Source organism: Mytilus californianus, unplaced genomic scaffold (genome assembly GCF_021869535.1).
Source record: "Mytilus californianus isolate M0D057914Y unplaced genomic scaffold, xbMytCali1.0.p SCAF_12, whole genome shotgun sequence".
In the NCBI taxonomy this organism is placed as follows: domain Eukaryota; kingdom Metazoa; phylum Mollusca; class Bivalvia; order Mytilida; family Mytilidae; genus Mytilus; species Mytilus californianus.
The window spans coordinates 30467746-30539834 of NW_026262604.1; the positions used below are offsets into that span (position 1 = coordinate 30467746).

General features: G+C 32.8%; 1 protein-coding gene and 1 long non-coding RNA gene across 3 annotated transcripts; both read left to right on the forward strand.

Annotated features, from left to right (window-relative positions):
* The first annotated feature begins 24415 nt into the window (after positions 1 to 24415).
* Positions 24416 to 33578, forward strand: LOC127721681 (uncharacterized). The gene is made up of 6 exons (XR_007991394.1): positions 24416 to 24833; positions 26077 to 26143; positions 26503 to 26587; positions 29400 to 29787; positions 31689 to 31888; positions 33389 to 33578. It is a non-coding gene; the product is annotated as an uncharacterized LOC127721681 (long non-coding RNA).
* A 1931-nt stretch (positions 33579 to 35509) lies between these two features.
* Positions 35510 to 43864, forward strand: LOC127722434 (uncharacterized). 2 transcript variants are annotated; one of them, XM_052229297.1, is made up of 7 exons: positions 35510 to 35844; positions 36523 to 36912; positions 37711 to 38097; positions 39194 to 39550; positions 40724 to 40747; positions 41339 to 41423; positions 43781 to 43864. In XM_052229297.1, exons 1-7 carry the CDS (start codon positions 35691 to 35693, stop codon positions 43818 to 43820), a joined length of 1437 nt encoding a protein of 478 aa, XP_052085257.1. In that variant the 5' UTR covers positions 35510 to 35690; the 3' UTR covers positions 43821 to 43864. The 2 variants fall into 2 exon arrangements, with proteins under 2 accessions (XP_052085257.1, XP_052085259.1); XM_052229299.1 differs by lacking the exons at positions 35510 to 35844; positions 36523 to 36912 and having other exon boundaries at positions 37666 to 38097.
* Positions 43865 to 72089: the final 28225 nt, after the last annotated feature.

The window sequence follows — 72089 nt, forward strand, 5'->3', positions numbered from 1 at the left end:
AAGTTGTGCCAAATATGGCTAAGGTAATCTATTCCTGGGATAAGAAAATCCTTAGTTCTTCGAAAAATTCCAAGTTATGTAACAGGAAATTTATAAAAATTACCATATAATTGAAAGGCATCTTCAGTGTGATAAAGGAACTAATGTTGTAGGAATTTTGATTTCGTATAATTCAAGATGAACGTCCCTACTTGCCACATGGGTGGCGTTCGAGCGAGAAAGATACTTTCTATTCGACACATTCTTTTAACTTGACTATGTCAGCTTCTAAATAGACGACCACTTTTCAAATTCTGCTGTTTTGAACATCAAATAGCTGAATAGCTTCTTTTGAGAATAAATATATGATGGAAAGATCTTTGGATGTATGGCTACAATAGTTCAGCATAAGGTTTCTCACTCTAGATTGAAGGTTTTATAATTTCTTTACATAAGCGGCTTTTGATCATTTAGTAATTTATTGCACAGCTTTCTTTTTGTTTGTAACTGTTCTGTTTAAACAGGCGAACCTATATTCAATGAAATAAGTGTATATCTGTTAACACGTAAACAATTTTAGACCTTTTTCAGTTCTACCCGACCCCAAGGGTGACTGGGGTATAGAAGTATGGTCACCATTGGTCTTCCTCCGACCGGCAGTAAAACCCGTGCTAAAGTGGGGCGTCCGTTTGGCTGTGCGGGATGTACAAATTTGCAGCCACGTCCGGTCAGAATGGGGACGTTAAATCCGATGCCTCGTGTAAAGAGAGTGCCACGCTCTTTGCACGTTAAGAACCCTTGCAACAACTCTTTGAGGGGTCCGTAGGTGACCTGTTGCAAGGCTAAATTTCTGTCCCTATCCAATATACCCTCATTTCCCGTGGCAGTCTAAATTTCTCCGACCTTAATCCCTTAATCTATTACAGATCCTACCTATTGTATTTATTGTGAACTTGTTCTCGTCCTGAATATGCATGAAATATTTGCCACTGGACGTTAAGCAACCAACAATCAATCAGTTCTACCCACTCCATAGCCCAAATAGTTCTAATCAAATTCACCCCAAGAGTGACTGGGGAATAGAAGTATGGTCACCATTGGTCTTCCTCCGACTGGCGGTAAAACCCTCGTCAAAGTAGGGCGTCCGTTTGGCTGTGCGGGATGTACAAATTTGCAGCCACGTCCGGTCAGAATGGGGACGTTAAATCCGATGCCTCGTGTTAAGAGAGTGCCACGCTCTTTGCACGTTAAGAACCCTTTCAACAACTCTTTGAGGGGTCCGTAGGTGACCTGTTGCAAGGCTAAATTTCTGTTCCTATCCAATAAACCCTCATTTCCCGTGGCAGTCTAAATTTCTCCGACCTCAATCCCAGACGCCTCTATTACAGAACCTACCTATTGTATTTATTGTTAATTTGTTCTCGTCCTGAATATGCATGAAATATTTGCCACTGGACGTTAAGCAACAAACAATCAATCTAATCAAATTCTGCTGTTTTGGACATCAAATAGCTGAATAGCTTCTGTTGAGATTAAATATATGATGAAAAGATCTTTGGATGTATGGCTACTATAGTTCAGCATAAGGTTTCTCACTCTATCATTGAAGGTTTTATCATTTCTTTACTTAAACGGCTTTTGATCATCTAGTAATTTATTGCACATCATTCTTTTTGTATGTAACTGTTCAGCTTAAACAGGCGAACTTATATTCAATGAAATAAATGTATATCGTTAACACGTAAACAATTTTAGACCTTTTTCAGTTCTACCCTCTCCATAGCCCAATCAGTTCTAATCAAATTCTGGCCTGTTTTGAACATCAAACAGTTGAATATCTTCTTTTGGGAATGATTATATGATGGAAAGATCTTTGGATGTATGACTACAATAGTGCAGCATAAGGTTTCTCACTCTATCATCCCCTAGGGTGACTGGGGAATAGAAGTATGGTCACCATTGGTCTTCCTCCGACCGGCAGTAAAACCCTTGCTAAAGTGGGGCGTCCGTTTGGCTGTGCGGGATGTACAAATTTGCAGCCACGTCCGGTCAGAATGGGGATTTTAAATCCGATGCCTCGTGTAAAGAGAGTGCCACGCTCTTTGCACGTTAAGAACCCTTGCAACAACTCTTTGAGGGGTCCGTAGGTGACCTGTTGCAAGGCTAAATTTCTGTCCCTATCCAATATACCCTCATTTCCCGTGGCAGTCTAAATTTCTCCGACCTTGATCCTGGACGCCCCTTTTACAGAACCTACCTATTGTATTTATTGTTAATTTGTTTTAGTCCTGAATATGCATTAAATATTTGCCACTGGACGTTAAGCAACCAACAATCAATCAATCGATCATAGAAGATTAATGTCTTTTTACGGCACTTTCGATTTTTGGTCTCTTTCTCTGCATTGGTTTCCTGGCTTTTGACTTTGCCTTGTTAACAACCGAATATAGTCCATCAGAGAAAATTATGACATTGTCATGTTTTCGTTTCTTACTGTCCAGTAAGAAATTATTATAGAGCTTTCTTTTTTCCTCGTCTGATTTCGTTTTACAGATAGCACCAGCAATCATATATTATTTGAAGGAATTGACAGGAATGTAGTCACCTGAATGATGCAGTGCTGATCTAAGATTGGTGAACTGAAAGTCCACCATGTCAAACAGTTTTTCGACCAAATCTGGTCATTTTGATGCTTCCAGTTGACTGCCACTTTCATTACACGGTTCATAGATTCTGTGTTAATGTTTGTCCACAATTTTTAGGTGCCCAAACGTCTATTTGCTGCATTAACAAACTCGCGAACTCTTGGTTTAAAACTCTGTTCGTAATATTTAAGGAACTGAGGGTAAATTGAACATAATCCTTAAGTTGTGCATCCGCACTTTCAAATTGGAAAGTATCGTCTGCACTTGCTATGCCGTCATCTCCGAAGATTGCGTTGATAATGTTTTTTCTTTCTTGTGTGCTGACGCCAACACGATCTTGTAAGTAATGCTGCACATTGTCTTTCAAATGTTTAGTACATAATCGTCGTTTTGCTGTTAGAAAAGCTTTTTCTATGGCCTTGGTCAGCGCCTTTTCGTCGTCACTGCCGAACTCTATATTCTTATGCAGTCGAAGTTCGACATCGTCTATTGCAAGTTCCAGTGTGGCAGAAATGTGAGAAAAGAAAGATCTATATGTTGTATATGATGCGTCCTTGTGTAGCAGCATTGGTACTGCGATGATTGGATGGTCTTTGGTTTCTTTTCTGTGTACCCGTAAGTTCTTATAAACTATAGACGTAACGTAAAAGCTACCCAGACTGAAGGTTCTGTCAATTTGTACTTCTGTATAACAAACTATTGCCGGTACTTAGTTCTTGTTATGAATTATCTGTTGTACAAACGGAGGTTGATCGCGCATCCCTACAACGGCAATAATCTCATCTGCAACATTAGCATAGGCAGGCTGTGATTTAATCTTGTTCCGGTACTTAGCATTTCTGATTTGGTTTAGTATCTCTGTGTGTATGCGCCCCCAAGGGTGACTGGGGAATAGAAGTATGGTCACCATTGGTCTTCCTCCGACCGGCAGTAAAACCCGTGCTAAAGTGGGGCGTCCGTTTGGCTGTGCGGGATGTACAAATTTGCAGCCACGTCCGGTCAGAATGGGGATGTTAAATCCGATGCCTCGTGCAAAGAGAGTGCCACGCTCTTTGCACGTTAAGAACCCTTGCAACAACTCTTTGAGGGGTCCGTAGGTGACCTGTTGCAAGGCTAAATTTCTGTCCCTATCCAATATACCCTCATTTCCCGTGGCAGTCTAAATTTCTCCGACCTTAATCCCTTAATCTATTACAGAACCTACCTATTGTATTTATTGTAAATTTGTTTTAGTCCTGAATATGCATGAAATATTTGCCACTGGACGTTAAGCAACCAACAATCAATCAATCCAATTTTGTTGTTGGTTTTTAGATGTTTATTAGTAGATACTTCATTGGCGCTGCGAGCAGGGTGAATGTTATAATTGCCGATACTACTTTAGCAACTTAACGACATGACATTAAGTTTCATCTTTGTCCATCTGTACGTCCGTACATTTTAAATTAGGTTACGTTCTCTAACTTTAGTTTGCCTAGGATGAATTTAATGAAACTTTTACATAATGCTTATCACCACATACAAATCAAGTTCGAAATTAGATGGTGTAACTTACGTTGTTCTCTAGTGATGCCCCTTTATCATGTTTCAAATATGCCGCTCATATACTCATTTTAAAATTAGAATTTCTCAATTTCTCGTTTACATGATATGTCAAAGGTAATTAATTCTTAATTGAATTAACTAAGCTTTATGATTTAGGAATAGTACCTTCCCTTTGTGAATTTGCATAATAGTTCACTGGTTCAGATATCAAAGTGCTGTCTGTTGGAGATATGATGGAGGTATGAACTGGTTGTACGACCCTCTTCATGACCCCTGATAAAGAGGATGCTACTGTTGGAATACATAAGTTTTGTTTACTCATTACAGAAGCACTTGCTTGTGTTTGCTGTCCTATTGGTGTAACTAAATCAGCTAATGACGGCTGTTGTTTGGATGTTGGCTCGTTGGATCTCATAGATTTAGCAATGCCAAATCAATTTCAGCTGCCGTAAGTATCCTTCCAGAAGTACACGTGGGAGATTGTACTAGTTCTTCAATTGGAGGGTTACTTCCGTTTATCTTTACTCCTGCTGTTGCCCTTTTTTAGTCCGCTTTCTCTTTCTAGGCATGTCTACCCGGTCTGGAACATCTACCAAATTGGTAGAATTATCCGGAGCTGCTCTCCTTTTTGTTGTTTTGCTAGAAGTCGTTAGGAAAGAAAAAAAAGAAATTGTATTAAACCTATGAATGTATACTAAAAGAGTTAAACAATACTTCAATAATGGTGTGAAAAGAAACAATCAGAGTTACATTCAATCGCAACCCAAAACTACATGTATCAAAGTACTGGCAAACATATTGAATTGAAAAAATGAACTAAATACTAGCAAACATACAAAAAAAACCTACATGTCCAAAACTACTTGGCAATTATAACCAATAGGCTACAATGCAAAATTTATAATGTACCAAACACATATCACCGTGATTATATTAACTGAAGTAGCACGAGTTTCATGACGTAGCATAACACATTTAAATAAAACTACATTAACTAAGATTTTTAAATACACAGATGTCTTAAGTATAAAAAGTTGACCTTAGATGGATTTGGCTATTTTGTAGGTATTGTTTTGTCATATAAATCTCCAAATGTTTAGGTTCGTGTAAATCCACGGCTTTCATATATATTCGGCTGTAAGCTTTCCTGAGGAAAGTAAATCCAGGAAAGCGCTTCGGGCGCATGAAATTATTTTACGTGTTGTTTTTTATTTTTTTACGAGCAACCACGTCATCCGCACCAATTAAAATATCGTCCACTTGAATATTTGTTTATTTGCAAACCAAATACACAGAGGTCATACGTACAAGCAATCACGCCCTATGCACCAATTATAATATAGGTCACATCACTGAAGCAAGCATGGACAATTGGTTTGAAAAACAAAATAATAGAATATTTTTTTTTTAAATAAGTGTTGGATGCGACTTATTAAAGAAAAAACCTGTTTATACCGTAAATATAAAGAAAATCGAAACATATGCATACATTAAAAAAAAAACATCGCATACAGATGTCCAAGGTGGATCTGATACCATTGACAAATTTTAAAGTGCCTATTGTATCTTAATGCACACCGTTATATGTTATTAAGGATTCGATAATTGGTCCATATCCGTTGTGATCAATTTCAAATGTGCATTGACTTCATGAAAAAGTTCATTGTAATTATGTGGCCGGTTTGCTACAAAACGGTGAAAAAGTTGGCCGATCATATCCATGAATGAAGAACTTGGCAAATTTCGAGCTGATTGCTTCGGGTCAACACTGTCATGCTTAATATCATTACCTCCAACTTGCTAAAATATATCATCGAGTTTATTATAACTATAATTGTCATTAAGCATGGTTGGTGCAAACATTTTAGACCTTACGTATAATGGCGACACCAACACCAAATAGTTTTACTTTATCTCATTCAAGAAGAGACAAATGTGACCAATCATCATTATAACATGTCTTTTTCTTTGTGTGTTTTTTACCTTGTCAGATTTCGGATGTACGTAATTACAATCGATTAATCCATGTTTGCCCGTTAACATAGGGAACCAGCTATTGCAATATTTTACCGTTAGCTCACTACTGTCTATATAACGAAGTATGTTTAATGTTCACATGTTTAATCATATAACAGTATATGTATATCAAATATATGTAAAGGTCACATTTATAATTCAATACACCTTGTTACTAAATCCGAATTCTATTAAACAACATTTGACTTCATTCTCATCTATATTACAATTGCCCAATATAACGTTTCTCACAAGATCGTGCTATTAATATCTGTTCTCAATTTAGATTAAACATTGCTTTATGGTCTTGGAGTATCTTGATAAACTTATGTTTTGCAACTCTACTGTGCATCTCATGTACCGTATAAACTATCACATCAATCAAGATGAAAGATCATTGGCCATCACCTCTTATGTAATTGACCACACCACATCACTTCCTGCTTAACAAAATTCGTTTTCACTCGAGTTATAAAAATTATACCAAAAAATAGTGCATAAGTAAAATTATAAGGGGAGGCAATGTGAATATAAAAAAATATACTTTTTCTTTTCTTTACGCTACTAAAAATTTAAAAAAATAATGATAATTATTATTTCATGTAATTCATCAATTTACGTCGTGAATAGTTGTGGAAAACTTGCAAAAAAAGATTTCTCTTAAAATCTAAATTTACAATTACCCTTCGAACTTCAAATTCTTTATCTATGTATCCTGGATCGTATTCCATGTTGCCCGTTAGCATAGGGAAGCAGCTATTTTGTAACGTCACCGTCAGCCCACAACTAAGTCGATTTTATGTTAATATGTTTAATTATATAACAGTACATACCTTATCACCTTAAAATGACCAACACTGTCAATCAACTTCATGGGCACTCCCATGTACATGCATAGTAGTATAAGAAACTTTTGTTCTTAACTACATTCAATACGCCCACTCTCGTAATGAAAAGAGAGTAATCAAACATATGTCATACACAAAATCAAACAAAATGGAATTAAAAATGAATATGCAATAACAAAACTAAACATATTTTAAAAATATAGGCATAAAAAATGCTAAGTTAATAAAAATGAAAATTTGAAGGTTATTTACGAAATTGAAAATTTATGAATCAATAGTGCTTTGTCAATATTGTCCACATGACTTGATCGGTTTCAACGTCTGGATCCACTTGACTGTACGCAATTGTCAACAGGAACTTCTTTTTCTTTCAATTCCAACGGTTCCAGTTGATTGGTCGGTGGTTTCGGATCGCGCGGTTAGGCAGTTCAAACGAAACCAGGAAAGTGCATTTCCCTCAAGTTTGAGTTGCATGGCACTGACATATTTTGTCTACATTTCTAACCATCCGGTAAACACAATCCATGCCTCAAATTTGTCTAGCCATTGTCGTGCGGCCTCTAATGGGTGTTCAGAAAAAAGTATCCATAGAAATATTTGAGGCACTGTTACCACGTTTTGTATTATTTTCCATTACATGTGTCATTTTATTAAGAGTAATGAACAGTTCATCCAATTGTGGTTTCTTTGAATCGGGTTTTTCGGCACAAGCATCTGCGGATTTATTTTCGTCTCCAGGCATTTCAGTGAATTTAACTTTTCCACTTCTTACATTGTGTGTTATTAAGTCCGGATCCTCCAACACATGTAACGGGGCTTTATTCTGTGTGTTTTGTACCTAGTTACTCCTGAAACTAACTGTTTTTAGTTGATCAGACAGACTGATCCAGCCTATTTGATTGACAGTACTAGATAGATAGTTTGAAATCTGATCTCACAGATAACACTATGCGGTTAGAAACAGATGACCTTCACTGGATGTTGAAATACACTTTATTGCATCTTCTAATAAATTCAACATGACAAGTTGGAATTTTTATTGATAAATAAGTGTGGTAACAATAGCACACATTTATTGAAAGAAAATTTTACTTGATAATTTGAAACATGCACATTCAAAGTATATATTTAAAAATACATATAATAAGTCAGATACTTTAAATTGTAAAATAATAAATTAATACTCATCTTTTAATATTTTAATGAGACTTATGCAAAATTAAACCAGATTTCCATCATGAAGACAGCATCTTTTAAAAATTAGTAATAGAAATTCAGAAAGAAAATAAGAGAATATTTGTTAAAATTGTTGAATAAAATAAAGTTATCATCAACTTCATGTTATAAATGTTTATACGATCAAAACTTAATACAATATCATCACAGTCAATAACTAATTTACATTTAATAAAGTTGACTTTGTTTAAAAAGTTTCATTAATAAAAGGGCATAAAAAGCTTCAGTTAAACAGCAACCCATCACTACAAGTATTTACAAAGACAATTGTTATAAAAAAATAAATATTGAGTGTGAACAGAACAAATTAAATGATAGCATTTATATACTTTGTAAAATTATAGTGTTTATTTGTACATTAACGAGTACACTTCATCAATACCAAAAATAAATATCACAAATGTTAATGTTTTTAAAAATACAGTTTCCATCTAATGATCCATTTTCAAATTTTGTCTTCTGTGAAACCTTATTTTGGAGTAGATTGGTTCTGTGCCTTTTTTCCAGATTTGCCTTTCTGTGGTGTTTCCAAAAGTTTTCTTTTTGTTGGTTTACTCTTTTGAACGATAGATTTACTCTGTTTTAGTTTTATGGCCAACTCCTTTTCATCAATTGATAAGAGCAAAGATCTGTTGGACACATCTTCGCCAAGATTGATTTTTATTGAATTGTCTTGAAGTTTATCAAGACATCCTTTGGAGATGAAGTTTGGAAGTGAAGCTGAGTGGAACCCTATAGTGGCAAAATAATCTAGCTGCAGTTGAACAAGGTAAGCTAAATTATCCAGAGCTGACTTTGGTGGCAACCATGTTTGTGGATGTATAAATTCCTTACCTGGCAATTTAATTGACAACTGTCGAATTTCTGCAAAGGTTAGAGCAGTACTGTCAACCTTAGGTGGACAGTATAATGAGGCGTAAAGTTTTGTGTAGAGGAACTTACCAAGTGTGTAACCAACTTTTTTCTCTCCATTTTCTAATTCCACTGTAAAGGTTGTGACTAGATTTTCCCTAATTTCTCCATTTTTCATTGCAGTTGACAGTAATTTTTCATTTGAAATACTGTGAAAATTTGGCAAAAATACATTTCCACCCATTGCTAAAATACATGCCACTAGAACTCCTATCTTTGGTTTGTGGAAATGCTGCTCTAACAGAGATATAATTCCAGTTATATCATATATCTCTGGTTTCTTCTTTGTAACCATAAATATACAGGCCATTTAAAAGACTGATCTTCATTTCTTGGCCAAAACATGCTAACGCTTGGTAAATGTATGACCAAAGTGTCAAGATCTGCTGATGTTACAAAATTGACCACACATTGTTCTTCTCTTAGATTGTCTGTTGTATTCTTGTCAAACAATCAGTCTGTCTGCTTGTGACATTTCTGCCTCCCCCTTTCTTTGCCTAATACTATTCATCAGTTATTCTCTGTCATATCCACTTTCTTTCTTAAAATAAAATCTGACTGGTGTTGCGTACAAGTCACACTGGCAATGGTCATCATTCTGGTATTCACATTTAGACAAATATGCTTCACTGTCGATGTCTACTATAAGGTTGTTCTTCAGATCTAGGTATTTTAACTGTTAAGTTAGACACTTGCTGATGAGTTTTTTACCTGGCATAGTAGAAACAGCAGCCTGTTTGCTGAAGTTTTCCTGGCTTACAATTTCATTTTCTTCTTTCAAATGGGCAATGGTTATATTTTCTTTTTCTCCCTTTTCAGTCTAGTACTGGCCTTGAAATCATCAGGAGTAAAAGAATACTTCTCTTCGCAAATGACAATTCTGTCTAAATTCGGTAGACTGCTAACAAGCTTCTTTATGGTTGCATTAGAAACAAACTGAACATATTGTTGTCCTGAGGAAGCAAATACTTTAAATTTTGTACCAGCAAAATCAACAATTGACAGATGTGAGCAGGGACCATTTTGAAGTCAATAAACACAAGCTGGTCTTCTTCAGAATCCACTGATGAACTTTTATGTAAGGATTTTGCTACCTGGCATGTTTTGATTAAGTTCAGTAGTGCCTTTTTAACACCAGGTGATTTATTTGTCGCATTTTTAGACCCATCTGGTTTCAAAACAGCTTGACAAGTGTTGCTTTTGGATGACAAGGAATCAAGTACACTTCTTAATTTCTTTACTTTAGTTACTCTTTTGTGCTCTTCTTTTTTTTTGTCTCTGTTACTGGCTTCTCCTTTGGCTTGTATTTGGTTCTACTGACAGTAACACTTTGACCTCTTTTGACACAATTAATAAGCTCATTTGGTCCATCTAAAGTGTCTGTGCTAGCGCAGTCTTCTGTTGTCATTCCTAGATACTCCTGTAGTGCTATACATCTTTGCACCAAATATTTTCCAATATTGAAGGTGTTTCTATCTAAAGTTGTATTTGCAATTGTTGGAGTTTTAGAATGGAATATATTTTTTGGTGTGGAGTCTTCTTCTGTATTAAAGGCATTTCTTCTCATCATTAGTTTCACAGGTCGTATGATATGTTTTTTTTTTTTGTCATTAACTGACATACGTCTGTCGTTTGTGTGTTAAATTTAATGCAATAATCATTAATAGTTTCTGAGATACGGCGCGACATATGAAAACCCCCCTTTTTTTACCAAAAAAAATCAATAACTCTAAAATAAAATTTCGAATCATCGTCAAAATATATACAGATCTTTAGATTAATATAACGAAGAAGTGTGTAAAGTTTTAAGCAATAATCGTAAATCGTTTTTGAGATACGGTGCGACATGTGAAAAAACCCCACCCCTGTTTTAGTTATAAAGTCCCGTAACTCATAAAGTTTAAATTTTTTTTCACAAAAAAGTGTACAGATCGTTTGACTATCATAAGAAACAACTATGTTAAGTTTTTTGAAATTTGGATAAGTTGTTCTCAAGTTACGGTGCGACATGTTTACGCTGGACAGAAGAACGGACGGACGCCGAAAATTTGTATACCATTATACGTCCCGTCAAAATTTTGACGGGCTTATTAAAATCAACACTAAACAGCAGGAACCTTACCAAAACACCCGGGATGATTCTATGTGCTCTAGAAGGGTAGGCAAACTCTGCATCTCATTAGGTTTCTGTTATCTTTTACATGAAAATTCAATATCGACGAATACTCTTTGAATCGATAACTTAACAAGAAACATTATGTATGTAAGGTGTGACCGATAAAGATATTCCATCATCTTCAAACATCCATTACCCCATAATCCTCTATTCTTTATTTGTTTGCCCACTTTTCTTTTTCTGTAAACCGCATCCACACCCCTATATTAGTATTGCAAATTTTAGTCTGCACTCATTCAAGCATACTAAATAATACATGTATATAATTCTTATATATTTATACCTTTTATTTTAATTATAGTTTTTGCACTTCAGTTATCTGTGATGTACGGTCTGTAAGTTTTCGTGGTATATATTGCTGATCAATCTCATTTCTGCGATCAAATCCTCAATGCTAACATCACTTCTGCTGATTCGCACGAATAACTTGGATATTATTTGTTTGCATACAGCAGGGAATGTTGAAGGTTCTAATAAATATTTGAGGAAATACTTGTAAATATTATGAATATTTATTTGTACATTTGATCCTCTACATACTCCTACAGTGCAATCAGTTTTTGGATCACAATACGTCGTTGTTTTTTCAAGTTCGTTTAAGGGTTGGCAAGTACGATTAAATGGACATTTCGAAAATTGCTGGTCAAGATCACAAGGAAATTCTACATTATGCATGAAATCCAGATCAATAATTTTAATCCTGTTTTTTATCATAAGAAAATGGTTTCCTTTAAAATCACCAAATATCAAAGACCCCAACGGAGAATTGTGTAGATACCATATTAAGTCAACTAGATCGGATGCATGTTGTAGTCGCTCTGACAAGGTTAATGTTGCATTGTGGATGTCAAATGCATCTCCGTATTCATAGACGGCGGATATATCAGAATATTTCAGTTTAACTCTTTTGAAATTTTCGCCATTAAGATGTCGTAAACAAAAGCCCAACATTTTGATAATAGATGGATGTTCGAGTTGATGCCGCATAAGAATTTCTTTCAGAAATAACAACTCTCTAGGTTCCCAGATAGTTCGATCATAGATCGGCAGCCGCTTAACAACTACCATTTGTCCATTAAATTGTCCAATGTCGACCACTTTCGACCGTCCATTTCCAACACCATATATTGATATGTTTATTTTATCTATATTCGTACAATTAAATATGTATTTTTCTGATATGTAGACAGTTTCGAAACGTAGGTCACTAGGATTTTCGGATTTGCCAGGATGATAATTTTTGTTTATACTTCCTGTCATATAATATGTCGATAATAATTGATTACTCATGATGAAAATAATTAGTATGGTCGAAATTATAGTTAACATTAACTTCCCATGACCAGTTGTTACAGGACAGTACTGCCGCCTTCCTAAGTGCATATTTATCTGTTAAATAGACAGAAGTCTTAGAAGTGGAATACACCGTGTAAAAGATGACCAATGAACAGCTAAATTATTACGTATGGTAATTTAGGGAGCTACCATTTGATTTTTATGGGGGCTAGGGTGAAATTTGAAAAAAATAGGCAGGACAGGAGTTTTGAGTAAAAAAAAGGCAGGATGAGACACTTGCAAAAAAAAAGTCAGGATGACAATTTAGGTAAAGGAATTCAGGATAAACTTTAAAAAGTCAGGACTGAATAGAATAAAAAATAAAAAGGCAGGACAGATTACAACTAATACAAATGCAGGACAGATTACAACTAATACAAATGCAGGACAATCCCCCCCCCCCCCCCCCCCCCCATAAAAATAAAAAAAATGGTAGCTCCCTTATAGAATAATAAATCCAAGAAATCAAATATACACATGTATCCAACGAGTGAATTATAAGTTTTGTTCTGTCACAGTTTGTACGTTTTTCTAACATTTAATTCTATGAATATTTAGGTTTTTTTTTTATTGTTAAGACAATATATATATAATATCTTGACAACATTCATTATTAAAAGACACAGAAGTGAAATTATAAGTTTTATTTCACATAGTTACTGGGATATCAATATTATATCAATATATTGCGTTACCATCAATGTCATAGTGTAAAATACTTAAACTCTACGGAGGCCTCATGTGGGACAAAAAAACAAAATGTGTATCCCTGTAAAACATACTCCCATTGATATTTGACAATTGATAAGGAAAAACGGACACAGCTTCATTGATAATTTGTTCTTGTCCTGAATACAGGTGGTTTGTCATATGTCCTGGATGTAAAGTAAACAAAGATAGATAAATAACTCATGATTTTAAGCTTTGAACACGGTGTCGTATTGCTGATATTATGTTACTCTTGTATGATTTTTAATTTTAATTCATTTATATGTTTCGGAGTTTAGTATGACGTCCATTATCGCTGACCTGGTACAGTTTTTTGTCAGCTCAAGCACGCCTGCGGGTGCGGGATTTTCTTGTTGTGTTGAAGACCCGTTGGTGGCCTTTGGCTGCCTTTGGCTGATTGTTACTCTTAGGTCAGTGGGTTGTCTCTGACACATTCCCCATTTACATTCTCAATATTTTTTTAATGTTAACATTAACATCGACAGTGCAACATATCCTAACAATGTAAATAAAAATATCGTCATTGTTCTTTGGGCGATCAAAACCTATCTGCAAACAAACTTTAACGAAGGCATTATAATTAGAATAAAGTAGCACATGATGCATGTATTGCAAATTACGCACTCTTCATTTGCAGACATGTGATGTACTCGGCCTCATAAAGTTGTATTTTACGAGTAAGAACAAAATCATGATAATGCAACCGCGTCTTTTACTTAAATTCTTCCTAAAAGTTAAAAAAAAAATACAAAACCGCGTGAGGCGATTACTGAACAGTCATTTATTGTTGTTGTTTACGAAAATATTTGTTGTTAGTGTTGTTATATAATGAAAATATTTTTTTTTATTGTTGTTACCATATAAATGATAAAAACACCAAGGAGACTTACTATACTGTTAAAGCTATAGTTTATTATTACAGTATATAAATGTTTCGACCTACGTACTTTAAACTTTTTGTAAGTTTTCACATCGTAGCAGCTGTTGTACTATAATCTTTTATAAAAATGAAATGTAAATATATTGAACTATAAAGATTAAGTTAACTGTCATTTTCACTTACGAGGTAATGGTATCATTTATCATCGGTATTGTCTATCACAAAATCACAATAAATAAATACAGTATATGTGATGGCTTTGGTTTAATTATTTGTTCAACGGAGTGAACATTGTACGTAAGTTATGACTGCAAAACAAAATTCATTTGTGTATAATGGTTCAGAGCCGCAGTATTTGCAGTAGCTTATTCTTTAGGCACAATTACGTACCGTACTTATCAAGCCAATATTTAACTAATACGCTGACAGCAACAATCGCAGAAGGACACATCAGAACCCTTACCGAATGTTTAATTGGGGAAAAGGGACATTTTGGCGTTAATATTGATTCACTTATAGGGTCTTTGCATCGGCACTAAACACATTTATTTAAAAACCAGTTGTTGGCATGACACGGGTTATGTTCTTCTCATATATGTTATGATGGTATGATACTAAACCCCTAACGGGAAGGATTGTGCCTGATATTCATATGATGAAGACATAATCTTTAAATCAGTTTAATTGAAGTCTGGAGCTGGCATGTCAGTTAACTGCTAGTAGTCTGTTGTTATTTATGTATTATTGTCATTTTGTTTATTTTCTTTGGTTACATCTTCTGACATCAGACTCGGACTTCTCTTGAACTGAATTTTAATGTGCGTATTGTTATGCGTTTACTTTTCTACATTGGCTAGAGGTATAGGGGGAGGGTTGAGATCTCATAAACCTGTTTAATCCCGCCGCATTTTTGCGCCTGTCCCAAGTCAGGAGCCTCTAGCCTTTGTCAGTCTTGTATTATTTTTAATTTTAGTTTCTTGTGTACAATTTGGAGTTTAGTATGGCGTTCATTATCACTGAACTAGTATATATATTTGTTTAGGGGCCAGCTGAAGGACGCCTCCGGGTGCGGGAATTTCTCGCTGCATTGAAGACCTGTTGGTGACCTTCTGCTGTTGTCTGTTCTATGGTCGGGTTGTTGTTTCTTTGACACATTCCCCATTTCCATTCTCAATTTTATTTAGAAGATATTCCCCGATCGAAATAATTTTATTTTAAGTAATTTTTTTTCTAATATTTGACTACCTCTTTAAATGATACAAGAATGTCCCTCGTCCCACTTTCCGAAAGCCCTTCGTCCGCTAAAGAAATCTAAATACGAACGTATACCAAATACTAGTACTAGTACCTCGAATTCTAACTCAAAGTTCAAGTTAATCTCTAAATATAAATGAATCTTAAATTCAAAGTTTATCTCGAAGTGAAACTCTCACTCTCACTCTTTATTTGACTTAAATTCACAGTTGAACTCTAAATTTACCTTCAAATGTGACTAAATTCGAAGTTACTAGTATAGTAAAACCACATAACGGACTTTCAAAGTAACAAACAAGACAGCTGTTGTGTGCCATACAAATGAAGGGATTTCACTTCCCCATGCATTATTAATTCGAACTGATAAAATTGGGAATGGAAACTTGAGCAGGTGTAAATGAGCCAACAACCCAACCAAGAGCAAACGCAGCCAAAGGCCACCAATGGCTCTTGAACACGGCGGGAAAATCCCTCAACCGGAAGCGGGCTTCAGCTGGCAAACGTGATGCATTGCGATCTACAATATTTGACAACATTCATTTTTATATGACGTCAGATATTTAGAATTGTTCCTTCGTCACTAACTTGAAAATCACGATATTTGCAACCTATAAAACAGTGTATTATACTTGTTCTTTACAAAGGTCTATATAAAACAAAATATATCCCCAGCCACAACATACTCTCATTGACAGTCGATAGGGGAAATAAACGTGCAAGGTCACATTATTAGATATAGCTGTGACAAAGTCATCAACGGGTAAGGTATCAATTTACTAGATTTATCTACATCGCCAAGCCTTCGTATATTAAATGGTAGATATATTGGTGATATAATGGGGAACTTCACTTGTATGACAAGCAATGTTTTAAGTGTTGTAGACTAATATCTTGTAAGTGAAAGTCTCCTTTCCTCAGTTGAATATTTTAAAATTCATGAGTTTAATTATTTATCAGATCACAGATCATGTTAAAATTGAGCTTTTCTTCAAATGTATGCAAAGTGAATATAGTTTTAATATTTAAAAAATCAAATTGGTCCAGCTCTGAATCATTTAAGTGGGACTCAAAAAAATCAAAACTAAAATTGCTTGACCTTTTATCAGATGAAACTGTTTTCAACAATATTTTAAACTTTGAAATGCAAAACGTCAGTAATGATCAAAGAGGTGTTGATGATGAAACAAATAAACTAACAACTATTTTATGTAATTTAGCTGAAAATTCATGTGTAATTGAAAGAAAAGACTTTAAGAAAAGCAAACCAAAAAATAAACAACCATGGTCAGATAATGCAATAACAGATTTAAAACATCAAATAAATGCCATCGAGAGAAATATTAAAGCAAATCCATTTGATAAATCATATAAAACGAGATATTTAAACCTTCTAAAACTTTTTAAAAAAATGGTTAAAAAAAAGCTAAATATAAAGCAGATATTTAAAAAAAACTTGAAAACTGCTATAAAAATAATTCAGAGAAATATTGGAAAATACTTAGAAAAATGAAAAAGACCACAAAACATGAAGATAACTCTGAAGAAATATTTAAAAACTTAGAAGAGCATGAACAATATTTTCAAAACCAAGTAAACTGCTCTTCGGTCAACAAAGAATTTCAAAACCATATGGAAATAGAATTTAAAAATACTGAAGAAAAAATGCTATATACAAAGACCACTGACAAACCTTTTACACTGTCAGAGGTTAAAATTGTTAAAAATAAACTAAAAACAGATAAATCTTCAGGACCTGATAAAATTTTAATTGAAATTATTAAATTCAGTAGCATTGTTACACTTAAGTCTTTTACAAAACTTTTCAGTGCTATACTAAAATCTGGATGCTATCCCGAATTATGGGGAAAATCATATATTATTCCAATTCATAAATCAGGAGACAAATATGATTTAAATGACTATAGAGGAATTGCTTTAAAGAGCTGTTTGTCAAAAGTATTTAGTGCATTGTTAAATAATAGACTCAATAAACTTATAATATAACCACTCACAGTTTGGATTTCGAGAGAATCATAGAACTTCTGATTTATTCTTCAATCTATTATAAATAAATACCTTCATAAAAATTTTTAAAAATTATATATTTGCTTCATAGACTTTAAAAAGCATTTGACTCTCTTTGGAGGCTAGGACTAATGTATAAATTTTATTCTACATAAGAAAATGCCTGTACCAAGTCAGGAATATGACAGTTGTTATCCATTCGTTTGATGTGTTTGTTTTTTTGATTTTGCCATTTGATTGCGGACTTTCCTTTTTGAATTTTCCTCGGAGTTCAGTATTTTTGTGATTTTACTTGTGTACACTAGGAGTTGGTAAACACATCTTTAACATCATTAAAGCACAATTCAATCATACTTTTGGTTTTTTTAAACATAAAAATTCGGAGTCTAGACATTTTATTACAGATAAAGGTGTAAGACAAGGAGATTCTTTACGCTCCACATTATTTAATATTTTTTTAATGACTTAAGTTAGATATTTGAACAGCAGAACTGTACTCCTGTAAAACTTCAGACATAGGAAGTCTCCTTTTTGCAGATGCTTTAATCATATTATCAGAAAGCGAAAACGGTCTGCAAACTAGCTTGATTAATCTCTCTGAATATTGTGATAAATAGCAATTAACAGTTAATACAAAAACATCTAAAACCATGATATATAAAACATAACCAAAGTAAAATAAATAAACCTTTTTTGAAATTTAAAGGAACATACCTTGAAAAAGTCTTTGACTATAAATACCTTGGATGTGTTATAACATCTAATGGCAGTCTAACTAGTTCTTGTTCAGATCTTGCAAAAAAGGCAAGAAAAGTTTTATTTGCTTTTAATTCTTACTCATCAGGCTTTGGACAACTTCCTGTGAGAGTGACTTGCAACCTTTTTGAAACATTGGTCAAACCTATACTAACATATAATAGTGAGATATGTTATATGGACACTTATATTTAATTTTATAGAGCTAAACTGCGAGCTAACAAAAATAGCTCAACACCAGATGTTATTCATTTTATCTTAGAAAAAAACCAGCTACATTTTGTTAAACAAGTACTGAGGACAAAAAGAAGCTCAACAAATCTAGCTGTTAGAAATGAACTTGGACTTCTGCCATTAGAAACTTTTATAAAAACCCAAACAATGATGTAACTATTTAGATTAAATAATGAAAATCTAAACCCACTTCTAAATGAAGCCTTAAAACTAACTAAAAATTTTGATACTAAAGAAACATACTCTTGGTATACTTTTGCAAAAAATGTGTCACAAGAAATAAATATTGTCATCAATCTTATTGAAGAAACAGAAACTTTAACCCCCAAGGGTGACTGGGGAATAGAAGTATGGTCACCATTGGTCTTCCTCCGACCGGCAGTAAAACCCTTGCTAAAGTGGGGCGTCCGTTTGGCTGTGCGGGATGTACAAATTTGCAGCCACGTCCGGTCAGAATGGGGACGTTAAATCCGATGCCTCGTGTAAAGAGAGTGCCACGCTCTTTGCACGTTAAGAACCCTTGCAACAACTCTTTGAGGGGTCCATAGGTGACCTGTTGCAAGGCTAAATTTCTGTCCCTATTCAATATACCCTCATTTCCCGTGGCATTCTAAATTTCTCCGATCGTAATCCCGGACGCCCCTATTACAGAACCTACCTATTGTATTATTGTTAATTTGTTCTCGTCCTGAATATGCATGAAATATTTGCCACTGGACGTTAAGCAACCAACAATCAATCAGTCAGAAACTTTAAAACAGACTAAAAAGTTAAAACCCAAATTATAAAAAGGTTATATTAAATGTTATCAAACTCTTATTGATGATAAAATAAATGACTTGAATGAAAAAAATAAAATATAATTATATACATTTCTTTAATCTAATATAAATGACAAAATGCAGTACTACCTATCACAGCCAAATAAAGACACAAGAAAAATGTTAACCAAATTTAAAATAAGCGACCACTGTATTTTAATAGAAACTGGACGATATACAAAAATACCAAGAAACGAAAGAAAATGTAAAATATGTAATATATTAGATGATAAATTCCAATTTTTCTTTAACTGTAAAATTAATAAAAATAAAAGAGAAATCTTTCTAAAATATTATATACAAAAATATGTCAATTTTAATACACTTAACTTAACTGATTAACTCGTGATTATACTAAATCAATCAACACCAAATGATATAAAAACAGTTGTTTCTTTAATTAAAGAGTAATTAGAACCGAGGAAAGGAGACCAATAACTGTTTTAACATGTTTTCTATTATTGTCGAGTTTTTCTTATGTTTGTTTTGTCTATGTATTTGCTATGAACAAAATTGGATTTTGTTTGTTTCGCAAATAAAGAATTTGTATTATTAATCTGAAGATAATGTGTTCTTGTCCGGAATATAGTAGGTATTTGCTATGCACTGGACGTAAAGTATACAACAATCAAATCGACTACTCATGTTTGCCATATTAGCATTTGATGATTTTCAGACGGCTATGCATGCACAGTGTATTATTTGAGTAAAACCCAAAAGTCGTATTTTCAATGAGACTTTTGGTCATTTTGCAATTTGAAACCTATACAAGCACGTTGATTGGCCAAAAATAATACCTGTCGTGTTATCATTTCAATCTAAGCTTAGACGATCCAGTAATATATACTTATTTTTTTGTTTGACTTTCGAGATTCCGCCTGCGTTAAATATATATGTAAATTTTCAAAACTGATTCGAGAAGTTGTAAAACGGGTAATTGTCATTTTGAATTTAGATATATTAGTTACATATGCGCGTGAAATCCTGTGGCGGTTTAAAGAGTGTGGTTCCGTTATATCATATTAAAAAAAAATGATTGGGCTGTCAGTTCATCAAATGTACTCACAGTAACTACATTATACAGTTTACTGTTTATTATCATATGTATGAGTATTGATTATAAAGATATGAATAGATATAAGAAGATGTGGTATGAGTGCCAACGAGACAACTCTCCATCCAAGTCAAAATTTATAAAAGTAAACCATTATAGGTCAAAGTACGATCTTCAACACGGAGCCTTCGCTCACACCGAACAGCAAGCTATAAAGGGCCCCCAAAATTACTAGTGTAAAACCATTCAAACGGGAAAACCAACGGTCTAATCTATATAAAAACGATAAACGAGAAACACTTATGAAACACATCAACAAACGACAACTACTGAACATCAGATTCCTGACTTAGGACAGGTGCAAACAATTGCAGCGGGTAATTTACATTTATGATGTGTTGACATTTTTTCTAAATATTGTTATTGAACTAATTTAGATTATTATGTTATTTAAAAGTGTGGCTAGAGAAAAGACAAAGTACCCGCAACCAAATCTATATAATTAGTTATGTCTTGTTTATACGATAGAATTTAGTAAATAATTACTGTAAATTCGGACGAGCATGGCGAAGGAGAATTTATATACTGATTATGTAATACGTTGAATTTAACAGTAATTGGCAATTTCAATAAATCTGTAAATAATGTTCTTGTACTTCGTGAGATGAAAATGTAGTTGCAAACAAACACTAACATAGGCATTGTAATAAAAGTGACGAATGATGCATATACTGTAACCTCTTAACAGTTATTTAATGTCTACAGGCGCATTATGTGGAATTGTAAAAATAATGAAAAAAATACAATCTGTTATCTTGCCTTACCGTAAATTCTCCGTAAAACTTTTTCAAGAGTGCATGAAATCCTTCCATACAGTAGTGTATTCTTTTATAGTTATATGTTATACAAGCTATGCTGGTATAGCTATTATGTTTTAATCTAATAAAAATGTTTTAACCTGTGTACTTAAATATTATGGTTTTTTTTTTTAAGTTGTCACATAAAAACAGCTGTTGTACTAGAATTCTATATATCTTGAAATCGGAAGACATTATACTAATAGGATTGAGATAAGTCTTTTCAACGAATGATTTAATGGTAAAAGTTATTATCCTTGTTGTCTATTTTATTTCTCACGATGATTAAGTGTAGTTGTTAGTGCTTTGATAAATATTTTTTTTATTTCAAACGGAGTAAACGTTGAAATGTTTATATTGACTGCTTAAAATATCACATTAGGGAAAAGTTATTGTGTACTACTGCAAAGTTTTTGATATCAGCTATTTTGCTACCTTACTAACTGCACTCCACTTATAAATTGAAGATATCCTTTGCAATACTTTAAATTTAAAATACGTAGATTAAATATAAATTAATTCACCTAGAAATCGATATAAGTAAGCATAACTCTATTTATTAAAAATGATAAGCAAATGCAAGGATTAACTGTTTTTCTCTTTAATTGATAACATAATGTGTAAACGGGGCGTTATATATCAATTCACATTCCCCGATCTGTCTTTAATTCACATATTTGATTTATAATATTCTAAAACCTATATTAAAATTACAAAAAGTAGGAAATAAACAATGCATTGACTCGATAAAATGCATCAACACTTTGTGTGTATTTTTGTCTAGATGTCATCTTATTAACAACTGATATGACCTCCGAAGACTATCGATGGTCGTTTTACTCGATAATAAGAAAATATATAAAGATAGCGACTATATGCAATAGGATTTTTCTATGTCTGTTTGATTTTATAATATAGTTTAAAAAGTATGTTTATCATCGTTTTTACCTGTATAATAATGATTTTTGTGAATCGAATCAGTCAACCAAATTACTTCTGGTGTGAAGTTTGGTATAAGTTGGAGGGTTTTATTACGGGGGACAAAAATGTTTGTTGACTATTAAGTACATAAGGGCAGTTAATGTACTAATCCCGGCTGCAACTGACATTAATTTTAAAATGTGTTGATCTATTATTTTAATGATTTTTAAGTTAAATTTGCTTATTGGTTTTCAGGTATAACTTGATTTATTTCAATTTAATGGGCGGGGATTATTATAAATAAGTCTATCTATACTCGGGTGTTTAGAGATAATCATCAATAGCGCGATTCATTTTGGAATTTTTAATATGAAAGTATAATTGTGACGATACATGGATTGACTTATATCATGACAAGAGCACTATCTACAGGTAGATCATAAACTCGCGTTAAAAAAATTAAATCCAATGACTCAAAACGATTTTCCAGACAATGTCATTGTCACAACACGTTCTCCAAATACTCAGCAACATAGTTTTCATTAAATATAAAGGGATGAATCAATAGAGCATGGAAAAAGTAAGGTAATGTCATAAATTAGAAAATGTTGAAGGGGTTGTGGTTACAATAGAATGAACTAATGCGATGGCACAGATTTCTCATTACGAAATCACTGCATATGCAAATCAAGTTTATCATTTTAAATACCAGTTCAGAGCGACTGAGATCACCACTGATTTATGGTTGGATTCGACTTGCCGAGTCTACATCTTTCTATATGGTGTTCCATATACTGTTTCTCCGGCGTCTTGATCGTTTTTCGTTCGATATCGTGTCATTTTAGTATGTTTTCGACTTATGAGTTGGGTTATCCCATTCCTATCTGTACTTTTTCGTTTTCAGAAGCAACATTTTACAAATAATGTATAGACAGAGATCGCTATTATATTGTAGCAATCAAAACAAAAATCAATCGATCAATTACCTAAATGAATACCTTTAACATAACTATAAACTTGCATTTGACCTACCAAATAACCTCGTTTGTTACCTGTTGCTTTGCCGACATTTTTATTTTGGTACGTATAAAAACTAACAAATTTCTATTTTTTTTTATTATCGTTATCGAATTATTAAATATTTACAATCAACTGAAAATGTGTGTTAGTAGTGATAACATATCTCATAAAATCAATGTTAAACCATTGCTCAAATTTAATCTTTGATCACCGATATCCTATTTTTAACTACCTATGATTTTCAGAAAACACACAACGGACATTAACATGAAGTTTTTCATGTGTATTTTATTGTTTTCTGTTGAAATGGTGCGTCGTAAGTACATGACATTATATTTGTGTGTTTTAAAATCATGGAGTAAAATAAATCTACTTGGATTATGAAAAGACTTGCTCGTCAAAAATATTATGTCTAAACTGAAGTTGTATTTTTTTACTTTTTGTTTTACTTGTTTCTAAATGGTTTCCGAACAACAAATATGATGACTGTATATCGCATTGCCAATTTATGAGGTTAGCTAAAACGAAAGAGATTATTCAGCTTTAAGAAATAAGAGGACATTTTTTTTTAATTTATTTTTTTTTTTGCCATGGCGTTGTTAGTTATTTTCGACTCCGGGGAACTTCAAGGGGGGTTAATTTTTTTGTCTGAGTCAGATGTTTTTATATTTAGACTTTCAACCTATCAATCAAATTATTTTGTTCAAAATTAAACTCAATAAGGAACAGGGATAATCTGGATACACATTTTTTTCTTTTTTCCTTTGCTTGAACTGAATAATTTTTGTTTCAACAAATTGGGAATCAAAATATTTTTTAAGAAAAAAACATACCCCCTGTTTGAAGTTAAATAGTCGTTCCTTTATAAGATTAAATGCCCCTATGTTAGTTTTTGCAACTCTTTGATGAAGTAGACTAATGGCCAGAAATATTACATTTCAAAAATCGTATATTGTACATGTTCTTGAATACCATCAAAATTATTCCATCACTGTATCTGTAAATGTTTTGTTAAGGATTTCCTTTACAGACCTTAAGGTAACTTCCGATACTAAGGGAGATAACAAAGTTTTACTGATGTAAGACTGGTTCCCTGTTTTAATGTATGGATATGTCGCCTATATAGAAATGTCACGGAAACAGTTCCGTTGTCGTCTTTTGGTTACGTTGTAAACAACTTCCCTTCAGCTGATCGCACGGAAGAAAGGAATGTTTGTCAAAAGAATGAATTCAGGCGTTCTTTTAAAATGAAGAATATAAATAGCTTCAGCCTGAAAGATCACACAGTCTTAAATGATTCTCAACATATAAGATCATATGTTTTTGTGAGTTGGACGTTGGAGAATCGGTGTCCGATCACAGTCACTGTGACGTTTCGTGTGATGAAACATGGAAAGAAGGTGGACGGCTAGCTGTGATGTCCCCTGCGGATACTGTTGACGAACGGAAATACGAGCTAGGTGGCGGCAGTAGAGCATTTTGTCCATACCTTGTAGTAGTTTCAGTGCATGTAACCTGAATGTAACAGCATAGAAATGAGGAAAAGAAATGGGACTGGTGCATTTGTTGCCAATTCAAAAGCTGCACATAGTAAGAATTAAACATTTTCTGTCTAGATTCTCTATACACATTTAACTAGGTGGAGAAGGTGTATGGTTTCATGTCTTGTATAAATGAACCTACCCCACACCTCTCTTATTCTTTCTTGATTCCCCTATGTTATGATCTGGGTTTATTTGGTTTGAGGGTAAAAAGCATAATTTTAAGGTAAAGTGCTGCCCAAATTTTTGATGAAGTTGGACTTAGTTATTTTTCTGCAATTTTACCCCAGGAAGTTATTTGTCAATTTTGCAATAACAGAAAGACATAACAGCATAAGGTGATATACATTTTGCATTTAAAAAGGGGAGGATTATTTTGTAAATAATTATTTGGTAGCAATTTATGATCATTTATCATAAATGAAATAAGAATTGAAAAAGAAAACAAATACAGTCACAATGATTTAATGTTTTACAAACTTGAAATATTAGTTGTCTTTATCTTAAAATCAGAATTTTCATATTAATCATCTCTTGCATGTGATCATAGACCAAGTGGTCTGACACCTTAGTGATTTAGTCATTTAAAAACACACCTAGAATGATGTGTAGAATCAAGGATAATGTATTAAGACAAAACAGAAAATGAGGGAGGGGCAAGCCACATCCACCCTCACTCCACATTATTAGAAATTTATATGAGTCTGTTATCTATAAGAATAAAGGCAGATATGAATTTACAATCATATTATATAAATATAAATAAAACATTCAATTGTATATATATTCCAAACAAATTATGAACTCAAAATAGTTTATAGTTTAGCTTTATCATGACCAAATTAACCAATGCAGATAATTATAGAGTATAATGAGGACCATAATTATATTCATATTTGTCCTAGCAGTCATAAAAATGAATTAACAGATCTTGGTAATAATTTCAGGTTTAGGGTCAATATTTCAAATTAGTTTTGTGGTAAAGCAATGCTACATATACTTGAAGACTTGCATGTAAAGATCATGACAGAATTTGTTTCAGCAAAAATATTGAATTAGAAATAGTTACATTTGTAAATTAAATGAAATCTACATGCATATTTATGGATAATTTCAAAAAAATTTATGAAACAAATTTGGTTTTGTAAGCCTTTATACATTTTTATTACACATTACATTGTTGATAGCCTGAGTTTCCAGTTAATTTTTAATGTACTATGTTTATAGCTGTAGTATTTGAACACTGCATGTACTTTCATTAATACATTTTGTACTACCTTTTTTTTCATTAGGTTGAAGCCAGTTTTGTTGCAGAATGGCAAATGTGTGGTACTGGTTGGAACTATGAAAGAAATACAGGTAAATTTAAAGAATTTAGGCTTTAACTTTATTAATAGAAAAGATATTCCCAAAAGTCAAGGTCAAAATGGACATTGTAGATTCTCAACAACCTTGTGAACACTTTAGAAGCAACAGTCTTGTATTGTGAGAGGAAGCCATACTTTGCATTGCTCTTGTTATTATAATAAATCAGATTTTTTTTTTCAGTTTGTGAGTTAATTTATACAAAAAAATCTACATTGCTTGTTTATCATTATTTTGTTATTGAATAACTGAACTTGATAACAAGCAATATAAACGTTTCACTCATTATGAAACATATAATTATATAATTTCTCTCTCAATAAGATTTTTATTATATATCTCATCAATTGTAGGTCTTATGGTGGATCATCATCCGTTAATAGCAGGTAATTAGCAGCAGTTTTACAGAAAAATGAAGGATACACATGGCTGCCAATGGTAAATACATGTTAGGATAATGTTACCTTTGAGAAAAAACTCGAGTCTTCATTTTAGAGACTTATTTATCTTATAAGGGTGTTCAGCTGGCATAAACATTTGTTTCCGGACAATATATTTAGTAGTTTCTAGTTTGCGTCAACTAAGTTGAAACGTCCAAGTTCATATCTCAGCAACTATCAGTGGTAAGATCATGCAAACTTATACACAAATGCCTCTCAGTTAGTAACTCAGCTTTCAGGCTAAAGAAGGTCACTGTGATCCACATTTTATGCTTTTGATTTGTACTTTATTAAAATATTAAGTATATTATCAAGACTGCTACGGGTTCCTATGTGCTACAATGAAGCGAACTATGTAATGTTACCTATGTTTATCACACACTAGCTCACATGCTGTATATGTATACCCAAAAGAACAGTTCAACTGTATTGATTTAAGACAAGTGGTCAAGGTCACAGCTATTAAATATATACAATTAAATATACCGCTTTACATGCAGAACCAAATACAATGAAAGTCCCAACTATGTATTGGCTTCCGAAGCTACACAAAACACCTTACAAATATAGATTCATTTCGTCTTCAAGCCATTGTTCCACTACTAAATTGTCTATTCTTCTTACCAGTACACTTGGGACAATCAAAAACCTGATAATAAATTATTCAAATAGGGCCTTCGAAAATAGTGGAATTAATTGCTTTTGGAGTGTCAAGAACTCGTTGGAAGTACTTGATAAATTACATGCATATATTGGTGATTTTGAATCTGTTCAAAGTTTTGATTTTTCTACCCTATATACCACATTGCCTTACATTCTCATTAAGAATAAATTCACACACCTAATTAAATGGGCATTTAAAAAGTCAGAATGTGAATATATATGTTCAAACTCTTTTAGGTCATTTTTTAGTAGCAATAAACAAAAAAACTATGTCAATTGGACATGTTTTGATACTATATATGCCCTTGAATTTTTACTAGATAACATTTTTGTTCGCTTTGGAGATTCCGTATATCGTCAGGTTATCGGAATTCCAATGGGAACTAACTGTGCACCACTTATTGCGGACCTTTTTTTGTATAGCTATGAGTTACAATTTATGACAAAAATCAGCAAAGACCCATCGAAACAACATCTGATACACAAATTTAATAATACTTTTAGATATTTGGATGATATTTTGGTTCTCAATAATGACGACTTCAGTATGTATACTAAAGAAATTTATCCTGTTGAACGTACTTTAAATAAAGCTTATACTAACAATGACCACTGCCCTTTCCTCGATCTTGATATCTATATCATTAACGGAAAGCTTAATACTAAAATATATGATAAAAGAGATGATTTTTCATTTCCTATCGTTAATTATCCATTTTTATATGGTGACGTTCCCTTGTCACCATCTTACGGTGTTTATATATCTCAACTTGTACGATTCGCTCGTGTATGTAACAATGTTTTAGATTTTAACGAGAGAAATTTATGTATTACTGAAAAATTATTACACCAGAGTTTTCGATATCACAAACTAGTCAAAACATTTACTAAATTTTATTATCGGTATAAGGACATCATTCGTAAATATAGCTCAACATGCAGACTTCTTATACGTTCAGGTATTTCACATCCAATTTTTTATGGAAATATTCTTTATAAAGCACAAAAATGGCAGTATTCACCTCTGAAGCTAACAAAACCTTTAAATAGACTTATTAAGAAGGGATATAGTTACGATACTGTTTTCAGTTCATTAAAGATTGCATATTTTGGCGTTAATATTGATTCACTTATAGGGTCTTTGCATCGGCACTAAACACATTTATTTAAAAACCATTTGTTGGCATGACACGGGTTATGTTCTTCTCATATATGTTATGATGGTATGATACTAAACCCCTAACGGGAAGGATTGTGCCTGATATTCATATGATGAAGACATAATCTTTCAATCAGTTTAATTGAAGTCTGGAGCTGGCATGTCAGTTAACTGCTAGTAGTCTGTTGTTATTTATGTATTATTGTCATTTTGTTTATTTTCTTTGGTTACATCTTCTGACATCAGACTCGGACTTCTTTTGAACTGAATTTTAATGTGCGTATTGTTATGCGTTTACTTTTCTACATTGGCTAGAGGTATAGGGGGAGGGTTGAGATCTCATAAACATGTTTAACCCCGCCGCATTTTTGCGCCTGTCCCAAGTCAGGAGCCTCTAGCCTTTGTTAGTCTTGTATTATTTTCAATTTTAGTTTCTTGTGTACAATTTGGAGTTTAGTATGGCGTTCATTATCACTGAACTAGTATATATATTTGTTTAGGGGCCAGCTGAAGGACGCCTCCGGGTGCGGGAATTTCTCGCTGCATTGAAGACCTGTTGGTGACCTTCTGCTGTTGTCTGTTCTATGGTCGGGTTGTTGTCTCTTTGACACATTCCCCATTTCCATTCTCAATTTTATTTGAATTTGCATTTGTATTGGAGACTATAATGCTCCCTATATTGGCACTTATATTTCATTCTAAATTTCCATTGCACATAATAAAAAAAAAACACTAAAAAGGATGAACATCATCTGCAGAAGCAATATAAAATTTTATACCCATCAGTTGACCTAATTAATTTATTGCAATCACTTCAAAAACATGGCCATATGTAACAGAAGGTTAAACGTTTGATGCATATGATGCAGAGTGCTTTGTTAGTCAGTTGTATAATCTTTTAAATTGTTGTTTTAATGCATGATTGGATTAATTTTGCACTATAATATATTACAACATTTCATAACAATTAAATAAATTAAACTTTCAGATAAATGCAGAATCAGAACGTTGCCCAGGCCACTTTACTCTGAAAGTTGGGAAAAAATGTGAACAAGAAATTGAAGAGGCAAAGAGATAAACCAGAAATTACAGAATTTAAAAAGAGAATAATTGATAATAAAAATAATAGATGTGACATTTCACAAATGAAGCGAGCAAAACTGATATTTTCTTTTCGTCATGCCACTTATATGATATATCTGAATGACAGAGAAGTTGAAACCTGTACTATTCAACATGGAAGGATTGACGATTCTGACAGGAACAAAGTGAACTCTAAATATGCTTAGTATAATGGCTATCAATCAGTATTTGACTGAATCAAAGGAGTAAACTATACAAAATATAAGAGTCTATATTGTTGCTTAATTATTGAGGTATTGAAAATAAAGAAAGTCGAAAGACTGTTGATAAATTTATAACTTCATCGTTTTTGGTTAAGTTTCAATGACAACTAAAAATATGTAATGTGTATGTTTCATCAAACTTGAATCATAAATTGAGTACAGGGTGAAAAAGTCTTGAAATTTTCTAGTCCATTTAATACTTGAAAGACTGGTAACATGATGAATAGATAATTGAAAAAAAAAATATGGTGATTTTTTTGCTAACTGCTGAGTAATTTATTTTGCTCATTTTAGACCATAGTAGTGCTTACAAAAGCTGCATTATCTTGAAAATCATTTAAATTTCATAGAAGCCATGTGTTGTGGCTGTGAAATCATGGTATGGAATCTTATTTTGTCGGTTAGTATTAACTCTTGCATGTCAGAACAAAGAAAAAACTTGGATTTTCCTATTTCTTGCCAGGTTGCCATGGTAACCGTTGTTCATAGAAACAAAAAAATGGCTTTCATTTGATTCTCATGTGAAACTTTATTGATATGTGTAGGTTTAACAAAAGATATTGAAACATGTGCCACACTTTGTTCACACAAATTTTGAAAGAATACAAAGAATTGCTGGTGATTACTCTGTCGGCATGGGTAACAAAAATGTTTTTAGATGAAAAATAGTCTGGTTACCTATATTTTCTCTTTTTATTTTTTCAAAGCTCATTGTTTGAACAATGTTATGTCAAATTTAAAAAAGTAAAATATAATTTTTTTTCAAATTTTTTGTTTTTCATTTGCGCCAGTGTTGACGAAATTGGGGCGGGATTTTATAAATATCTATAAAACTGCTATTATTTGTGTTTTATTCACATTTTCAACATTATTTCTGTAATAAATAAAGAACAAACCTTTCAAAATACTTTCAAAGGCTTGAAAAAAATCCAGAATATTTTCTTCAGGTATGTATTTATTCATACATGTGATGTGCCAACTTTGGTGGCCGTTACCATGGAAACGAGTCTGGTGACATGATATTTTTAACTCAAATTTTTATAGAGGCCATTGCATAGTATATGTATGCAAATTTTAAGAAAAATTCATTGGTGAAAAAAAAATGATATATCTGTAGGGATCCACCTTAAATAATAAGAAAAATAACAATTGCACGCTCTTTATAAAGATCATCTACTGTTTACATCACAAACACTAAAGGGGCATTTACAGTGTTCAAGGTGGACATGATATACACATAGTGTCGTTGTATATACTATCAAACACATAATGTTCGTTCCTTTTCAAGATTGATAAAATATTGCAATCATTATTTTCAACTCAATCGATACGTTTACCACAGTTCCAACTTTTTTGTAAACACTGTGCCTTTCCATCTTGATCTAATGTTTATGTTATAATCACACATTTATCATCTTATTTTGATATTTGTTTAGATTATTGTATTGATAATATGAATTTGTTTACATACATATGTGTCTGCCTATCAGCCTGTGTATACTTTTGTAACTTATTTTTGAACTGAACAAAATACATTTATGTACTAAGAAGACTGCTCTTGTATCCTTATCTCAGTGCTTATATACTTTGTATTTATTCATTCTGTGTTCATGATGAACTCGTAAATACTATCTTTTACACTAATCGTTCAAAACATCTTTGTTTCGTACTATTTGAATTATCTTTTTTGATTAACATGTTCTGATGCAGGAACATTGACGTTATAAATGTACTATTGAACAATACTAAACTATAAGTCGTCTGTATGACCAGAGAAGAAACTTCAAACACAAACCCAAAACAATATTTGTTCTGGTTTAGATATTTAGTACGTCAGTTTCATTTGGATAACTATAACCAAAATATAATCCACTGTCAAACTCACAAGTTCTGGAAGGGTACATTCGTTATGATATTTTCTTATTTTGTAGTAAATGGAAAGTATGTAAAGATACAGTTGACAAAAACAATTATTTATCATCAAGATTCTCTCATGATCCAGTGTTTACCAAATGAAATAACGAATGAGGAGGTCATATACAGTTATCTGTTGAGTAAACAAGTAGGAGATGTGATCTCTGACATATTGCAAATATCAGCTGACAGGTCAAATCCTCCTACATTCCAAAAGGTACTTACAGTTTTATTATTTGATAATCTTAAACGTGGTATTTTTTTTTCTTTACAAGTAAATACATATCTAGTCATGAAGTTTGTGTGTATGCACGGAAATTGTTTTTTTTTTCAGCCAAATCTAGGTCCGAGAACACAATTATTTCGTAGTGCATTTCTTTTAGACAATAAATGAAAATAAAAAAAGCCCTACTCTGTTTCTAAATAATATTTTTACAGTGTGTTGTACTATTTTTGGGACAAATCATAACAAAATTATAGAAAACCTCATCAGCTTTATCTCAAAATTTGGACATTTCATGGTAAGGGGGTCTTGAAATCTTTTGACAGCTTCCGAAATGCTATTTGTTTAACCTTTTTCAGCTGGACCAAATCACTACTTACTTCATGACCCAAATTTTTTACAGTGTAATTTCATACCACTACTTGCTTCATGACCCAAATTTTTTACAGTGTAATTTCATACCACTACTTGCTAGTTGAGGCATGAAACATGAAGAAAAAAAATTTAGAAGGGGTATTAAAAAATTGGCAATTAACACACTGTCCGCACTAGGGACTATATTCTTGGACAACGAAAAGCAAAGGACGATAACTGTGTTCCCGGACCATAGAAGTGTTTTATAATAAATGCATGACTTCATCAATTAATTGGGCTTCGGTGGTCGAGTGGTCTAAGTAGTTACTACTGTAATCACTAGCCAGTCAACACTGAGGTTGTGAGTTCGAACCCCGGTCGTGCGGATGCACTCGACTCAAATCTTAATTGACTAGGATTGTCAGTTTTCCTATCAAAGGTCGGTGGTTTTCTCCAGGCACTCCGGCTTCCTCCATCAATAAAAACTGGCCACCACGAAATAGCCAAAAAGCGGTGCTAAAAAGTGGCGTTTAAACACAAAAAACCAAATCAATTCAAATCATCAATTAATGAAATGCATTAAAATGAAGTCATGCATTTATTATAATTTCAATGAAATGATTTTTTGAGCATTGAGCACTTTACAATATTCAAAGATTGTAAGAGAATAACTCTCCCTTTCTGCATGGTAAAAACTTGCATCGTTTGAACTATAAAAAGAAGAAATCTTATACATACTTAGATGACAAGATATATTTTTCAAGGGTAATTGTGATTGAATCAAGTAAGACCTACAACAATGCGCATTGAAGTGTTATGTCCAATAATGATCGTTCATAATGAAAACAACCTCTCTTATCATTTTACTACTTCGAAAAAACAACTATAGCGGTTTAATGTTATGTACAAATCACAGACTCCCAATAGTGTGTGTATCAACGATAAACACTCGGCTCGGGACATTTTTGTAAAAAAAAACTATAAAAACACTTCTATGATTTAAAAAAATAATTAACCGCTCGACTTCGTCCGTGATATCATCATTCCGTCCATCTGTCCCACTTGTACACGGACATTTTTTTTTTAATTTTCTTGGCTTAAAAGGTAGCAGCGATATATTCTTACATGTATTATTTTAAGGTTACTTGGTACGAATCTAGTCTACAAGGCCGGGGCAACACGACGGGTACACAACTTGTGCCATCAGTTAACTCAACATTAATCTTAACAGTGAAAGCAACAGAGGTTTCATGTAAAGACAGTGCCAAATTTATATGTAAAGTTGTAATTTCTGGTGGACGAACTGATCACGATTCTGCTCAACTGAATGTTGTAGGCAAGTCGTTATTATAAAACTTTATACTTAGAAAAAAATATTGATGCATATTTTTATGTAATTCCGAATTATTATTATTACCGGGTTTGTACTACCATGAAAAACTCGACGGGTAAAGTAGGATCTGCTAACCCTTCCGGAGCACCTGAGATAACCCCCAGTTTTTTGATGGAGTTCGTGTCGCTCAGTGTTTAGTCTATTTTGAGTTTTTGTACTTTTGTGTGTCTATTGTTTTTTTCTTTATAAGCCATGGCGTTGTCAGCTTATTTTCGACTTATGAATTTTAATGTCCCTCTTAACCCCCTAGGGTCTTCCTCCGACCGGCAATAAAACCCTTGCTAAAGTGGGGCGTACGTTTGGCTGTGCGGGATGTACAAATTTGGAGCCACGTCCGGTCAGAATGGGGACGTTAAATCCGATGCCTCGTGTAAAAAGAGTGCCACGCTCTTTGCACGTTAAGAACCCTTGCAACAACTCTTTGAGGGGTCCGTAGGTGACCTGTTACAAGGCTAAATTTCTGTCCCTATCCAATATACCCTCATATCCCGTGGCAGTTAATTTCTCTGACCTTAATCCCGGACGCCCCTCTTACAGAACCTACCTATTGTATTTATTGTTAATTTGTTCTCGTCCTAAATATGCATGAAATATTTGCGTCTGGACGTAAAGCAAACAAAAATCAATCAATCAATGAATGTCCCTCTGGTATATTTCATGAGCTCATAATCATATTTTAAATCAATATAAGAACTGGTAATTTCCTACACAGGAAGATATTTCAACACGATACTAATTAATTGATAAAGGAAGGTTAGTACAATTTCACGAAACTTTTTTTACCAAACAAGCTAGATAATACATATCGATATTTAAGAATGTTCAAAAATACTTGTTTATTTCATGATTGAAAATGATCTATTATAATTTAGTCTAGATGTAATGATATATAATATTGATTACAAGAGAGTAACCCTGGATGTCTGGTAATAAAAACATAAAGGGACTCGAATGCTACACTAATGAATAAGATTGTTTATAGCGTGAAATTACCGTAGCCGTATTTGGCACAACTTTTTGGAATTTTGGGTCCTCAATGCTCTCCAACTTTGTACTTGTTTGGCTTGATAACTTTTTTTCATCTGAGCGTCACTGATGAGTCTTATGTAGACGAAACGCCTGGCGTATTAAATTATAATCCTGGTACCTTTGATTACTAATTATAGTTAAATAAAAAAGGAAGCATATTTTAACCCAAGCCAGTATTATATAAATAATAAGATGTGGTATGAGTGCCAATGAGACAACTCTCCATTCAAGTAAAAATGTATAAAAGTTAACAATTATAGGTCGATGTACGACCTTCAACACTGAACAGCAAACTATAATGGACCCCATAATGACTAGTTTAAAACAATTCAAACAGGAAATTCAAAGTTCTGATATAAGTAAAAAGGAGAAACGAGCAGCAGGTATAAACGTTAAAACACTGTTTGAAATAAAGTCATATATTGCTTTTTGTTTTATTTTTCTTAAATACGTTAAGCGATGCAAATTTTCTTAAACATTTCATTTTTGTATCAAATGCCCTAAAATAAAATGAACTAAATAACATTTTTAGTATAGAGGGAATATTTAAGGTTTTCAGAAAGTGTGGTTGCTCTAAAATCCATATTTCAACAGTATTTGAACTTTTTTGGATTTCAACCAGTAGTCATTGAAATATTCCTTATTTTTTTTTTGCATTATAAACAATCATTTCATTGTTTTCTCAATGGATTGTATTGAAGAGGACACTTATTATCAATTTTTTTCTAATCCATATTTTCTGAAACATTTTAAAATGATTTAACAATCAAAACTTTTTCTATAAATTGTTAGCAAATTGTAAGCAAAGGAATACACAATTTAATTTTCATTTCAGTCTCTCCATTCAAAATTAGTTTGGAGGACGTAACAGTTCAACGTAAGTCTATATACTACCACGGCGATACTGTTGAATTAGCTTGTCATGCAACATTTACAGCACCAGCGTGTCTTCGATGGTGTATAAAGAAGCAAACTGATGAGGACTTTTCTGAATATGTGAATTATATCAACACGACTGGCATGTCGTACGACGGTTGCCAATACTATAGAGAATCTACATTGGAATATAATGTGACTAAGGAAGACACTAAAACAATAATTGCATGTGATTTAGCAACTACACCTCGCTGTAGTATTTCGAATCAAAAAGAAAGCTCAATTATCATTGGGAATGGTGAGTATGATTCAAATAAAATCATTACAAACATGTGCTTTTTATATTGACATTTCATTCAATTCTTTTTAATTTGACATTTCATTCATATGGTTTAAAATTAAATTGAGACATGTTTCATTTGTTTTTAAATTTACTATTCTTTTATATGTTTTGGTATTGACATTTTATCCGAATATTTTTAAATTGACATTTTATTCATATGTTTTAGACTTGACATTTCTCTCATTTGTTTTTCTTTTTTATTTTATTGGTGCAACTATAGCAACAAAATATATACCGTTGAGAAACGAGCATTAACGATTCGAAATTCATTTTTTTCCATATACATTGTACTTACTTTTATGAAAATGCAGGAAAGTAGAACGATACCAGATGGATATTCAAAGTCATCAGTTTAAAAAAAATGGCAATGTCATGCAAAATTACAAACAAAAAATGAGAAACACAAACACACCACACTAACAGTTCAATACATACCCTTACGATACGAAAGGTTTGATGCACATTCGGATAAGCCTTCTGAGTGAGAGTATATTCACAACCATTAAACATAATTTTGTGAAAGATCACTTTCGATAATGTACTAAAATTGTAAAAAAAAATTCTTTTAAAAGATCGGTTTCCAAGTTCCAAATATATGCACTTTGAAACTAATAGTTGGTCGTTTGATTTCAGAAATTGTAGACTTGGTAGATATACAAGTTCCTCAACATTTTTTGTATAAAAAGCAAAGTTTATCTATATCTTGCATATCAAAGCCACTTCTAATGAGAGATATAATATCAAGCGTGTCATTGTATAAGGTGACCGGTAAAAGTTTGAATTTGTTACTAGAGGCTAGATATGATAATGTTTTACAAAAATCAATAACCAAGTGGTATGACCCGGATCTTCGATATAGGGCTACTCTAGTGACATCTACTATTAAGCCAAAGACAAATGCCACACTTGAGATAGAGATTCCGTCTAATAATGTTAAATGCTGGGATGCTTCAACGTATCTTTGTGAACTACTTCTTTTTGGAAACAAATTTAGTGTTAGTCAACGTACACTGAGTATAATGTGTAAGTTTTGACTTAGCCTTATTCATTCATGGGAAAATATTTAAATTATAAATTTAGAATAATTATAACAGAACACTCTAGTTTATACACATATTAGTAATGTGGCAATGCAAACGATTTTACATATTTCACATGTTTCATCAAAATATGAAAACAATATCAAATACGGCGGATTAATTGCACAAGTGTGGTTTTAAACGCTGTACAAGTGTGGTTTTAAACTCTGTACAAGTGTGGTTTTAAACGCTGTGCAAGTGTGGTTTTAGACGCAACTCAGTTTTATCTATAACGTGAAATTTATAAACGCCGGGATCAAGAATAAAATTTATTGCATGAAATGTTCTGTATGGATTTATTCAAAAGTCAACAAAATCTAACAATGATTGGATAACTTCTACTGTCATAATTATTGATATTATAGAACGAAAACTAGCATTTCTACTGAAATGACATGAGTTTGTGGTGTTTGAATTACGTCACCATTCGTATACAACATCTCATGACAACACACAATTTACGAAATTCATTATTAGTTTGAGCAATTAATGGCTTGGTGTAAACATGTAACGTAAATAACAGGAACAGTTTTTAAATAGAATTGTAAACTCATTATCTAAAACTTATTTGAGACAAAAATGTTTTCAGTATTGAAGCTGTTTAATATGTGTTCATGATTTTAACATAATAACATGTTGGTTTTTGTTCATGGAAATGAAAGTATAACAAATTCGGCTTTGTATTTTGCAGACTACACAATTTTATCTTGAAGGTTATTCTATAGTCTACTCATCGTTTCAGCAAGTGCACAGTATATAGAAACAAAAATAAGTACACCAATTGCGCTCACCAAGGATGATATTAAGATAGACTGTTTGACCTGGAACTTTGAAACAAATGACACTATTGCAGAAATAGTACTGTCGAAATTAGGAATCAATGGCTTATCAAGGATTTTTGCGGCACAACTTAGTTTTTCAGAAGGCACGAAACTAAAGTGGTATGACATGAATTACAAATCCCGAGCAGTGATTATATCAGCAAGTGTTTATCCAGCTTCGACCTCAAATATTAGTCTACAAATCCCGAAACATAATGTTAGATGTTCCGATGCAGGATCTTATGTATGCGAAGTAATTTCTATGAGCGATAAAAACGGGAAAAGTACATTAAGTCTTAATATAACAGGTAATGAGATGTTTCTAATGCAATACCAATACTTTAAAGTGAAAATAGATATCCCGTCGATAACCAATCATAAATTTGCTGATCATAGTAAAATAATAAAGTATTATGAGTATCTAAATCATAGCACTGGAATGTGAGAATAAATCATTGTTCCTTTTTCATTTGGAGATAGTGGTATGTTAGAAATTATGTTTTTTAGTTCTTATAATAATAATTGCCAAGTTTGTATACTTTAAACACATTTTAAAATATATGTTTACTTTTAATCAGATAATTTCGTATATTAATTTTTTGGCTTGGAAATTTGATTTTTATTCTCCAAGTTCGTATTTCAATAGGCCTTCAAACTGTTTCGTTTCGAGCTTTAGTATAATGTAGACAATACGGGTATCAATGGCGTACAATATTATAAAACTGGTACCTATGATGAGTTGTTTTATCCAAATGTATTTTTTACTTAAAGTAGTCGATTCTGGACAGTGTTGTCGCAGTGAAAAGTGCCTACAAAAGTTCAGAAATGTGACAATCATGTTATACTTGTTAATTTTTAAAGTGGTTGACTATGATATTGATATTACCTTAGATTTCCTTCACATGCTGACCGTTCACAAGGCTTGTGATGTTATCCTTTGTCGCACTAATACACTACAGCGTTTTAAAACCCAATTATGAATAGAAAAAATGATAATTTTGACATGCATAAACGATATATATATCTCTAGATCATGTTGTATTTTAGAGCAACTAATATATACCGGTGTTTTAATATTATTCCTAAAATATGGACACAAAATTCCAAACTGTAAAACTAACTGTTGTAGGCAGACTGTCAATGATATAAGTCAACGTGTCTGATATCTACATAACTGTACTGAAACTTAAGCTTCGACTTGATCAAGATAAACGGAACGTAGATGCGATCCAAAAATATCTTATATCGACTTAAATATAGATATTGCCAAATGATCGACGGGAATATCTACGACAAAATAAACAAGTTCATCATTAATACATATTGTTTAAAGCTCGTTCTATCGAAAGAAAAGTTACAGCTTCTAAATTGAAAAAGAAATACTTCATTGTTGTATACTTCCAGTTCTTAGTACTGAAAACTTCACTGTTGATGAAATTACTAGAACATCATCAAGTAACACTTACACCATAGGGAAAACTATCGTATTAAAATGTGGTGGTAAAGTTGGTAATCCTCCTGGTGTACCGATATGGTGTAGGAAGACGTTGTATGACATAAACTACATGGAATATAGTGGCAATGATAGTTTACTGGTATCAGTAACTGATCCTAAGCCTTTTGAATGTCAGTTTGAAAGATTTTCAGTATTACAGTATAATGTGTCGGTTAATGACACAAATACAAAAATAGGTTGTGTACTGTCAAGCGAGGGCTGTGACACATTGAAACCAGCAACAACGTTTGTCATAAAAGGTTCAAGTGAGTCCAAGTTTTCATTAGTAGTACTTATAATATGTTATGTTTAAAAAAATGAGATTAAGAATTAATGCTTATAGGAGAACTATCAATTAGAACCAAAGAACAGGTTACCATACAACCTGCAACAAAAGACAGAATTCTTTATCGTAAAAAAAGCTATACAAATATTCAGAATAATAAACGGTGAAAGCAATCAAAAGAGAAAAATATTACAAAAAACAAAAAACAATAATACTAGACAGATTACGACAATCACCTTTTTACCGGCTCGAGGTGTTGCATTGACACATAACGAATGTTTATATATCTGTCTGATAAAAAGTCACTCTTAATATCATGTCAAATTTTGTAAGAGCAGTTTGAAGGATAATTGAATTTTTTGTATTAAAACAAAAGTATACTAGTGATATACATGACTTTTTAAAGACAAATATTTAATTAATTTCGCATTTGTTTACTAATTCATGTCATGTCAAACTTTATCAAAATCGTTTGTATGTGTTTTCCGTCAATATTGAATTTTTAAGTAACCTTGTTTTTGATGATTTGTTTGCATAACTAGTTATATAGTTGTTAAACAAGACATGTGTTTTTCTTGGGCAAATGTTCGCATTACACAAAATTAAGATTTTCCACAAGAAACAAATGATCAAATAAACGAACAAAAAGCATTCTCCAAAATAGAACGTTCAAGACCTTATTTATTCAGTGCAAGAAATCCTACTGAAAAAACTTAACAATAATACAATGATTATAATTTTTATATCCAGTTCGTGCGTGTTATTTAACAATTCTAATCACTGGCAATCGAAAAATCAGGCAGAAAGCCAAACTCATTACCCTTGGAAGAACATAGAACACATTGTATATATTTAACTGTATAGAACTGATGTGTGATTCGAATGTGCACCTTTTTAACATCTAGTTTTTAAATGAGGTCACGGCGTATTGGTCACTGAACTTTATGCGAAAACAACTGGCGGTCAAATTACAATAATTGGTTGATTTCATTTTAGGATGTCCATTTGACTTGTTGGCTGTTCATTCAAAACTTAACTAAATTGGGGTTTTAGCGAATATTGAATTTATTTGCCTTCTGAGAATAAATAAAACATTTGAAAAGTGTCTATGTCATATCACCATATTTAGTTCTTTTTCGTATTTTATCTTCAGATCCAGAAATTGACAAGCCAACAGGTAAAATCTTTTTAATGTCTGAATTGTTATGTGGGTCTAAATATTTTTCCGTATACTAACCAACCTTTAAAAAAAACGATCAAAAGGCGAAAACCAAAAGGAACACAGGAGCATATACATAATATCAATCGGGGAAAACACCCATCTTTGCAATTCTGGAGTTATATTTCAACAAAATTAGAGACAAAAATTAAACTAAATGGTATCGCTTCAAAGAATCTAAAAAGTTGGTTACCATTATCGTATTGTATAATTAACAATTGACTTCTATGAAAAGCATGCTATTGTCCTTTTAAATGATTGGAAGAGTCTTACAAGTGTATTATGCGGGACTCATTCCCTCCTAATTGGTTTTAAACGTGATACTTAATATACAATATAAATATGATAAAAACACTTAGATTGTAGCTTGGTGGTCATTTCATATTCAAAAGATGTATTTTTAACGCAATTGATTGAACACATTTAAAAGAGGATTTAATCATATCGTAAGGAAGAAAACATGATAAATTTATGATAAACAATAAAATGTAAAACATAAAACACCTGGAATATGATAAACACAATTTTTAATAATTTAATCTTGTACAGGTACAAACGGATGGAAAACTAGTACAAATGTCCTTGCAGTTATTTTGGCAATTGCTGCGTTTATACTCACCATTTTCGGTTTTTGGTATGTAGTAAGTTAAAAAGTAAAATAACAAAAATACTGAACTCCGAGGAAAATTCAAAAAGGAAACTTCCTAATCAAATGAGAAAAACAAAAGCTCTAACACATCAAACGAATGGACAACAACTGTCATATTCCTGACTTGGTACAGGCATTTTCTTATGTAGAAAATGGTGAATTTAAACCTGGTTTACAAGTGAGAGGTTTAGCGCTATAAAACCAGGTTCAATCCACCATTTTCTACATTTGAAAATGCCTGTACCAAGTCAGGAATATGACAGTTGTTGTCCATTCGTTTGATGTGTTTTATCATTTGATTTTGCCATTTGATTAGGGACTTTCCGTTTTGAATTTTCCTCGGAGTTCAGTATTTTTGTGATTTAACTTTTTTTATAGCTAGCTAAACTTCTCACTTGTATGACAGTCGCATAAAATTCCATTTTATTGACAAAGATGTGTGAACAAAACAAACAGACACAATAGGTATAAATGTCCAAAATAGGGGCACACAAGTCAACATTGTGCAATTATCATAATCACTATATGCATGATATAAACAATTTACCATGGCACAATAACACAATGACGGGATTTATAAGTACCGAGCCACGTCATATGTAACAAAGAAACACAAAAAGACATATAGACAAAGCATTTTAGCAAAAATGAAGACAAGAATATACCAATTTTCATAGAACAATATCACAATGACGGGATGTATAAGTACAGTCCCACGCTAAAAGCTAAAACACATCGAACAAATTGATAAAAACTGTCATATTCCTAACTTATTACCGCCATGATATTATGTAGAAAATGGAGGATAAAACCCAGTTTTATAGAGCTAGATAAACCCCTCACTTGTATGAAACATTCTAAATAGTTAATGATTAAACTTATAAAAAATTTCGGTAAGGATAATATCATGTTTCATTTTTTCTTCCTAATTTCTGTAATTTCAATGTGGATATCAATTCAAACATGATATATAACATCCAAACTTATTCATTTTCAAAAAGAAAATCATTCCATCAAACAACGATTTTGTAGTCTGCTCGACATCTTAATTGTGCTTAAAATCATACTTATCACTATGAAACTGTTAGGTCTGTTTGGTTTTTTTTTTTTAATTCTTTTTGTTTTCGCTTTCGACAATATATGCAACAAAATATGCAAATTAAAACACATTCCAATTAAAAAGAAAAGAGTTTGAAAATAAACTCATCATAGATACCAGGATTAAATTTTGTATTTACGCCAGACGCGCATTTCGTCTACCAAAGACTCATCAATGACGCTCGAATCCAAAAAAGTTAAAAATGCCAAATAAAGTACGAAGTTGAAGAGCATTGAGTACCAAAATGTTGAGAAAAATCGCTATGGACTCATACGTTATAAACATTTGTTCGTCAAAAGAATCAGCACGGCGTATAAAAAACTAAATGAAGACGAAAAACTTTATACATGTAATTTAATATAGCATCCTGGAAAATACAAACCTAATTCATGGTAGCATGGAACTAAAACATTAAATCAAATTAATTTCCATTATATTTTACATGTTTCGAGGTCGTTAATAAATTTCCATACTTGTTGCATTGTTGTTTGTGCTCGATATTTTTTACAGTAATATTAATGTTATGATGTATTTATTTGAGATAAACTATCTTGTGTGGGCTACATCATCTTCTCCGTTTCGGACAATTTTTTTATTGAAAGTTAATTAAGTTTTAATTTAATCCAATCACATATTGCCTTTTTTACCGTAATTTGCGGCAACGTTAACGTACATGTGTCTAGATATCTCCCATGGTTGTGTGCATTTTCAAATTGTTTCTATACAGTGACTGGGAATATAACTATGGTCACTTGGTCTTCTTCCGACTGGTAGTAAAACGCTAGCCAAAGTGGGGTGTCCGTTTGGCTGTGCGGGATGTATCAAGTTTAGTCAAAATAGTCAACCAGCATATTCAGAAATTGATGATATTGTTACAATGTTTTGTTTCCCTTTGGTTTATTTCATGAGCATGTACGCATATTGATAAGTGTTTGTGTGGAAACGACTTCAAAAAAAGTTGTACAAAATATTAGGTGTTTAGCCATTGTAGTTGATTCTAGTTTGTCCCAATTCAGTTATGATACAGTCTTTCTTAAAAGGATTTCAGTACTTTAAAATTGAACGAAGTAAGGTCAGAATATGTTTGAACTTGTAGTTTGTTGTCTGCAGACACCCATTCGTGAATTTTTTTTCCGGTGCTAAAATACAATGTTTGTGTATAACACAAATTATGAAAAATCTTTCTACAAATTATACTTCTATTTCTTTCTTGTATTTACATTGTTATTGTCTTTTTTTTCAGGAAAAGGCGTCAGATGAAAAAGAAAGGGTCAGATCTTTAAAGACCTTTAACATGTCTAAGCACACCTCATTACTGTGAAACTATACTTTTCTGTTAAAATAAATGTATATAGAACGCAATTGTTAACATAAATATGAACCTAAATTCTGCTCTGTATGATCCCTTTGAAAATAGAACTTGTACGTAACGCAAGATGAGTTATGATGGTTATCGTTAAGCTTCTACTTCAAAACAAACTCAGATAATATCCAGTTACTATTTTATATACTCTAAAAGGGACGTTGCAACAGTAATGAAAATCAGTCATTGCTGATGTCACAATAAATAATAAAGCTTCTAATGCTTAGTTACTTAGAGTATCATCTTATAACAATCATAATAAGGTGCATATAGAAGGAACACATAAGACAAAATAAAAAAAACCCGCTGCAACACATTCATTCACTTCCACAATTTTCTAGCTAAGGAAAAGTCAGTACCAAGTCAGGGTTATGACAGTTTTTCCATTCGTTTGATGTGTTTGAGCTTTTGATTTTGACTTTTGATAAAGGACTTTCCTTGAATTTTCCTTTGGATCAGTATTTTTGTTATTTTACTTTTCATTGTTATAAGACCAACGGCGTTTTTGACAGGATCAAAATGATATACAGACCGACATTCTTCAAGGAGTCTAAAATCCAAAGATGCTTCACATGTATCTATGTATAGATTAGAAGATCGGAGACCACGAAACACCACTTTGCAACGTGTTGGCTGCCTCCCTACACTAGTAAATGCATCTTAATCTTGACCGAAAATTAAATTATTCATTCATGTTCAATCTTGTAGTCAATTTTCAGGCTTAACGGTTGTTGTTAATTCCGTACTTTTAAATCACTTCAGTTTTGCTAAGTAGCTTTTCGGACAATTCAGTATGATTTTGATTGTACAGGAAATGTCAACTTTAGAACAGTCTGAACATATTTTTATTGAGTGTTTACGCAGTATACTACCGAAAAAAAAACAGTGAAAACTTTTTCGTTCCGTTTACCTGTACCTAAAATGGATATAATATTTTTCGTATAATGATGGTTATCGTCTGCCTTCCTGTTCCAGTATTTTTTTTATAAAATTGGAGTAAGTTTTGATAAAACTGAATCGATCGTTTTTTCGTTGCCTCCGAATTAAATATGACCCTGACAACAAATATTTCAAGACAAAATAGAATGATTGAACAAGTTATATAATATTTATTTATGTTTTGGTGGAATAAGAACCAACTAGGTTCAGGCTGTGGAACGCGGGTAACAAATACTTGGCCAGAACAAAAATTGTAAACACTAAATGTCCTTGGTACTCATTGTCAAACCTCATGCATGCTCAAGATGAAGCTCTTGTAAATGCAACCAAGACCTTTATTGAGGATCATTTGAAATTGCAATGTATTTATTTTGTTTCTACTCCATGGGTATTTCTGCGCAACCATCAACAATTGATTTAAAGTCCTTTGATGAGATTTCATTATTACAACGGCTTCAAAACTACAACCATGAAAATGGGCCGTTGAACAATAATTTTCGTGATCATAATGATCTCCATGGAAATAAAAGAAAATTACATTCTATAAATGCCGGTTGTCCAAATCGTTTTTCTAGATTTATCTTGATGAAGAACGCTTAAACCTTAACATTATAAATCTGGGAATTATTAATTCATTCATACATTTGTAGCAAATGACAAAAGACACATACACAAAATAATAAAAATTAATCTGTGGCCAACATTGCTCGAGTGAGATCAAAACTTAGTTTTGTAGTTGTTTCTTAATTTTTCAAAAGGGACTTATCGTAAAATATTTAATCAAATCTAAGTATTCTTACTACTGTGCTCATGATGCTTTCGGGAATTAACAGTTCGCAAGAGGAGATATCGACCGAGTGCTAGTATATAAAAATAGCACTATGGATTTTGTGCAATTTTCTGTATTCTTCTTTATCAGGAAAGGTCAAATCAAAACATTTGAACGCCAGGGACGTATAATCACGAAGACACTTAAGAAGCTATTTGACCAAAGGGAAATTTAAAAGAATATCTTCGTAGTTATGGTAACTTTTGCCTTAATTTTTGTTTAAAATGTGTCGACTCCCTTCAATTCCGGTGGTAAACATGTACTGAGTGATAAGGGTGCTTTGTATAACATGGTCTTGTTTTTGTTGAAATTTAATGTTGAACTTAATTCTGCTTTGAAATAGACTTCAATAACTGCATATTTGCATTGGTCAATACTTTGCGCTTTTTGTCATTTCGATTTTGTCACATGTTTGTTCGGTTCTGAACGGATGGGTCAAGTCAGTTGTTTTTACAGTTTATCTTATGTTGTAATGTTACAAAACTGTCACAGGTTGAAGATGTTGAGATCTTATAAGCATTTTCAAAACGGTCACATTATTAATGTATATGACCACAGCAAGAAATATGTAGTCAATTATATATACTATTATGGTTAGATTTACTACACTTTAATTTTTTCCCTTGTAATTTACCAGCGTATTTGTTAAAGCTATTACATTTAAATTAAATGAAATACTATTTTAAAACCAATGAACAATTCAAAAGTGTACGTTGACGTTTTCACCTCTACAAGTATTTAATTATCTACCAGTAAACATCGGCGATCATACCATACATTCAGATTGACCATTACCTCTACCATGGTCAGATAGGGATATTGGCCATTTTACGAATACTTTCTTTTGGTCATAAAACAGCGTTTGTCCAATATGCGTAAAGGTTCACACCTGTTTGAAAAGTTAGCTGGAATTAATATATCTCTATCGTTATTTATTACCTATCTCGTTTGAATTTCTGTCATGATGGCAGAAAATAAATCTGCTTTTAAAAAATCGCATTCAATAAAAATGTACCTTGAGACAGTCCCTATTTATTCAATGCAAAAAGAGGGACGAAAGATACCAGAGGGACAGTCAAACTCATAGATCGAAAACAAACTGACAACGCCATGGCCAAAAATAAAATAATAAACAGACAAATAATAGTACAGATGACACAACATAGAAAACTAAAGACTAAGCAACACGAACCCCACCAAAACTAAGGGTGATCTCAGGTGCTCCGGAAGGGTAAGCAGATCCTGCTCCACATGTGGCACCCGTCGTGTTGCTTATGTTATTACAAATCCGGTAAATAGTCTAATTCGGTAAGTCACATTCGTAAAAAGGGAAGGGTATTGTAGTTACGACATGAGGAACATATCCGATATCATCTGTGAAACGGTTATTCCATAACGGTCAACCAACTCGTGATGGCGTCCGTAAAATTTAAGAAGGGATGATTTCAACTTCAGCATTTGGAACTCTTGGGTTAATAGCTTCCTTGTGAGCAGCAATCCTCTATCAAGGAAATCATGATAGGAAACACAAGCCCGGGAATATCGTATCAATTGGGAGATATATACTCCGTATGCAGGCGCTGCTGGAATGTTGCTACATAGAAATGAAAAGTTCACAATTGGGAAGGTGAAATCATCTCTTTTGTCGTAAAAATTTGTTTTCAACCGACCCTCATTGTCAACTTCTAGATGTAAATCAAGATATGAGGCAGATTTAACTGTATCTGTAGTATCCTTTATCTCTAGTTCGACGGGATAGATTCGTTCAACATAGTCACCAAATTTTGTATTATTTAGTGAGAGAACATCATCTATATATCGGAACGTAGAGTTAAAGGATATTGCTAACTTCTTATCTTTCTTCCTAAGAAGTTCCTGTATGAAGTCAGCTTCATAATAATAAAGAAACAAGTCGGCAAGAAGAGGGGCATAATTGGTTCCCATTGGAATTCCGACAGTCTGTTGAAAAACACGTCCTCCAAGGTAGTTTTAATTTCTAACGTACAGTAGTCATGTTAAACTTCATGAATCATTAAACAGATCTCTATATTAAGTTTGTTAGACTGATCATGCGCAATTACAAAATTATGTTTGTTTGATAAAAAAACAACTTTCTATTTTATTCAATAAAAGTAGATATAAAGGAACATTCAGTTAACTATCATGCTGCTATTTGATAAAATTACGTTGATGTGACATTCATAAATGAAATAGATGGAAACGTTCTTTTGGTTATATTGAAGGCCATTTTACATATGTCAGTAAACACACAAGTAAAATATTTTTTTTTTTCACAGGAACAGGTACACGGATAAAGGTGTCTTTCATTTTAAATTTGAATTTTTTTTTCTCGATATAATTTTGAATCGTAGGTTCTTTAATAAATTTTCAATAAAACACTGATATTTCAAAAGGTATACTGCTATAAAAATAAGCAATTTATTCTCTCTATCGTATCTTAGAAAGTTCACGAAGACATACATAGAATTAACATTCGTTCACTCGTATTCAATATTGATTCCCAGCACAATCGAATAAACTAATTTCAGATGTAAGGGTATTTTTATCGGTTTATGGGTGTTAATAAAAAAGAAGATGTATTTAATTACGTGTGAAAAGGGAACACAGAAACATGTCTAACGAAGCAAAAATATCATTGTAGGTTAAGTGTCCGATTGTGTTCAGTTTTTTTTCGAGTGAATTGATGTATTTTGTTCATGGGATATGACCACATTTTTTCCCGTGTGAATTCAAATGCTGTAAAATGTAAACAAACAAACTTAATTTCTAGTTTGACATCAAACCCAAGCTCGAAATATATGCATAATCTTCGGAAGTGTTAAAAATAGAACTTTATTCTTAACTATTCCTGATTGTAAGTAAGAAATTAATATGCCTTTAATATGTTTTAATTCCAACATACTCGATGGGAAATTCTGCGTAATTATAAAAAAAAACATTTAATGTCTTTAAAAATGATTCTATTTTTTTACAACGGCATCATTACAACAACTTTAATAAACGGGACGTTGAACGGTTGTTTACCTTCCATAAAGAATGAAAATAACACTTTATGTATGACGTGCGCCTGAATCAATTTTTTAAACTTAATCTTTTTAGGAACACTTCAACCCATATGTTGTAAAGCCAGGGATTTATAAATTTATGAAACGTAAGGAACAAACGACAGAAAGGATCATTAACAGAACAACTAAATATATCTAAGATCGACTTCCCCCGAGTAGGATTCAATTTATCAACAGTTTGGTGCTGTGTGCATTTTGTCCTATAGGTTGCATTTCTGTAGATATCTGCAATGCAATTTCCAATAGTAACTCCTTTTACGGCTAAAACTATACCACTTTTACTATGAAGTTTTGAAAAAAATATATCCTAGAATCGAAAGTTTATAGGCACTACTATTTTTTTCAAAGGTCAAAATATAGGACTGTGTGGCATATTTTCAACGTTTATATGCCCAAAACTTCTAAAGTTTAAATTCACACTAAAATTCTATACTGCCCCTACCTTGACTTAAGGAGTACCACAAATTGCAATATGACTGATATGCATATAGATATAAGAAGATGTGGTATGAGTGCCAATGAGACAACTCTCCATCCAAGTCAAAATTTTTACAAGTAAACCATTATAGGTCAAAGTACGGTCTTCAACACGGAGTCGTGGCTCAAACCGAACAGCAAGCTATAAAGGGCCTCAAAAGTTACTAGTTTAAAACCATTCAAACGGGAAAACCAACGGTCTAGTCTATATATAAAACGAGAAACGAGAAACACTTAAAGAAAAGCTCATAAAACTGGAAGAAAAATTACAGAAGGTAATGACAGCACATTTAAAGAACATCTATTTGACTGGCGAGTAAAGAAATAAAAACTTTACAAACATCTAGTTTTAATTCAAAGTAACATTGTTTGATGAAAAAATAGAATTAAGCCAGCCAAATATTTTGTTGATGACAATGAAAATAGCTTTTAAAGCCTAGGTACATGTAAGAACTTTGAATCTATTTAGATGTCTCATAATTCCAAGGTTCGAAACACTGTTAGTCATAATTTGTTGACGACGAAAGGTTTAAGTAACAACTTTCCTACAAATTATTCAAAACAATATGTCTTGTATGTTTACATAAGACAGTTCAACAACGTCACAACAAAAATAAGACGCCAACATACTGTCATACATTATATGCAAGCCTTTACGCGTCTCAAATGAGTTTGTGAAAGCTTCAAAAGCCTCTAAAGATCATCTATCTATACCACACATTCTCCCTAATTTAAACAAAATCAAGCTGTAGAAAACAATCATTGACGTGCTTCCTGACCTGCGATGGTCACAGTACCAGTTTTGTTATCGATACGCACTTTTCACTCATAACACTATGTGAATTACAAATCAAATCAATAAACAAGAGGCTCCTTAAAGACTGAACCGCTCGCTTTTCCAAAAAGTATCTTGTATTGCTGGTAATGTTTGCATAATTTTATAGATAAAACAAAAAGAACCAATACGAAAAAAGTCATTTGAGAGATATAAATTATATACTTGTAAGGAGTCATCGGAGTGTTCCAGACATATTCCTTTGGTATTTCGTAAATCTTATGTTTCTGATATTTTTCAAATGATGTAGTTGTTAGCAACTACAGGTCACCGTACGATCTTCAATTCTGAGCGTAATCCATACCTTATAGTAAACTATAGATTCGTAAACTGTCAATTTAAGACACAAATTCCATTATACACTGTAAAATATTGATTTTGAAATTGAGTAAACCAATAATTTTAGTAGTAAATCAAATTTAATTCGGATAAACTATAGGAAAACGAAATGTCGACATTTGCAAGGTGCATTTTTCCGTAGTTTCATCACATAGGATTGACATAAATCATTTGGTGGGGATAACCTGATTCATGATCTTACTTAATGCTGTTCATAGAAAGTCAATGTATGATGCCAGACAAACTGTCTCAAGGTGTTTTTTTCCTTATTAAGAGCAATAGTCTGTTCATCAGGTAAGTTAGATTTTGATGAATGTTTTACAAGCAATGAAAGTTTCGATAAAGTAAACTATAGATCGTACTACAATGCTGATTAAAATACAACAAATTTACATACATACATATGTAGATTGCTCTTGATTATGCAGAACCGTTTTGCAAGTGTTTCCTGAAATTAACTATTTGTCTGTAAATGGAAAAATTATTGGACTAGGATCAACGGGAAAAAATTTAAACGACATTTACAAGTTTTCTTCGGTACTATTTTTAATTTTGAAGACGGTTGGACAAAATTAGCATATTTAAATTTATACTTCATCTAAATAAAAATTAAAACTGACCGCCACGAATTGCGCAAAAGTGCTGTAAATGGCGTTAAAGAACAATTAAACAATCAATAAAAGAATCAAAAAGAGTTAAAAAGATTCGTGATATCACAGCTGATATTTGAATGTACTTGATTTTGAGAAAAACGTTGTTTGTATTTTGCTGTGAAATATTCTGTTTTTTTTGTCGAAGAAGAAATCAATTGCCAATGACAATTTATTTGAAATGACATAAAAAAATATTAAAACACTATAAGGCAATGCATTGATGTCCTTCAAATATTGTTTTACTAAAGATATGCATTCACCTTTAAGGGGATGCTTTTCAATATTTTTCCTTTTTGCATGATTTGATCGATTGAAAAGATATAAAAAGGTGACAAAGTCTTCAAAAACAAAAATTCAAGAATAATGAAATAAAAACATGCACAGATTTATTAATGTGTAGTTTAGTTTAGTTTAAACATATTTTATTTGCTAAATTCAAGCAAAATGGATTAGACACAAGTAAATCATACTTATGAAGTCTTTTCCATAATACAATATAAATAAATACAATAATAGTATAAAGAGCATGCATGTAAAGCAAACAGTTTATAGAACATAATACAAACTATCATAGGTAAAAAAGAAGAGAGAAAGAAAAGGAAGTTTGAAAAGTCATATAATTCTGTGATGATAACGTGAGAGTTGATGATGATGTCGATGATGATGTTGATGATGATGATGTTCCGTGTCAGTATCAATAACGCTTTATGAAGGTACAAGCCATCTGTTTGACCTTTTGATAAAATTTTGAACATGTTTGAAAATTTGAATATTTTGTTCGTTCGAAAGTTCCAAGTTTCCGCAAATTAATAGTTTTGTATCAAAAACATAGTTTTCGGAAAGATAGTTACGATAATTGAATAAGGTTTTTCTACATGAAGTGTATTTTGGAAAAACGAAGAAGTAATGATGGACATCTTCAATATTTGACCCACATTGACAGGAAGGATAATTTATAATATTAGCTCGAAAAAGGTTATAGTTTAAGAAAGAAGCGGAGCATCGCAATTGCTTTAAGATAATATTCAATTTCCTCGGGCCGTACAAATAAAACGTTTCAACTTTACTAAGTAGACTATCGTTTTTCAATTCTTTCTTCAATTTAGAAAGAGAGTTGACACTGCGAATTTTTGGATCAAGTTTATTCCCACTCACGTATTGTAGAGGGAATAAACGATTCAGTAGTAAGGGAACGTCTACAAAATGGAACAACAATTTCATGACCATTTCGCAACGGATAGTAGGTTGTACTTTGTATACATGGAGATATAAGATTACATAGGTACTTGGGTGCATGTTTTGGGTTCATGTTATAAAACCTCTGTGATTTTCTTCTCCTTTCAAAAAGAGATTCCCAGCAAACTTCACAGTATAAAGTTTCAGTTTTAGTGAATATGGGTAGACCGGTACTATTCTTGCGGCCTCTAATTGCAAATTTGTTAATTTATGTGAGTAGCATATTCCACAATTATCCCATACTTCTGTGGCATATTCAAAAATGGGTCGAATTAAAACTAAGTACAGTTTTTCTAAATTGTTTCGAGATAGTCGGTATTAAAGTTTACGTAAAACATTTAAATGTTTCTTTACATTTGTAATTATACTGTCAATATGATTGTTCCATTTTTCGTCACTACTGAAATAAACTCCCAGGTGCTTATGAGATTACTTAAAGGGATATTTTTACCATTTAAGGAAAATCCGAGGTCTGGAGTCTCAATATTTGAGAAAATCATAATTTTGGTTCTATCGGGGTTAAATGACATAAGCCATTTAGAAGATTAAACATCCAGCTCATTCAGGTTTAATCTGTTATCCGCCGTTACCAGAATAACTGAATGATGTGTCATCAGCAAATATAGCCAAGACAGTGATGTAAGCTTATCAGCAATATCATTAATATAGAAGATAAAGAGAAGAGGTTCCAGAACGGATCCCTGGGGAACACCAGCTGAAACATTACAAAAGGAAGAAGACGAATTATGCAATACTACTCTCTGTTTTCTGTCATGTAGATAATCTTGAAACCAATTCTAAGCTTCCGTCAATACCATAAGCTTTCATTTTGCATATAAGGCCTTTCTCAACATAGTATTGTAAACTATACCCCCATAGTGCCAGATCTCATGGAATACAATGTAAACGACTTATACCGCCAAATTGATAAATAGATTAACTAGTCCATCTCATCGATAGTGTATGATCTTTAATGCAACTCAAGATTGATATGATACCTCAATAATAGTGGTATTGTTGTACAGCTGCTTCATCTCACAGCTAATGTTTTCAAGTACTTGAGCTTTATAAAAATATTTTGTGAAAAATAAAAAAAATATATATCATAAGTCACGGGTAGTCAGCAAAAGTATACTGTATGTTAATGACGATGATGAAATTAACTTTCAATGCCACAGCAGCAACTAAGAATAATTCGAGGTTTTACATTCCATGTTACCAAATACTGTTTATCGTTGTTTATTAATTAATATATCATCGATATCAATTAAGAGCCATTAATATATCTTTTTCAACTTTTAAAAACTATTTGAGGAGATGTCAAGTATATTTAAATTATACAGCTACACAACGTCACAAATAGTTAGACATTTAGAGGTGGACATAGTTTTTTAAGAAGTAACATGGGTTGTTACAAGTTTTTCATCACCCACAGTTATAAATGAATCAAGAAAATTTAAGACACTCCGGATATCTTTCCTCAAAAGTCCATTTCTCAAATAAAAAACAAAAATAAGGTGTAGCCTTGATTGACTCTCTTGATGGTTAATTGCTACGCTCACTGTACGTCATAGATCCTTGCGACAACTTTCTAGTATTCAGTCCCTATCAAACAATTCTCACTTCCCGGTAGTAGTCTAAATGTCCGGCTCTCAATCCCAATCGCCGATTTTTGCTGAAACTTCATATTAAAACACTTGGTAATATGTTCTCATACATGAACACTTTCATCAATGTCATATTTAGCTGAGATTATTCTACAGCCATTTTAATCTGCCTTTTTCGAAATTTTGTCAAACTTTATTTTCATAAATTTATTTTTGTTAGTTGAAAAAAAACACAAATACTAGTACTTGATAGATTATTTCGTTTACAATAGTTGAAAAGTAGAATAGATTTTTCAACAATCCGATCACAATAACTAGTTCTACGAAAAAAAAATAAACATAAAACGCAATTAATTTGCTACTGCCAAAAGGTTATCAACGCGACAGTAGTCAATGTTTCAGTACAGACATAAAATTACATGTATATGTACCAAAGTAAATACGTCTTAACAAACTAATCATTTTTCTTTTGATCGAAGGGTTCAATCGTATCTATATTGGTACGGTAAGACTCGTTTTTGTCTATTGATTAAATTTAATTTTAATTATTTAAGGTATGTTTTCGTATGTTTTTAAAGCTGTTCAGTAGCTGTTAGCTGAATGTACCATATAAATACATAACAAGCGGCTGTCTGTTATTGGCACAAACAGCGGTATCTTACTTGTTTCATTACATACGATTTAGGCGTCTCCATGTCAGAATAAACCGTATGGTGACATCAGAATCGGTATCCTGGCAACCTTTTGTGACCGCATATATGTACCTTGACTAACTGTTGTTGTTGGATTGGTGTCTGATTGATCTAAAATCAATATTGTCTTTTGATTAGGCATTAGATGCAAACGTTATAGATTACAAACATCTTCCGTTATATTCATATGATAGTTGTAATTGAAGGCTTTATGTTATTCCTTTAAAAGTGTTACAATAAAAAATTCGCATTGTTTCTTTTTTTTTTTTCCAGTGGCAAATATTGTTGCATATTCAAGACGAGATTATGCTAAAAATAAATACAATGGCCCGTAATGGGCAAGTACTCCAATACGATGCAAAACAGGATGATAGTCGGAAAAAAATCCGCTATAAAATAAGGGATATTTAATAGGACAGATATTAAGCTTAGGATCAAGCTATCAACGGACCTCAAAGAGCTGTTGTAAAGAATTTTAACTTGCAAAGAGCTAGTATTTCTCTCAATACAATGCGTCGGATTTTACGCGCCTACTTTTGCCGGAAGCGACTGCGAATTTATATATCTTTTACGTTTATTTTATGAGGGCAAATAGCTATTTGGGAAAATGTCAGATGTTATAATCATATCAATGGTTATTATACATATAGTAAGTTGTATTGATTTTATATGAATAGTTCTAGACATTCAAGATAAACATACCAGCATCAAAACATTTATTGTTCACTTTTCTAAATTCAAAACACACGGTCTGACTGTCATATCTTTATTCTCAAAAAATTTGAGGTGTGTAACATTACGACAAAACCAAATGACTCCAAAAGATTTAGAAATCAGAAATAAGAACGGAGTGGAATAAGATCCTTGTGGGTGAAGCGTGGACATGATCTGTATTACAATCGGAATGTATTTGAAGAATGCATATCCATGAATATATCCCGCCCATTCCTTGAATCAACATGGATGGACTTTTATTTTTTCCTTTCAGTGTTTTTTTTTTTTTTTTGAGAAATTCTTAAAATTATAAACTGATTTTTTCTACACCGACTGATGACACGGATGCCCCCGCTCAATCTTGCTTTTCACACAAATAGATGGAAGGACGGAAATACAAAAGGATGAAAGGGCGAAAAGACGGGAAAATAGACGTCTCATGGGTAACACGAAATGCCCCCTTTGCCTTGTTTCGGAGGCATTACAAGAGAGTTAATAGTAAACTTAGTGAAACGGTAAATAAATAAAAAAATTGAACTTTCGTGAGCATTGCACTTCAAAGACAAGTTTCATCTGCTCGTTTTATTTAAATATGGTTGCATTAAAAGATTAAAGGTGTTTTTTATTATCCATGTAACAGTTGTGTTTTGTATACAGTTGATTGTCTTTCGGTCTTTTTTTTTATTGCCATGGCGTTGTCACTTTTGTTTGACATGAGTTTGGATGACTCTTTGATCCATGTATCTTTCATCTCCCTTTTAAATAATTGACTATTCTGTTACCGTTTAGAATTTGCAAAATATCCTAATCGCATAGTTTGTACAAGACACGGATGATGACATCATTCGATTACGCTTTATTAATGTGAAATGAATATTTTTGATGGTTTTGAAAGTGATTTATGCTCTATTGCTAAATGCTTACTGTCAAGGTAGACTTATAAATATTATTTCATGAACCTGACGTGCAAATTGAAATATACATGTCATACTTTTAAAACGAAGATGTTTATGGATATTTTTCAAACTACATCGTCTGGTGTTATTGTGTAGAATTACATGAACTGATAATCAACAGATACAGAACATTAAACCTTCCAAAAAAGCAATGATGATATGTTGTAATATAAATATATATATATATATATATATATAAACAAGTCTAAATTGAAAACAATGTTCAAACCTATGATTGCGTTGGATAAAAACCACAATTTTTATACGTGTGCATGCAAAACAAATTTCTTGGTAGAGGGGTCTAAATACAGCACAAACAACATTTTCCAAAAATGTGAAAAAGTATATTTTAACAAAACGCATTTGACTAGCAGGTCGAACAACTGATGTTCTTAAACCCTGATGACTGCCATTGACGATTGCCAAATAAACGGATCACCAGATGTAACAAAATGGATCTTATAATAATTTATTAACAAACAGAAAACAATAAACTTGCGGAAAAGATGGTATGCCGCAAATATGAGGTGCAAACATTTGTACACCATATCCGGATTTCGACAATTAATGTCTCTTCAGTGATGTTAGGAACCGAAACGGTATTTGGAAGGCCATATAATTTACCTCAATTTAGGATAGACTCTTGAATTTTGAAAGAGTCGAAATAGGATGAACGGATCATATAAACCCGAAGGCAAATATAATACAAGCCCAAACGAAAAAATATAAACAAGTCTAAATTGAAAACAACGTTCAAACCTATGATTGCGTGGGATAAAAACCGCAATTTTTATACGTGTGCATGCAAAACAAATTTCTTGGTAGAGGGGTCTAAATACAGCACAAACAACATTTTCCAAAAGACCAAACAAGTGAAAAAGTATATTTTAACAAAACGCATTTGACTAGCAGGTCGAACAACTGATGTTCTTAAGCCCTGATGACTGCCATTGGCGATTGCCAAATAAACGGATCACCAGATGTAACAAAATGGATCTTATAATAATTTATTAACAAACAGAAAACAATAAACTTGCGGAAAAGATGGTATGCCGCAAATATGAGGTGCAAAAATTTGTACACCATATCCGGATTTCGACGATTAATGTCTCTTCAGTGATGTTAGGAATCGAAACGGTATTTGGAAGGCCATATAATTTACCTCAATTTAGGATAGACTCTTGAATTTTGAAAGAGTCGAAATAGGATGAACGGATCATAAAAACCCGAAGGCAAATATAATACAAGCCCAAACGAAAAAATATAAACAAGTCTAAATTGAAAACAACGTTCAAACCTATGATTGCGTTGGATAAAAACCGCAATTTTTATACGTGTGCATGCAAAACAAATTTCTTGGTAGAGGGGTCTTAATACAGCACAAACAACATTTTCCAAAAGACCAAAAAAGTGAAAAAGTATATTTTAACAAAACGCATTTGACTAGCAGGTCGAACAACTGATGTTCCTAAGCCCTGATGACTGCCATTGGCGATTGCCAAATAAACGGATCACCAGATGTAACAAAATGGATCTTATAATAATTTATTAACAAACAGAAAACAATAAACTTGCGGAAAAGATGGTATGCCGCAAATATGAGGTGCAAAAATTTGTACACCATATCCGGATTTCGACAATTAATGTCTCTTCAGTGATGTTAGGAATCGAAACGGTATTTGGAAGGCCATATAATTTACCTCAATTTAGGATAGACTCTTGAATTTTGAAAGAGTCGAAATAGGATGAACGGATCATAAAAACCCGAAGGCAAATATAATACAAGCCCAAACGAAAAAATATAAACAAGTCTAAATTGAAAACAACGTTCAAACCTATGATTGCGTGGGATAAAAACCGCAATTTTTATACGTGTGCATGCAAAACAAATTTCTTGGTAGAGGGGTCTTAATACAGCACAAACAACATTTTCCAAAAGACCAAGAAGTGAAAAAGTATATTTTAACAAAACGCATTTGACTAGCAGGTCGAACAACTGATGTTCTTAAGCCCTGATGACTGCCATTGGCGATTGCCAAATAAACGGATCACCAGATGTAACAAAATGGATCTTATAATAATTTATTAACAAACAGAAAACAATAAACTTGCAGAAAAGATGGTATGCCGCAAATATGAGGTGCAAAAATTTGTACACCATATCCGGATTTCGACAATTAATGTCTCTTCAGTGATGTTAGGAATCGAAACGGTATTTGGAAGGCCATATAATTTACCTAAATTTAGGATAGACTCTTGAATTTTGAAAGAGTCGAAATAGGATGAACGGATCATATAAACCTGAAGCAAATATAATACAAGCCCAAACGAAAAAATATAAACAAGTCTAAATTGAAAACAACGTTCAAACCTATGATTGCGTGGGATAAAAACCGCAATTTTTATACGTGTGCATGCAAAACAAATTTCTTGGTAGAGGGGTCTAAATACAGCACAAACAACATTTTCCAAAAGACCAAACAAGTGAAAAAGTATATTTTAACAAAACGCATTGACTAGCAGGTCGAACAACTGATGTTCTTAAGCCCTGATGACTGCCATTGGCGATTGCCAAATAAACGGATCACCAGATGTAACAAAATGGATCTTATAATAATTTATTAACAAACAGAAAACAATAAACTTGCGGAAAAGATGGTATGCCGCAAATATGAGGTGCAAAAATTTGTACACCATATCCGGATTTCGACAATTAATGTCTCTTCAGTGATGTTAGGAATCGAAACGGTATTTGGAAGGCCATATAATTTACCTAAATTTAGGATAGACTCTTGAATTTTGAAAGAGTCGAAATAGGATGAACGGATCATAAAAACCCGAAGGCAAATATAATACAAGCCCAAACGAAAAAATATAAACAAGTCTAAATTGAAAACAACGTTCAAACCTATGATTGCGTGGGATAAAAACCGCAATTTTTATACGTGTGCATGCAAAACAAATTTCTTGGTAGAGGGGTCTTAATACAGCACAAACAACATTTTCCAAAAGACCAAACAAGTGAAAAAGTATATTTTAACAAAACGCATTTGACTAGCAGGTCGAACAACTGATGTTCTTAAGCCCTGATGACTGCCATTGGCGATTGCCAAATAAACGGATCACCAGATGTAACAAAATGGATCTTATAATAATTTATTAACAAACAGAAAACAATAAACTTGCGGAAAAGATGGTATGCCGCAAATATGAGGTGCAAAAATTTGTACACCATATCCGGATTTCGACAATTAATGTCTCTTCAGTGATGTTAGGAATCGAAACGGTATTTGGAAGGCCATATAATTTACCTAAATTTAGGATAGACTCTTGAATTTTGAAAGAGTCGAACTAGGATGAACGGATAATATAAACCCGAAGGCAAATATTATACAAGCCCAAACGAAAAAATATAAACAAGTCTTAATTGAAAACAACGTTTAAACCTATGATTGCGTTGGATAAAAACCGCAATTTTTATACGTGTGCATGCAAGACAAATTTCTTGGTAGAGGGGTCTAAATACAGCACAAACAACATTTTCCAAAAGACCAAAAAAGATATATATATATATATATATATATATATAACCAGTCTAAAAGGGTACAACATCACCAAAAAATGACAATAAACGAACAAATGTAACTATAAATATTTCGGATAACAGATATCCTTCATCAATATGAGCACGATGTAAAATGAATCAGATAAATCTATTCTGATTATTAAACTATAGCAATCTTGAATTATATACAATAAAAGAAGTGAAACAGTTTCACCCGAACATCATATGTAGAGACGCTAATAAATTTTTTAAATTTCCAAAAAACGACTCAAAGACATGCCTGAAATGAAAATAGTAATTATAGATATGAACTGGCACAACTTTAAAATTCCAAAATGACGTCAGTTAAGATGTTATAACAACTACGTGTAAATACATTCCCAAAAGAACAGCACTGATCGATATAAGCTGGTAAAATATGACAAACAGAGGCTGCGTATTTATCATTCCAAATAAATAGCAGTTTTATAATGAAAAGAAAAAATAATAGTAAATTTGGGCTAAGGTTAAAAGTTGGACGTGGATGCGTACTTGTATATCCCTACCAAATGAAAAGAACCCTGGTATTTAAACTAGTAAAATTCCAAAAATTCCAAAAGAATCCTTAAAACTGTAAGAGTCAAGTAAGGAAGCCGGAGTAACTGGAAACAAATGATGTCAGGAAAATGAGTGATGGTAGGGAAAATGAGTGACTCATTCTATGTTTTTTCATTTATGCCCTCTGGGGAAACTGTCCTTAGCTTTCTTATCCAAAACCTTTCCCGAGCAAGTCTTTCGGCCCTTGACCAACCCTCGTTGTGGTCTATGATTGTGATTGTAAGGTTTTTGAGATCAGCTTGGGCGTGCCCAGGTGATCTCAAATGACGACTTACGGGGAGGTCGGGCTTGCAGGTGTAGCCACTTCGATGACCATTCATGCGTTTGTTGAAAGGCTGTTCTGTCTCGCCAATATACTGCATGCCACATCGACACTGAAGAAGGTATACAACATTCTGTGTTTTGCAAGTTACATTACAAAATATAGTGTACACAGACCCAGTGGAGTGGCAAGTAAATGTTTGAGTATTCAGTATTTGTTGGCAAGTCAGACGAGGTTATAAGAAATTGGACATAGATAAGGGATTTGCGCGTGCTAATAACAACAGCCGCAATGACCTATTACAGTCCAAACAGAAGAGGCGCAACAAAATAGTTCCGTTTGTTTTAACATACAATCCCGCCTTCACTAACATTTCACGTTTGATCCGTGCCAATTGGCAAACTATTGCCAATCACCCAAAATTATCCAAGATCTTTCCCAATCCTCCTGTCTTAGCTTTTCGGAGACCAGCAAGTCTGAAAGACTTATTTGTGAGAGCTGACGTCTCCTCTAATAAAAGCTGTTCAACTGCAGGATGGTGCAAGTCGTGTGGTAACAGACGATGTCTGACTTGCCAACAAATACTGAATACTCAAACATTTACTTGCCACTTCACTGGGTCTGTGTACACTATATTTTGTAATGTAACTTGCAAAACACAGAATGTTGTATACCTTCTTCAGTGTCGATGTAGCATGCAGTATATTGGCGAGACAGAACAGCCTTTCAACAAACGCATGAATGGTCATCGAAGTGACTACACCTGCAAGCCCGACCTCCCCGTAAGTCGTCATTTGAGATCACCTGGGCACGCCCAAGCTGATCTCAAAAACCTTACAATCACAATCATAGACCACAACGAGGGTTGGTCAAGGGCCGAAAGACTTGCTCGGGAAAGGTTTTGGATAAGAAAGCTAAGGACAGTTTCCCCAGAGGGCATAAATGAAAAAACATAGAATGAGTCACTCATTTTCCCTACCATCACTCATTTTCCTGACATCATTTGTTTCCAGTTACTCCGGCTTCCTTACTTGACTCTTACAGTTTTAAGGATTCTTTTGGAATTTTTGGAATTTTACTAGTTTAAATACCAGGGTTCTTTTCATTTGGTAGGGATATACAAGTACGCATCCACGTCCAACTTTTAACCTTAGCCCAAATTTACTATTATTTTTTCTTATCATTATAAAACTGCTATTTATTTGGAATGATAAATACGCAGCCTCTGTTTTTTTCATATTTTACCAGCTTATATCGATCAGTGATGTTCTTTTGGGAATGTATTTACACGTAGTTGTTATAACATCTTAACTGACGTCATTTTGGAATTTTAAAGTTGTGCCAGTTCATATCTATAATTACTATTTTCATTTCAGGCATGTCTTTGAGTCGTTTTTTGGAAATTTTAAAAATTTATTAGCGTCTCTACATATGATGTTCGGGTGAAACTGTTTCACTTTTTTTTATTGTATAGAATTCAAGATTGCTATAGTTTAATAATCAGAATAGATTTATCTGATTCATTTTACATCGTGCTCATATTGATGAAGGATATCTGTTATCCGAAATATTTATAGTTACATTTGTTCGTTTATTGTCATTTTTTGGTGATGTTGTACCCTTTTAGACTGGTTATATATTATATTTTGTAGTGTACTGTATCATATTTATATGATCCATCGCCCCGTAAGATTTATCGTTGGCTATTATTCAGTCATTTTATATATATATATATATGTAAATGTTTTTGTCTATTCATCTCAATATACAGACAGGTTTAGATAACTCGAATCGTTTCCAGTTTGGCTTCTCAGGTTTTACATATATGTCACTACTACCCCTCGACCGATCGAAGTAGCATGAGGAAATTTGATAACTCTCAAAACTCCCAAAACATAAATTTCGCTCTTAAAACCCATGTTCAATATAGGTGTCTATATATAATTGATTGTTTATAAACTCGAATTAATAATCATCACAGTTAATACATTCATATTTGTGTGTCTCCCTCATGGGTGACTGGAGAATATAATTGTGGTCACTCTTGGTCATATTCCTACAGCAGTAAAACCCTTGCCAAAGTGTGACGTCCATTTGGCTGTGCAAAATGTACAATTACGCAGCTACATTCGGTCAGAATGGAAACGTTTAATCCGTGCCACGCTTTCTACACTTGCCAACAAATACTGAATACTCAAACATTTACTTGCCACTCCACTGGGTCTGTGTACACTATATTTTGTAATGTAACTTGCAAAACACAGAATGTTGTATACCTTCTTCAGTGTCGATGTAGCATGCAGTATATTGGCGAGACAGAACAGCCTTTCAACAAACGCATGAATGGTCATCGAAGTGACTACACCTGCAAGCCCGACCTCCCCGTAAGTCGTCATTTGAGATCACCTGGGCACGCCCAAGCTGATCTCAAAAACCTTACAATCACAATCATAGACCACAACGAGGGTTGGTCAAGGGCCGAAAGACTTGCTCGGGAAAGGTTTTGGATAAGAAAGCTAAGGACAGTTTCCCCAGAGGGCATAAATGAAAAAACATAGAATGAGTCACTCATTTTCCCTACCATCACTCATTTTCCTGACATCATTTGTTTCCAGTTACTCCGGCTTCCTTACTTGACTCTTACAGTTTTAAGGATTCTTTTGGAATTTTTGGAATTTTACTAGTTTAAATACCAGGGTTCTTTTCATTTGGTAGGGATATACAAGTACGCATCCACGTCCAACTTTTAACCTTAGCCCAAATTTACTATTATTTTTTCTTTTCATTATAAAACTGCTATTTATTTGGAATGATAAATACGCAGCCTCTGTTTGTCATATTTTACCAGCTTATATCGATCAGTGATGTTCTTTTGGGAATGTATTTACACGTAGTTGTTATAACATCTTAACTGACGTCATTTTGGAATTTTAAAGTTGTGCCAGTTCATATCTATAATTACTATTTTCATTTCAGGCATGTCTTTGAGTCGTTTTTTGGAAATTTTAAAAATTTATTAGCGTCTCTACATATGATGTTCGGGTGAAACTGTTTCACTTTTTTTATTGTATAGAATTCAAGATTGCTATAGTTTAATAATCAGAATAGATTTATCTGATTCATTTTACATCGTGCTCATATTGATGAAGGATATCTGTTATCCGAAATATTTATAGTTACATTTGTTCGTTTATTGTCATTTTTTGGCGATGTTGTACCCTTTTAGACTGGTTATATATTATATTTTGTAGTGTACTGTATCATATTTATATGATCCATCGCCCCGTAAGATTTATCGTTGGCTATTATTCAGTCATTTTATATATATATATATATATATGTAAATGTTTTTGTCTATTCATCTCAATATACAGACAGGTTTAGATAACTCGAATCGTTTCCAGTTTGGCTTCTCAGGTTTTACATATATGTCAATACTACCCCTCGACCGATCGAAGTAGCATGAGGAAATTTGATAACTCTCAAAACTCCCAAAACATAAATTTCGCTCTTAAAACCCATGTTCAATATAGGTGTCTATATATAATTGATTGTTTATAAACTCGAATTAATAATCATCACAGTTAATACATTCATATTTGTGTGTCTCCCTCATGGGTGACTGGAGAATATAATTGTGGTCACTCTTGGTCATATTCCTACAGCAGTAAAACCCTTGCCAAAGTGTGACGTCCATTTGGCTGTGCAAAATGTACAATTACGCAGCTACATTCGGTCAGAATGGAAACGTTTAATCCGTGCCACGCTTTCTACACGTTAAGAACCCTTGCACAAACTTTTGAGAGATCTGTAGGTGTCCTGTTGAAAGGGTTTAATCTCTGTTCCTATCTAATATATCCTCATTTCCAGTGATAGTCAAATTCCCCCTCCCCCTTACGACTTCCATATTGGGGGAATTACAAGAGAGTTAATAGTAAACTTAGTGAAACGGTAGATAAATAAAAAAATTGAACTTTCGCGAGCATTGCACTTCAAAGACAAGTTTCATCTGCTCGTTTTATTTAAATATGGTTGCATTAAAAGATTAAAGGTGTTTTTTATTATCCATGTAACAGTTGTGTTTTGTATACAGTTGATTGTCTTTCGGTCTTTTTTTTTATTGCCATGGCGTTGTCACTTTTGTTTCGACATGAGTTTGGATGACTCTTTGATCCATGTATCTTTCATCTCCCTTTTAAATAATTGACTATTCTGTTACCGTTTAGAATTTGCAAAATATCCTAATCGCATAGTTTGTACAAGACACGGATGATGACATCATTCGATTACGCTTTATTAATGTGAAATGAATATTTTTGATGGTTTTGAAAGTGATTTATGCTCTATTGCTAAATGCTTACTGTCAAGGTAGACTTATAAATATTATTTCATGAACCTGACGTGCAAATTGAAATATACATGTCATACTTTTAAAACGAAGTTGTTTATGGATATTTTTCAAACTACATCGTCTGGTGTTATTGTGTAGAATTACATGAACTGATAATCAACAGATACAGAACATTAAACCTTCCAAAAAAGCAATGATGATATGTTGTAATATATATATATAAACAAGTCTAAATTGAAAACAATGTTCAAACCTATAATTGCGTTGGATAAAAACCACAATTTTTATACGTGTGCATGCAAAACAAATTTCTTGGTAGAGGGGTCTAAATACAGCACAAACAACATTTTCCAAAAGACCAAAAAAGTGAAAAAGTATATTTTAACAAAACGCATTTGACTAGCAGGTCGAACAACTGATGTTCTTAAGCCCTGATGACTGCCATTGGCGATTGCCAAATAAACGGATCACCAGATGTAACAAAATGGATCTTATAATAATTTATTAACAAACAGAAAACAATAAACTTGCGGAAAAGATGGTATGCCGCAAATATGAGGTGCAAAAATTTGTACACCATATCCGGATTTCGACAATTAATGTCTCTTCAGTGATGTTAGGAATCGAAACGGTATTTGGAAGGCCATATAATTTACCTAAATTTAGGATAGACTCTTGAATTTTGAAAGAGTCGAAATAGGATGAACGGATCATATAAACCCGAAGGCAAATATAAAACAAGCCCAAACGAAAAAATATAAACAAGTCTAAATTGAAAACAACGTTCAAACCTATGATTGCGTTGGATAAAAACCACAATTTTTATACGTGTGCATGCAAGACAAATTTCTTGGTAGAGGGGTCTAAATACAGCACAAACAACATTTTCCAAAAGACCAAAAAAGATATATATATATATATATATATGTAAATGTTTTTGTCTATTCATCTCCATATACAGACAGGTTTAGATAACTCGAATTGTTTCCAGTTTGGCTTCTCAGGTTTTACATATATGTCACTACTACCCCTCGACCGATCGAAGTAGCATGAGGAAATTTGATAACTCTCAAAACTCCCAAAACATAAATTTCGCTCTTAAAACCCATGTTCAATATAGGTGTCTATATATAATTGATTGTTTATAAACTCGAATTAATAATCATCACAGTTAATACATTCATATTTGTGTGTCTCCCTCATGGGTAACTGGAGAATATAATTGTGGTCACTCTTGGTCATATTCCTACAGCAGTAAAACCCTTGCCAAAGTGTGACGTCCATTTGGCTGTGCAAAATGTACAATTACGCAGCTACATTCGGTCAGAATGGAAACGTTTAATCCGTGCCACGCTTTCTACACGTTAAGAACCCTTGCACAAACTTTTGAGAGATATGTAGGTGTCCTGTTGAAAGGGTTTAATCTCTGTCCCTATCTAATATATCCTCATTTCCAGTGATAGTCAAATTCCCCCTCCCCCTTACGACTTCCATATTGGACAACCTTTATTATAGGACCTATCTATTGCATTTATTATGAATGTTTTCTCATCCTGAACATGCATGAAATATTTGCCACTGGATGTAAAGTAACAAACAATCAATCAAAGAAACATATAATTGTAGTCATAGTAAGGCCTTTACATTGTTAAGTCAAAAAAATATATAATAATTAACTGATGTTTCTGATTTAAACCATTTAAAATGTATGTTTTCAGGAATCTGAAGAATGTAATACAATTATATTGGAGTTGGTGAAGACTTCCAAACATTCAGAGGACAAGGACAGAACTTGTACAGAGCCATTTAAGAGAAAAAAAGAAAAGGCATCCTGCAAAGTTTTATAATTTCACTTCCGGTTATGTTGATGATGTCCGATCACTCAATTACCCATCTTTTAATGAGTGCTAACATTTCACATATCCCAGTGAACTTGAGATTAAGAACAGTACCGAAAGTGGAAGTTCTACTAAATATTTTGATCTATTCATCGACATTTACGTCGTTTGATGCCTTAAAAGTTAAGTTGATGACAAAACTTGATTTTATGATTACAATTGATCTAATTGGCAACTCCCCAATTCTCCAAAGGAATATACTATTGATCCATCATGAGGCGGTTAAATATCCCAGTTTATATGTTACGCTCGTGAATGTTCACACTATAATGACTTCATTGACATGTGTGTTTTCAAAATTTTGATTTTGTTTTCAGGTTTTATGGACTTCCCATCTTTTTTTAATTTACCTTTGAGTTGGGTATTTTTGCTAAATTTTTGTCCGTACATAGAAACTGCTTGAGCAGATTTATGAGGAAGAACGACTGAAATCGACACTAAATAGTTTTACGGTAATCAACAAAAAATGGTTAACCGATACGATGTACATGTGTCTTATTCCCCTGTTGACATTGTTCTTAGTGTATAGATCGTCAAATACCAGTATAGTCGTCTGGTCTGTAATTTTACCGAGTGTGGATTAGTATGGCGAATGATGCATCGATAGCAGTATACGCTTTTTTGGTTGAACCCCTGGTGTCTTTCTTATTATGAGGTTTATGCTATTCTTTCAGTTTTTGTTTCTTACCTTGCATTGTCTCTTCTTAATTTATTTAGGTCTAACCATCGGTTAAGTACTGTCGCCTTAATATCAATAATGAATATATGAAGTAAATAAAGTAAAACGTAGCAGAATGTCTGCCCAAATTATCAAAATAAAGCAGTTGATGGTTTCAATACAAAAGCGCGAAATTATATGCATGCCAGGCTCTTTATTTAACCTATTATATGTCTATATTGATAAAGTTTTTGATGTATGGATTATTTGTGAGGCAACGATGACATTTTGTTCTTTTGAGTTGTTTCACATCTACCTGAAAAATATATCAGCAGACTATCATCTTTACTTTAGAGTTGGTTTGGGTCGGTTGAAGAACTTGCATGGTGCAGTTAATTTCAGTCAATATAATTCTTTGCGTCTGTCATACAAGTGAGAGGTTTAGCTTGCTATAAAACCAGGTTTAATCCACAATTTTCTACATGAGGAAATGCCTGTACCAAGTCAGGAAAATGACAGTAGTTTTCCATTCGTCTGATGTGTTTGATCTTTTGATTTTGCATTTGGTAAAAGACTTTGCGTTTTGAATCTTCCTTGGAGTTCGGTAATTTTGTTATTTTACTTGTTTTTACTACATGATCCGTTTGTAAGCTTCGTTCCGAAGATTGATGTATTGTTTTAAAAGATTTGTTTCCGACGTTTATGAGGAAAGTAAAGAAAAAAAATAATTTAATGGAACAAAGGACATGGTGTATCAATGCAAGACACTAAATGACAAGCACATGAAAACACCAAAAGAAACTAAATGAACATCGCTTTTATTACTGTTCTTCCTTTCAGAGTCACAGATAGAATTCCAACATAGAGAAACAAAAATATCACCTTACTGGAAGTAAAGACAATCATAATCATTGAGCAAAGTATTTGCTTTATGCCGACCATGCTTTAGCTGATCATTATTGAACTTAATGAGTGGTTATATTTCATGTCCTTTTCTGTTTTATCCGTTCTTCAACATTTGTATTAGCCTATGGATATTCAAATATTTTGACCTCGATCATTACTGAAGAGACATTAATTGTCGATACTTCTGCTGGTGGACTGTTAGTTCCCGAAGGTATCTCGGTCCAGGAGCCATAACTTCGGTATTGGCATGAACGTACGGGATATTGTTTGATAAAAAATTGCTATTATAAAAAATTATAAATGTTTTTTTTTTTTAATTAAGAAATATGTCTCCATCATTAATTGCTCTGATTCCTTGTCTGGATTTGGCTATACTTTATGTCTTTTTTTGGTTTGATCCGCTCTTCAACGTTCAACACAGAACAACATTAAAAAAGCTGTGATAAAACAACAAAAGATGAAATTACAGTTTTTAAATAGAAAAGATCTCGTACATACATATACATTTAAAAAACTCTTTATTGCATCTTTTGTTGTTTCATTCCAGTTTTTTTTTTCAATTTTAGTTGGTTTGGAGGGGAGGGGGTGTTACGCCCCGGATATCAAATGTATGAACAAGTGTCAGTAAACTGCTACAATCAAACTATCCAAGATCAGATATGTTTGAAACATTACAAATTTGAATATAAGAGATCACGAGATAAGGTATATCTTATTTAAACAAAAACGTCTCCTTCGTTGATAAGTCAATTATTGCAAGGTTTCACACTTTGGTTATTTTAAAGCGCCACCACCTTCAACATGTTCAATGTTAAATTCTGCAATTTAAAGCATATTTAGCTATTTATTCTTAACAGTCATTTCATGTCAAAACTATATGTTGATATACTTTTCAATGCATATTGGAGCTCACTGGTTTAAGGAAGTTCAGTAGTACAAAAACACGTACTTCTTGACTGAGCAACTGGTAAGTATAAACTCTAGACTGTATTTAAATGTAAACTGGAAAACGCTAAGTTTTTGAAAAATGCGGAATATTTAGAAAAATTATTAAAGCTTTGCTACATGAACTGTCTTGTCATCTTTAAGAAGCTTGTATTTGAAAAATCAAATGAAGATTTGACATAATTAATAATTTCTGAAAAAATAACATTAAGGTGGCTTCCTCCGTCTTGGATTTTGAAGTAGCAGATAACAATTGGTCTAGATCTTTGATGAAATAAGCAAATTTTGAGAGTAGTATGTAATTCATGTGTAAGACTTCATATTAATATAGAAAATTATGTTGTTTATCATATCTACGGCTGTATTTTTAAAAAAACACAATATTATTGTTTTATTCATTTTTTTTCAATTTTGCCACATAAGGGGAGATAACTTGGATAGTAGGGAAGCTAACTCAGATAAAGTAATTTTTATAATAGAAAGTGTTGTGAATTTACCTATTTTAATATTTAGGAAGAAAACAATGATTGATTGATTGTTGGTTGCTTAACGTCCAGTGGCAAATATTTCATGCATATTCAGGACGAGAACAAATTAACAATAAAAACAATAGGTAGGTGTAATATATTAGGGGATTAAGGTCGCAGAAATTAAGCCTTGCAACAGGTCACCTACGGACCCCTCAAAGAGTTGTTGCAAGGGTACTTAACGTGCAAAGAGCGTGGCACTCTCTTTACACGAGGCATCGAATTTAACGTCCCCATTCTGACCGGACGTGGCTCAAAATTTGTACATCCCGCACAGCCAAACGGACGCCCCACTTTAGCAAGGGTTTTACTGCCGGTCGGGGGAAGACCAATGGTGACCATACTTCTATACCCCAGTCACCCTTGGGGGTAGGAAGAAAACAAGACCGGTGACCTTATTTTTTCTTTTTCTTATCTGAAAGTATGTTATAAGAGCTATTTTCTCACATTTTATCTTCAAATTCTTTAGTGTCGTTTCCTTTTTCTGACGAATCGAGTTTTATCTATTGAAATTCATCCATTTCGTATTAATTGCCTTAAGATTGTTGTGTGTGGTGTCTAGATATGAATAGCTAACAATCAATCAATCAATCAAATTAATTGTCAGTGTTGAGTCTGCGACAAAAGTTGCGAAAACAAAAAGAATGATCTTATATTTCTTCATCGTCATTGTCGATAAAAAAAAGTTGAAACTGTATTTTCCATGCTTAATCTATACAAAATCTGACAATTTTGCAGAACCTGTAGCGTGAAAGAAAGTAAGGTGACCTATACTTTTTATTATATTTTGGAAAAAAGCATGACAAAAAATACGTTTTGACAAATTATTAAAAGATTCTATGGATTTTGTTTAAGACCCCCCACCACCCCAATACCCCCCTCCACCTTAAAGTGTTTCTAATGTACATGTAAACAGCAAAAGCATCAAGTTGGAAGTTTGATCAAATTAATAAAATACTTTAGAATAAAAATGCTCTTGAAACTGTCTTTCCATCATGAAAAGCTCATAATCAAGTTATATGACATTCCATGAAATATTTACCGATTAAGTGATGTCTTAAAAAGCTTTAACCGCAGGTTCAACTTTTTTTTATCGACAATGACGATGAAGAAATATTAGATCATTCTTTTTGTTTTCGCAACTTTTGTCGCAGACTCAACACTGACAATTAATTTGATTGATTGATTGATTGTTAGCTATTCATATCTAGACACCACACATCACAATCTTAAGGCAATTAATACGAAATGGATGAATATCAATAGATAAAACTCGATTCGTCAGAAAAAGAAAACTAATTCTTACAGCCATGTAAAACATCAGTCGGGATAAGTGAGGTATTCAAATTTAACCCAAGTAACGGTCTTATTTGCAGTTTATTTTTACCAAGGATGCTACGGTTTTGGTTTTAGGTGCAAACCATTGATGTCGGTTATAAAGGACAGTTTGCAAATTTTATACATCCGCCACAAACCCAGACAAAATTTTGTTTCGCATTTACAGTAGTTTGTAAAGTAAGTTTAACTCATTACTCATAATAAAGGAGTTACTAAGCTGTCTAAGAAAAACCAATTAGTTACGAAATTTTTCAGATGAAAGCTGGGGCTTCTTTGATAAGTGATAGAGATTGGTGGTACATTTAACAAATAGCTGTTTTGGAATTCTTCCTTCAATTAAAAAACACGAGTGGAAAAAGTCAATCATGGAATTGGATAAAACCTGGAAATTGATCTTACAAGTCTCGTATCGATATGTCTAATAAACAACTCAAATTTAAGAAAAGAAACGAATACTTGCTCGAGGTGAAGGGTAACTGCTACTTTTTTTTCTTGATTTCGGTAACGAAAAACAGTTTAAATCAAAATAAGAAATATGCAGAATATAACGAGATTTCAATCGCAGATCAGGTCGGGAATATCGAATGAAAGCCACTTTTACTAATTCTTTGTTTATAAATCATTTAATGCTAAATTCATGAAAAAGGTAGGGCCAAGTTATTCAATATCAGATAAATACGTAAAGTGGTCAAATCTACTAATAATCGAGTATTATAAGATATCCTTATAAATTGTTTTAATATTTATTAATATGTCAAATAGATCACAAATATTATTCA

Bases quoted from the DNA above. Each gene is read 5' to 3' on its own strand.
- LOC127722434 (XM_052229297.1), top strand. From the start codon at position 35,691: ATGTCGTACGACGGTTGCCAATACTATAGAGAATCTACATTGGAATAT. The intron at 35,845-36,522 runs GTGAGTATGATT...GTTTGATTTCAG, and splicing joins CTCAATTATCATTGGGAATG to AAATTGTAGACTTGGTAGAT. The intron at 38,098-39,193 runs GTAATGAGATGT...GTATACTTCCAG, and splicing joins ATTAAGTCTTAATATAACAG to TTCTTAGTACTGAAAACTTC.